This window comes from Haliotis rufescens, unplaced genomic scaffold (genome assembly GCF_023055435.1).
Source record: "Haliotis rufescens isolate VD_foot unplaced genomic scaffold, xgHalRufe1.0.p SCAF_9, whole genome shotgun sequence".
Lineage (NCBI taxonomy): Eukaryota > Metazoa > Mollusca > Gastropoda > Lepetellida > Haliotidae > Haliotis > Haliotis rufescens.
The window spans coordinates 13,979,307-14,034,268 of NW_025964383.1; the positions used below are offsets into that span (position 1 = coordinate 13,979,307).

At 43.0% G+C, this 54,962-nt stretch overlaps 2 protein-coding genes across 2 annotated transcripts; both read right to left on the reverse strand.

Moving 5' to 3' along the window:
• Nucleotides 1-24,248: 24,248 nt before the first annotated feature.
• Nucleotides 24,249-26,880, reverse strand: LOC125377502 (golgin subfamily A member 6-like protein 1). The gene is made up of 2 exons (XM_048391108.1): nucleotides 26,644-26,880; nucleotides 24,249-25,025 (listed from the first exon to the last, which is right to left on the reverse strand). Exons 1-2 carry the CDS (start codon nucleotides 26,878-26,880, stop codon nucleotides 24,249-24,251), a joined length of 1,014 nt encoding a protein of 337 aa, XP_048247065.1.
• Nucleotides 26,881-27,879: 999 nt separating this feature from the next.
• On the reverse strand, nucleotides 27,880-42,448 carry LOC124125473 (monocarboxylate transporter 13-like). The gene is made up of 4 exons (XM_046488793.2): nucleotides 41,637-42,448; nucleotides 36,713-36,856; nucleotides 29,969-30,703; nucleotides 27,880-29,351 (listed from the first exon to the last, which is right to left on the reverse strand). The coding sequence occupies exons 1-4, from the start codon at nucleotides 41,839-41,841 to the stop codon at nucleotides 29,101-29,103; spliced, it is 1,335 nt and encodes a 444-aa protein (XP_046344749.1). The 5' UTR covers nucleotides 41,842-42,448; the 3' UTR covers nucleotides 27,880-29,100.
• Nucleotides 42,449-54,962: the final 12,514 nt, after the last annotated feature.

Here is a 54,962-nt window from a genome sequence, read left to right on the forward strand (position 1 = left end):
AAGCTAATGCCACCAGAAACTGAGACACACTGCAGAAGCTAATGACACTAGGAACTGAGACACACTGCAGAAGCTAATGACACTTAGAACTGAGACACACTGCAGAAGCTAATGACATCAGGAGTGGAGATTCACTGCAGAAACGAATGACAATAGGGAGCGAGACACACTGCAGAAGCTAATGACATCATGAGTGGAGATTCACTGCAGAAGCTAATGACATCATGAGTGGAGATTCACTGCAGAAGCTAATGGCAATAGGAAGTCAGATACACTGCAGAAGCTAATGACAATTTGAGTTGAGACCCACTGTAGAAGCTAATGACATCATGAGTGGAGATTCACTGCAGAAGCTAATGCCACTAGGCACTGAGACACACTGCAGAAGCTAATGACACTTAGAACTGAGACACACTGCAGAAGCTAATGACATCAGGAGTGGAGATTCACTGCAGAAGCTAATGCCACCAGAAACTGAGACACACTGCAGAGGCAAATGACACTAGGAACTTAGAAACACTGCAGAAGCTAATGACATCATGAGTGGAGATTCACTGCAGAAGCTAATGACAATAAGAAGTGAGACACACTGCAGAAGCTAATGACACTAGGAACTGAGACACACTGCAGAAGCTAATGACATCAGGAGTGGAGATTCACTGCAGAAGCTAATGACAATAAGAAGTGAGACACACTGCAGAAGCTAATGGCATCAGGAGTGGAGATTCACTGCAGAAGCTAATGACATCAGGAGTGGAGATTCACTGCAGAAGCTAATGACATCAGGAGTGGAGATTCACTGCAGAAGCTAATGACATCAGGAGTGGAGATTCACTGCAGAAGCTAATGACATCAGGAGTGGAGATTCACTGCAGAAGCTAATGACAATAGGGAGTGAGACACACTGCAGAAGCTAATGACAATAGGGAGTGAGACCCACTGCAGAAGCTAATGACATCATGAGTGGAGATTCACTGCAGAAGCTAATGACATCAGGAGTGGAGATTCACTGCAGAAGCTTATGACATCAGGAGTGGAGATTCACTGCAGAAGCTAATGACAATAAGAAGTGAGACACACTGCAGAAGCTAATGACACTAGGAACTGAGACACACTGCAGAAGCTAATGACATCATGAGTGGAGATTCACTGCAGAAGCTAATGACAATAGGGAGTGAGATTCACTGCAGAAGCTAATGACATCAGGAGTGGAGATTCACTGCAGAAGCTAATGACATCAGGAGTGGAGATTCACTGCAGAAGCTAATGACAATAGGGAGTGAGACACACTGCAGAAGCTTATGACACTAGGAACTGAGACACACTGCAGAAGCTAATGACATCATGAGTGGAGATTCACTGCAGAAGCTAATGGCAATAGGAAGTCAGATACACTGCAGAAGCTAATGACAATTTGAGTTGAGACCCACTGTAGAAGCTAATGACATCATGAGTGGAGATTCACTGCAGAAGCTAATGCCCCTAGGCACTGAGACACACTGCAGAAGCTAATGACACTTAGAACTGAGACACACTGCAGAAGCTAATGACATCAGGAGTGGAGATTCACTGCAGAAGCTAATGACAATAGGGAGTGAGACACACTGCAGAGGCAAATGACACTAGGAACTGAGACACACTGCAGAAGCTAATGACTTCAGGAGTGGAGATTCACTGCAGAAGCTAATGACAATAAGAAGTGAGACACACTGCAGAAGCTAATGGCATCAGGAGTGGAGATTCACTGCAGAAGCTAATGACATCAGGAGTGGAGATTCACTGCAGAAGCTAATGACATCAGGAGTGGAGATTCACTGCAGAAGCTAATGACAATAGGGAGTGAGACACACTGCAGAAGCTAATGACAATAGGGAGTGAGACCCACTGCAGAAGCTAATGACATCATGAGTGGAGATTCACTGCAGAAGCTAATGATATCAGGAGTGGAGATTCACTGCAGAAGCTAATGACATCATGAGTGGAGATTCACTGCAGAAGCTAATGACACTAGGAACTGAGACACACTGCAGAAGCAAATGACATCATGAGTGGAGATTCACTGCAGAAGCTAATGACAATAGGGAGTGAGATTCACTGCAGAAGCTAATGACATCAGGAGTGGAGATTCACTGCAGAAGCTAATGACATCATGAGTGGAGATTCACTGCAGAAGCTAATGACAATAGGGAGTGAGACACACTGCAGAAGCTAATGACATCAGGAGTGGAGATTCACTGCAGAAGCTAATGACAATAGGGAGTGAGACACACTGCAGAAGCTAATGATACCAGGAAGTGAGACACACTGCAGAAGCTAATGACATCATGAGTGGAGATTCACTGCAGAAGCTAATGACAATAGGGAGTGAGACACACTGCAGAAGCTAATGATACCAGGAAGTGAGACACACTGCAGAAGCTAATGACATCAGGAGTGGAGATTCACTGCAGAAGCTAATGACACTAGGAACTGAGACACACTGCAGAAGCTAATGACATCATGAGTGGAGATTCACTGCAGAAGCTAATGACAATAGGGAGTGAGACACACTGCAGAAGCTAATGATACTAGGAAGTGAGACACAGTGCAGAAGCTTATGACAATTTGAGTTGAGACTCACTGCAGAAGCTAATGAAATTTTAATTGAGACACTGCAGAAGCTAATGACAATTTCATTTGAGACAAACTGCACAAACATGTGTCAATATGAGTTCGGATGTGAGATGTGAGCGTCTTCTTAAGAGATTTCAGACACAAGACTTTATCGACAAATATCTCACACTGGTTTCCCGAGAATCTAGTGTCGGACGAACCGTGTCTTATCGCGATTTTTTCATTTGACTATTCCCCGAGAAGACTTTATTCTCGGGGAATAGAATACTGACTCATTCCCGATGTGACTTGTACACACCTAGAGTTTGACTGCTCGTATTTAGGTGATGTATTCGGCATTAACAACACAAGGTCGTCTGAAGGTCCACAACTGTTTGTTTAGACAACACGTCAGTCTTCAGGCCATGTCAAAACTGCCCATGTCTATTGTCTGGCTGCTTATATACCCAGTGCCGTCAGCTGATTTTAGTCCTTTGTTTCAAAACACTATGCATCTGGTCAGTGATTTGAAACTCTGACATTGGGATGATAATGTCATCGTGCTAGTTTGGATATCCTCGATATCCTCGAATCGAATAACTGATCAGGGTTGTTATTTGAAGTGTGACAGTGTCTCGATCATTCTTTTGAGTACAGCTCCAAATAATCTGATATCTTGTTTCTATTGATCAGGAGATACTTCCCCAAACGTCGAATGTATCACTGAATGGCCACCAATCACCTTAAATTGTTCAAAGGTTATTGTTACAACCTGTGACCAGTACCGTTATGTATTCCCGAACAATGGGACGAGCTATCTGAATGGCGTGACGACTGTGCACCACCAAATGCGTCGCTGTCCCATATGCGGATGTAGTTAGAAGACAAAGGTTTTCAACTGACCAGTGCATAATTAGTAGGGGAGGCAATCTACATAATTTGTGGGGGGTAATCTAGATCTGGCACCCCCTGCTCGTGATACATGGTTCGTGATGATAAGATTAGTAATGTGAATGATATGAAAAAATGGGCGTTTAATTTGGAATGTCCTCCAAATGTCAAAATAAAACTGCTTGAAAGTTGTACGAAGGCTTTGAATGTTGTAACCCTGACGCTCATAGGACGCTCTTGGAAATCTCCTTAGAAAGAGCATGCTTTATTGTGCCTCAAACGTTGTGACCCAAAGGCTGGAACTGCTGAAATATTGCGTGACAGTGTTGACTCATTTTAAAGCTGAAGTCATCCATCTTGTCGTGTTGATAGGGTTTAATCACTCTGAATCTGTCGGCAAAGATTTGAAAGAGATGAGGCAGTTTCACTGATCTCTTTTATTTCTAGCTCAGGTGCATAAATCAGTGGAACAGACTTGACTATTTGGTGTTTATTGAACACCACCAGATCATGGATATACCTGGAACTCAAGTAAAGCTTCTAGGCAACGTCTCATGTTTTGATTTTGCCAATTCGAGCAGAAATTCCGATTCGTTTTCATAAAGAAACAGATCAGCAAGGAGGGAAGCACAACTTGTCTGCTTTCCGCAGAAATTCCGATTCGTTTTCATAAAGAAACAGATCAGCAAGGATGGAAGCACAACTTGTCTGCTTTCCGCAGAAATTCCGATTCGTTTTCATAAAGAAACAGATCAGCAAGGAGGGAAGCACAACTTGTCTGCTTTCCGCAGAAATTCCGATTCGTTTTCATAAAGAAACAGATCAGCAAGGAGGGAAGCACAACTTGTCTGCTTTCCGCAGAAATTCCGATTCGTTTTCATAAAGAAACAGATCAGCAAGGATGGAAGCACAACTTGTCTGCTTTCCGCAGAAATTCCGATTCGTTTTCATAAAGAAACAGATCAGCAAGGAGGGAAGCACAACTTGTCTGCTTTACACCTAAGTGTCCTATCCCCACCTTCCATACATTTGTTATCTATGTTGAGGTCCAGCATTTAACATATTGTGTTCTCAGTAAACTTTGGATGACATATGCTTCCATGTTTGACGTGTCCTGAACTTGTGAAGTTATTGATGTAACTGTATCTATGGTCACTACGTTAAGTGACAAATGTCCCATGGGTCAAGGAATGAAGTTTTCTCTTAAGTTTGCCGTGTGGAACAGTGGTGTACAAAGTTGAAAAAATCATACGTTTAACACATTCAACTTGATTCTTGTCTGAGATTGCAGGAATTCAGGCAAATCCTGTTATTTGTCAAAGAAACCACACGGTATTAATTCCACTTTTAAATACTTTCTTTGAATGAAAAGAAAGTTCTTCCTTGGTTGCATACGGGGTTACGTTTTAACCTTTTAGACAGGGAGTTAGAGGTACATTTGCTGGACCCTGTAAGGCATCTCTCTCTAAATGGATAATTTATGGAGCTTTAGAATCCAGCACAACAAAGAGCAAGTTGATAGTACTGACGCGTAGTTAAGGCAGATTTCGTCCGCAGTTAATAAGGGGCCTTATATGTGGAATTAATTGATATACCACTTATACCAAGTTCAGTGATCACACAATTAATGTAGTGATGTTAACAAACACTTACTTTAGTTTATGTAAATTGTGTGAGTGGCGGGTGTTGCCGGATGGGCAGGCCATGCTTACTCTTTACACTCGGTGTCATCACTGACTTTCAGTGATCCATTCATACACGTCTCATCACGGTTTTAGATTCTGGGAATCTGATTCGTTGGATTAGGGAATCTCACCCGAGTGTCTTTTGATATCAAATACATCAACACTCGTTTATAAACGTTGGAAAACTCCAAGACACGAGGGTGAGATTTTATTTATCATCCAACATCATTCTATCTTTTTCAGTTTGTAGACAGTAATATGCAGTGTCTTAATGTACAAAGTACTGCTAACAGCGTCAATAGCAGAGCCATTAGGGATATCATTTGATTGTGACGTCATGGTAACCAATGACGTCACAATGGTCTGCAAAGCATTGTGATGCAATTTCTGATCTCACCCAAGCAATGTCTCCCGTGGGTGCCAGTTGTGGATGATAAAATAAATATTGATATTGATGATTCTTTGGCATTGCCGTTTTGAATTTACATAAATATCATATAATATATATAATGGTTTTGTTATTTGAGCCCTTGTAAGTGAGAACAACTGCAAACATTTCATGTAGGGCAGACATATAGAATACTATACTCGCTCCCGTGTAATACCAATTTTATAAAACTCGTGAATAGTTGATAGATAGATAGCTCGTCAGATACCACAACTATTCACGAGTTTCATAAAATTGTTTTTTCACGGGAGCGAGTTTAGTATTTTATTTATTACTTGCCATTTATAACGTTTCTTAAATTATACTGTTGAGTTCGAACAGGCTGACACCTACACGATCCACGGCGTAGTCCAATTGAGTTTAACAGAATAATACTTCAAACACGTCAAAAGTTGAAACGTATGAATTTAATACCATACAACAGACCACCTTTAGAATTCACAAAATTTTCGTAGGGCTAAGACTATCGCAACTCACATACTTTAACTTAAGACTAACGACTCTCGTTGCGCTACAATACGATCACCTTGTGGAACGGGCCTTGCACCTTAGTGCATTCTACCATTGACATCATCACGCACTGACTTAACCCACTCTGAAGGACATCGGACAGGCTCTTAGAGTCGTCCCATTGTTTGGCCAAACGCTGGCCTGTTTTGCCTGCTTCACAATAAAACAATGATAACTATGTTTACCATTATATCACATCGAATAAAAATGTGGATATAACATAAAGATAATCCTTTTGGTAGTCTAAATTAAATAGATTGAAGTTGAGGAAACCGTCAATAAATTCTCCTTCGTCAAGATGATATTTGAAGTAAAATATTTTTGTGTCTTTTTAACATGCTTTGTCAAACAGCCGTTTTACTTTGTGCAAACACATTTCCGTCAAATTTTTTCTTGTCTTTTTATGGTTTTTGAGGACATTTCAAAATTTGACGCAATTTCAGGTGAACAATTGACTTGTCCTTGCCTGTGTTTGTGACAAGTGCCATTGCTGGGGCAGGATACGCTCACAGTGGATTCTGCTTTTGTTATATCTATGATATCTATGTTATCTATGAGGAAGTCCAGAACTTCAGATCACACATGCTTTTATTGTTCGGAACCTGTAACGTGATTTGACTATATCCATGGTCACCGCGTTAAGTGACAAATATCCCGTCTGTATCAGGGAACAAATTTACACCGCATTTGTGTGGAGTATATACATGTATAATATAACACCACAGATTAGTTAAGTATTCCAAGCATTAGATTCTCTGGAAAACCTATGATCGGGACAGGGGGCATGGGTGGCCCAGTCGTCTAAGGCGCCGCGATTCGCTGTGCAGAGTTGCGTCACTTAGGCACGCCAGAAACCTATGATTGTGGGTTCGAATCCCGGTTCGCCCCGATTATGTTTCTAGGTTTGTCAGCACCATACCCGTGCTCGTGGGTTTCACCGAAGTGGTAAACGTCTGAGACCTGCATCACTTCGGGCTTTCCTCCCACATTAAGCTGACACGCCGTGATATAACTGGAATACTGTTAAAAGCGGCGTTAAAAACCCAACTCACTCACTCACTCACTATGATCGGGACATGGTCGACAAACGTGACTGTTGACTGGTATACAAGTTTTAAAAAAAGCGTACTATGGTATGCTGTCATGCGTTTGGAATTAAATTAGTTACGGTCACATCCGTAGGCGTATGCTGCTGACACAATGACATCATTTCCCCGAGAAGTATGTGTTAGTGAGACGGGGAACACATATATGTATTGCCTGAAGCAGAATGCACCGAGCAGACATGTCTGTTCCAGCACATACTCGTTGTGTTTTGGTAAAAGTCGATTTACAAGTATTCCATTGAATTCAATTATTGCATTCATCTTAAAACTCGATATTATATCGAGTGTGAGCAATCTGTTCATTACGCGATAAATTTCAGAATAAATTCATCGTTAGATGGTTGTGCTGTTTTGCATCTACGGGCTTGTTTCAATAATGAATGCAGAACTGTAATGAAGGGAAAATGGATCCCTTTCCCCGACTATAAGAACTTCTGTACATTCTGTCAAAGGCCATCATAATTGTGAAATTCTTGGACGAGTCTGTGTGGATAAGCGTGAAGTGATCCACCATGCATTTGTTATTGTTTGCGTTTATGTGTGAGTGAGTGAGTTGGGTTTAACGCCGCTTTTAACAGTAGTCCAGTTATATCACGGCGTGTCAGCTTAATGTGGGGGGAAAGCCCGAAGTGATGCAGGTCTAAGACGTTTACCACTTCGATGAAACCCACGAGCACGAGTATGGTGCTGACAAACCTAGAAACATAATTGGGGCGAACCGGGATTCGAACCCACAATAATAGGTCTCTGGCGTGCCCAAGAGACGCAACTCTGCACAGCGAATCGCGGCGCCTTAGACGACAGGGCCAAGGAATATGTCAGTCATTCCATGAATGCATTAGTTTCTCAACTAAATCACAAAGTAATAGACTCCATTTTGTTCCAAGTTTATGTGATGGACAGTTATACATGGAATGGAACAACCTGAACAAAAAACTATACAGGTAGGCATCAGTTTGCCAAAGGCGTGTTGTATTGTGTACTCCCTTCGGACCATCCAGATTTGTAAATAAAGGTAGGATGCATGTGGAGTGGAGCTCTAAGCTGAAGATAACATCTACAATGCCTTTGAGACCGCCCCCGTGGTCCAGTGGATAGAGCGTCTTCCCGGAGAGCGAAGATCGGTGGTTCCATCCCCGTCTGAGTTATACTGAAAGACGTTACAAGATGGTAACTGTTGTTACCCTGCCTGGCATTAGGGTGATATTCATGCGGCATGGTACCTCAGTGGGCTAGCACGATAATACCGGCATTAGTCCGGACTAGTACAAGCACACACACACACACACACACACACACGCACCCCCCCCCCCCCCCATTCACACACTCACGCGCACGCACACACGCGCACGCACACACACACACACACACACACACACACACACACACACACACACACACACACACACACACACGCACGCACGCACGCACGCACGCACACACACACACCCCTTTTCACCCTATCTCAATTCACCTCACCTCACCGTGGAGAATTTTCTTTATATGATCGTGTGTGCATCTCAATCTAATTCCACTTCTATATATTGTTTTGTTACATGTGTGTGATACTTTACTGATTGTATAACATTACCTTTCTATTCTAAAATCTACTGTAACCCACGAACAATAGCATTCTTATTATAAGAAACTGAAAGTCGTTCCCTTTTCAACTGAGCTAGTTTCGTTTGATTTGTTGTCGGGTGGTTGATGCAAGTTTTTTAAGAACGCATTCACTGGTTAAAATATGATGCCTAAGAAAAAAATTTCAATGGGTTGAAAGCACTTTTGTTAACATAAGGCTCGGTGTATTGTGTCATTATCCTATTTCGAGCATGGTTAAGGTCACATTGCAAACGCGGGACCAGTTCGGAGAAAATCGGAGTTTCACATACACAGGCGTTTCAAAGAAACTCACATGTAGAGTAATAGATCGGACATTCTAGTTGAAGAATAATTCTGTTCAAGTACTGGGGGCACGGGTGTCCCAGTCGTCTAAGGCGCCGCGATTCACTGTGCAGAGTTGCGTCCCTTGGGCACGCCAGAAACTTATGATTGTGGGTTCGAATCCCGGTTCGCCCCGATTATGTTTCTAGGTTTGTCAGCACCATACCCGTGCTCGTGGGTTTCACCGAAGTGGTAAACGTCTGAGACCTGCATCACTTCGGGCTTTCCTCCCACATTAAGCTGACACGCCGTGATATAACTGGAATACTGTTAAAAGCGGCGTTAAACCCAACTCACTCACTCACTCACTGTTCAAGTACTACACTAGATCTTTGTACTGTGCGAATACATTCTTCATTCACCAGATGAAGACGTCGTGTATTCAAGTCATCTTTAAGTCCTACATCTGAACTGGTAGCTCACAATTAGATATAGTGTTATCACGGGTCCTGTTGTGTTTGCTGCACAATAGTCGTGTTACTGTATGTGTGTGATCGAACGGCGGGCGAATTGTATATTTGTTCATACAAGAGACCAATGAGCAAGAAGCTAGTGAAGCTAGTTACGATGTATTCAGTAATTTTCCAACCTGTCACGGGGACATATAAATAAAGCTGGACCAGACAATCATGTGGTGATGTTATGAACTATGTCTAACGCCATTGGGTACGATGACACGCAATCTACCAAGTCACCGAGCTTGTACACACGATCCATTTAAGTCTCAGCATAGGTGACTTGACAGGCCCCTTTGGGTCCACGAATAGTGAAATGTCCATAGGGCATTGATATCAATCCCACGCATGACCCTGTATGAAATCATAACACATTGGTGAGTCGGCGCTAGAATTTGAGAATGAGTGAGTTAAGTTTTACGCCGCTTTTGCCATCAATATTCCAGCAACATCACGCTTGGGACACAGAAATGGGTTTCACACTTTGTTAAAATATGAGGAATCAAATCCTGGTTTTCGGCGCGACGAGCAAACACTTTAACCACGAGGCTACCCCAACGACTTTTTGTACATCGAGTGTAAAAGATTAAACAGCCCTGCCCATTGAATATTGTCCAAGGTCATCACGTGTACTGGCGGTATCGATCTCCACATGGCAAGACACATATTATTCAGTCCTTGATGGCCAGTAGTTCAACAGAGAACCCTAGTCGGAGACTGATATATAATGATCTTTCATCGTGAATGGACTTGGAGAGTTCACAGTTATTCAACAGAACATATTTTACGAGGTCAAAAGTTTTCGAAACATATGTGTGGCCACGGATTCAGTACGTTATTGCTTGGAAAGTAAACCGTAGCTGCAGAATTTGGTCAATTTCAAATTGTTTTTCAAAACCTATTCCTAGAAATGAAAAAAAAGAACAGAAAACAAGAACTTTCAAATAGCAGTATTGAATGTTGTTTTATACTGCCAATGAAATTACAGCTATATAACGACCACCTTGTTAAGTGTATGCCAACATAAACACATCCTTTCGAAAAAAACACTCGGTGTTGATAGTAAATTCAAGACCCGCCCACGACGCGTTCCTAGACCACATACAAAAAACATTCATGGAAGAATACAATACAAAGGTATAGAGGAGAAGTGAAGTTATAGTTTATACACAACTCCGAGGTTTTGTTGAAAATGTGAAGCCTCGAGGGAGGGAAAAGCCAGAGCGATTTTCCCGAGCTCTAGGTTTTACATTTTCAAAGAAAAACCCTGGAGTATTTCAAATAACTTATGACTAACTAAATGCAAAAAACAAATGTGAAAGGACTGTGACTTTTTTACCAGTAAAAAACATCAGTCTTAAAGTAGTACCCTTCACATGGTACGAATGTGGAAAGTGTTCGGTCGCTTTTATTGATTAAAAAATATTTAATGGTATAATTGTACCTTTACGAAAAATGGTAACTCCGTGTGTCCATATGGTAAAGGATAGATCGACGTGTAGTTCACAAATGCGACAGGGCAGAAGAATGCTACAGTACGCCTGGAATATTGCCGCGTTAGAAAACGTAGCCCTCCGCAAATGACTTGTTCAGAACTTCTTCTTGATTTATATTGTTTGTTTGTTGTTAAACGCCGCACTCAAGCAATATTCCAGCTATATGACGGCGGTCTGTAAATAATCGAGTCTGGACCAGACATCATGAGCATCGATCGACGCAATTGGGATACGATGAAATGCAATGTCAACGACCCTGACCATCCGTTCCCGTTAGTCGCCTCTCACTACAAGCATCGCCACCTCTTGATTTATCATGTATAATGCTGTATAATTTTTTTTCGGGCTAATCGTTATTGTGACATGCGCTGTCGATAATCGGTCTTTTGGAATTTGTCGTTTCCGTTCTGTTTCGTGTCTGTTTCGAGAATACAATAAAGGAATTGACGAGTGTACAGTAAGCAGTTCACCTGTCAAGATAGACGATTCAAGTTTTGGACAGAGCAAGTTATGTTTCATTACCAATCGCCAATACTGAGAACTGTGGATTATCTAAGAAGAGTATCACGCATGTTGTGTATGGGCGCATTAATAACTACCCAGTTTGCTTTTAATATTCTACTGAAGCTTAAATATTTATAAGTTTCCATAATGTTTTAGAAAACGAATGGAGAGAAAGATTTTATGTGCGATTCAACCAGATATAGCTTTCTTTTGAATGTATTATGTGAGTGAATTTATTGACCTATACGAAGATGAGTAGAAGATTATTTGTTTGTGTTTTCATGTTTTGCTTTTTGGAATTGCAAAGATTGCCATTATGGCTATAACAAGCATAACAAGTATACCTAGGCTTTCAGAAATATAACAATGAATGGTGAAACTAAGAAATTGTAAAAAAAACTACAAAATGTGTGTTTCTGCCCAAGCACAAGACAGGATTGGACTGTGCTATTTTGTATAAAATAGTTTTTCTTACAAGTAATTAATGTTCTAAATGCTGGTGTGTCTGTTATTGTCACTCCTGTCTGACACTGACCGACTTTGTACACCGCATATTTGGTAATATAAACATAAGCTGACATATCATTTGGTTCCACGAACTGACCATTTGGTGGAGATGTTGAAATACTGAAAGATCATACTCTACGGAAACGAATTTCAACTCGTGCAACTCAAGTTCATAAACATGTTTAACATTTCAAGAGATCCTTACTAGCAGTTGCCATTGTTAACTGTTAACTGTTAACAGAAATATCAACTATATACCATGGTAAATGCAATAACGTGGATCGACGCACATGGTGTCAGTCACGAGATGTCTGGTTCAGACTCGATTATTTACAGACCGCCGTCATATAGCAGGAATATTGAGTGCGGCGTTAAACAACAAACAAACAAACAAATGCCGACTATTACGTTGTTTTGTTACTGATGCTAATAATCCGAAAACCAGTAAAATGTCATTTGAGTGGGATATGTCAAAAATATCCTCACATGACATAAACAAACGTTGTGTGGATGACGTTGCGATAGCGCCCATGATAAATTGAACATAATTAGCTTTAAAATGGAAGCGTCCATCTTCAGAAGGGGCGAAAGTACCCCAAGAGTCAGAGGGCAGAGTTGTCTGCCCTTGCACCACTTGTTGTCAGGGGTAAAGTTTGTCAACTAACATCGGCGTTGGTTTTGAGAAACACTTGTTGAAGTTGCGCCCCAACCAGCGACGTCACGTTGTAGAGGAATGTGGTGTGCATGTCGTAAATACTGCTACTCACAACCACAATTCGGATATCCTTCAACCGGAAACGCTGCATCAGAGTTGTCTCCACTTCCGGGTCATTCAGTGGGCCAAAGATAGACATCCTGTTATATGTGGTAACAGAGAATAGAGGGACCAATATGATATTGCATGTATGCTGTCGAGGTAATAACGTTGATCTGTCTTGAAATTTCAAATGCACATTATCATGTTTGAAAATATATGATATTTATGTCGGGTTAAGGTTTATTTTTCAAAAGGCATTTGATAACTTTGATGATTTTAAAATATGGTTGTTAAATTTCCGGTTTTGAAATTTAACAAAATGAAATAAATTGCAGTTGATTTCATGTTATTTGATTGGCTAACCAAGCAATGTAGCTTGTGTTTATGTTCCCATAAACCTGAAACAAATTCCGCCACGCCCACTAGCGGACTTCTGTCTCCGGATTGGCTAGTACAAGCAGCCACTCACACACAGACGTGCATGCAAGTCGCAATGTGAGTGAAATGATCTTAAATGTGATGTCAAACCCCATTCACCTCACCACACCACTTGCTTCATCGAGGCAGATAAACAATATTAAATAAAAGCAACATAATCATTATAATAAAAGCCATAAAACCCTTTCTATAATCATAAGAAAATACATAATAGTCCGTTGTACTATTCCGACTATATGATGAGAATATCCAGTGATCATCAACGGTAATCTTTAGTTACCACCTGTCATCCTCACTTATCGTATTATCCGTAGTTCTCGTGGATCATAATCATTATATATCTTCGTGATCATCATTTTCACAATCTTAGCCTGATATTTGTCACTGTCCAACTGTTTGGGTGTGGATGAACTGTACTACAATCCTTTTATGTTGACATCTTTGTTGGTTGGCATTTTCACTTCAAACTCACGATCATTTCGACTGATCTGCAACTTCTTTTAGTTGTGGGGGGGGGGGGGGGGGGGGGGGGCACGGGTGGCCCAGTCGTCTAAGGCGCCGCGATTCGCTGTGCAGAGTTGCGTCCCTTGGGCACGCCAGAAACCTATGATTGTGGGTTCGAATCCCGGTTCGCCCCGATTATGTTTCTAGGTTTGTCAGCACCATACCCGTGCTCGTGGGTTTCACCGAAGTGGTAAACGTCTAAGACCTGCGTCACTTCGGGCTTTCCTCCCACATTAAGCTGACACGCCGCGATATAACTGGAATACTGTTAAAAGCGGCGTTAAACCCAACTCACTCACTCACTGACTCTTTTAGTTGTGTTTGGGCGATTGATTCTCAACCATTTTGTACCGTTATTCGGGGTTTGGACGCAGCGTGTCAAATTTCAGTTTGGTAACGTTTCTTTTGCTCGTCAGTTTATGAGATTCTTTTTTTCAAGTTTATGTTTGCAAAAACAATAATAATGCAAAAGAAATGCCGATTTTATGTTTTTTAATTATTACTACTCGTTTCTCCAGACACGTCAAGATTCACGTACCCTGTTTGAAACATACCAGACATGCTTAGTGAAGTAGCACCTTCGGTTGACATTCCCGAAATTGACAAGCGATTTCTGACTCATTTTTTAGTTACAACTTTCCAAATCTACTCTGGATGACAGAGGGATAGATTCACAAAGAACATTTAAAAGATTTACACTAGCTTTTCTTTGAGTGAGTGGCATATGAAGTTGTCGATGCTTAGAACAGTATTTCTATTGTATCTTGGCGTCTCAGCCTAATGTCGGAGAAAATCATCTATGCTACCGACTTGAGGTGAGGTGAGGTGAAATTGGGTTTAACGTCGCGTCCAAGATTATTGCACTTATATAGCGACGTGCATGCACGTGTGTTTGTGTGTGTGTGGCTGCTTGTACTAGTCCGGACTGATGCCGATTTATAGTGCTAGCTCACTGAGATACCATGCCGCAGTTTAACATGAATACCCCACTCAGACACAGTATACTGATTCCGAGCCGACCAGTCCTTGTTTTAGCCCCTTAATGCCGAGCGCCAGACAGGGTACCTAACGACTTGAACGCCGTCAGGAAGCCTCGGTACGATTCACTTCCTGAGACCACTTGCCTTCAAATAGTTTTGTTTCTGTTTGTTTGTTGACTGACGCCGCACTCAGCATAATTCCATTTAAATGATGGCTGTCTGTAAATAATCGAGTCTGGACCAGACAATCCAGTGATTGACATCATCAGCATCGATCCACGCAATTGGGATACGATGACATGCATCAACCAAGTCCGTGAACCTGACCACCCGATCCCGTTAGTCGCCTCTTACGACAAGCATAGTCGCATTTTACGGGAAACATGGGTTGCTGAAGACCTATTCTACCCCGCATCTTCACGGGTCTCAAATACGAGTACTAATATGTAACTCATCAGTACTCGTAATATTTTACTTATCGAGATGGAAACCGGACCGGTAAAGATTTTGTATCCGCCATTGAGATCAGTAATGGCGGCAAAAAATCCGTACCCTCTCGATGGATCTAACCCGATAAGTACGAAAGTTGCATCGCCGCAAATTGTAGACGACCCGTGCCCTGTGTCGTGAATGAGTGAGTGAGTGAGTTGGGTTTAACGCCGCTTTTAACAGTATTCTAGTTATATCGCGGCGTGTCAGCGGCGTACCGCAAATTTACAAAACATGTACAATTAACCTAATTTACCTATTTTACTTTTTACCTATTTAAATTTGGCTTTGTGTTTGTCGTAAATGACTGTAGATGACCCCACAGAAAAGAGAACCTTCCGCAGAATTCAACACTATGAAGTGTTGTCAATAGAGTGATGTAGTTTCTCTTTTATTCGACTTCAATAGGTCCCTGTGTCATCCAGGGGGTTAACGCCATGTCAACAATGAGGGTTGTATTCCGTCCACAATCTCAATGACGTCATCGGTGCTATTAGACGTGTAATTAAGAAAAGTAACTATTGAGCATACTGACCAGAACAGTCTCAAGCCCAGGTGACTGATAAGCACAACTCACTCACCCGCAAGTCCCCAACTCATCCACTTACTCGCCGACTCACTCACCGCAACTCACTTGTCCATTCACTCGCCGACTCACTCACCGCAACTCACTTGTCAATTCACTCGCCGACTCACCACAACTCACTTGTCCATTCACTCGCCGACTCACTCATCGCAACTCAATTGTCCATTCACTCGCCAACTCACTCACCGTAACTCACTTGTCCATTCACTCGCCGACTCACTCACCGCAACACACTTGTCCATTCACTCGCCGACTCAGTCACCGCAACACACTTATCCATTCACTCACCGACCCACTCACCGCAACGCACTTGTCAATTCACTCGCCGACGCACCACAACTCACTTGTCCATTCACTCGCCGATCCACTCATCGCAACTCAATTGTCCATTCACTCGCCGACTCACTCATCGCAACTCAATTGTCCATTCACTCGCCAACTCACTCACCGTAACTCAATTGTCCATTCACTCGCCGATTCACTCACCGCAACACACTTGTCCATTCACTCGCCGACTCAGTCACCGCACCTCACTTATCCATTCACTCACCGACCCACTCACCGCAACGCACTTGTCAATTCACTCGCCGACGCACCACAACTCACTTGTCCATTCACTCGCCGATCCACTCATCGCAACTCAATTGTCCATTCACTCGCCGACTCACTCACCGCAACTCACTTGTCCATTCACTCGCCGAATCACTCACCGCACCTCATTTTTCCATTCACTCGCCGACTCACTCACCGGAACTCACTTGTCCATTCACTTGCCGACTCACTCACCGCACCTCACTTGTCCATTCACTCGCCGACCCATGGCAACTCAATCGTCCATTCACTCGCCAACTCACTCACCGCACCTCACTTGTCCATTCACTCGCCGACTCACTCACCGCACCTCACTTGTCCATTCACTCGCCGATCCACTCACCGCAACTCAATTTTCCATTCACTCGCCGACTCACTCACCGCAACTCACTTGTCTATTCACTTGCCGACTCACCGCACCTCACTTGTCCATTCACTCGCCGACTCACTCACCGCACCTCACTTGTCCATTCACTCGCCGACTTACTCACCGTAACTCTATTGTCCATTCACTCGCGGACTCGTACACCGCAACTCACTTGTCCATTCACTCGCCGATTCACTCACCGCACCTCACTTGTCCATTCACTCGCCGACTCACTCATCGCAACTCAATTGTCCATTCACTCGCCGACTCACTCACCGCAACTCACTTGTCCATTCACTCGCCGACTCACTCACCGCACCTCATTTTTCCATTCACTCGCCGACTCACTCACCGCAACTCACTTGTCCATTCACTCGCCGACTCACCACGACTCACTTGTCCATTCACTTGCCGACTCACTCACCGCACCTCACTTGTCCATTCACTCGCCGACCCATCGCAACTCAATCGTCCATTCACTCGCCAACTCACTCACCGCAACTCACTTGTCCATTCACTCGCCGACTCACTCACCGCACCTCACTTGTCCATTCACTCGCCGATCCACTCACCGCAACTCACTTGTCTATTCACTTGCCGACTCACTCACCTCACTTGTCCATTCACTCGCCGACTCACTCACCGCACCTCACTTGTCCATTCACTCGCCGACTCACCGCAGTTCAAGTGTCCATTCACTCGCCGACTTACTCACCGCACCTCACTTGTCCATTCACTCGCCGACTCACTCACCGCAACTCACTTGTTCATTCACTCGCCGACTCACTCACCGCACCTCACTTGTCCATTCACTCGCCGACCCATCAACATGCCTGCTCACTCGCCCTCAACTCACTCACACACAACTGTTTACTCTTCCACTCATTGGCTCACTCACTTACCCAATCACTGAATGTAGCTACACAATACCTACTACAGGAGAAAAATATTAAATATAAAATGATCGATGATAATATGAATTGATGATAAATTAATATAAAGAGATGATAATATAAATAGATGATAATATAAATAGATGATAATATAAATAGATGATAATATAAATAGATGATAATATAAATAGATGATAATATAAATAGATGATAATATAAGGAGATGATAATATAAATAGACGTGTATTACGTCAACTCGGAACACGAACTTAGAATGATATAGAAAGCTCGTTTAATATTAGTGCCACCTAAATTAGAAAGCAATTTCTACACAACATCTGCACACATATTTATACATACATGTATATAAGACGTTAATGAAGAATATATTCAATCTTGTACACATGAGAAAAGAGGGGCGGTCGGGTAGCCTATTGGTTAAAGCGTACCAATAGTGAAGCCCATTTCTGGAGTCCCCCGCCGTTATATTGATCTATATGAATTGACATATGCAAAGAGCCGTGCGTAGTTCCGGCTCGCGGATTCTCACAGTATGCACGCCGGCTCTTGAAGTTCACCCCTAAAAAGACGCAGAGACAACTGAAGCCAATTCTTCAGTATTCCAAACTTCTCTCGAAAACATTTTCATATGACATCGATCTCATTTTGATAAATGTTTGAGGTACCGCTGAGACCTGATGAAAAGTGACCGCCTCCGTGGTCTAGTGGTAGAGCGTCCGCCCGGAAAGCGGAAGGTCCGGGGTTCGATCCCCGACCGCGTCATACCAAAAGACGTTGAAAGATGATACTTGTTGTTACCCTGTCTGGCGCTCGGCATTAAGGGGCTAAAACAAGGACTGGTCGGCTCGGAGTCAGTATACTGTGTCTGAGTGGGGTATTCATGTTAAACTGCGGCATGGTATCTGAGGGGGCTAGCACTATAAATCGGCATCAGTCCGGACTAGTACAAGCAGCCACACAAACTCACACACGTACATGCACGTCGCTATAGAAGTGCAAAAATCTTGGACTCGACGTTAAACCCCATTTCACCACCTCACATCACCTGATGAAAAGTTACTTCAAGAAAACGGTGCAAAGTTAGATGGTCAAAGAATCAAAGGAAATTGCAGGACACTATTGCCACTGAACAGTTTAAACACATTTAGAAATAATCAATTTCGGTTTGTTTATTTAAATCTGAGCATGGTGTATATACATGTGACGTTGATCTTCCACGAAAAGACGCAAAGGATGAAAATAAACTTAGAAAATTATTTCATTTGAAGAGTTTAAAAAATTAAAAATAATAATCTATTTCGTTTTTTTTATTTCAGTATAAGTATGCCTCTTTGTAAACAAATGTGTTTCGTCAAAAATAAAAATTCAGTGTGCAATATTAAGAAATTGCTTGTGTGGAATATTTAACCCGCGATACAGGTGTCATACACGCGAAGTTGATCTTCCACTTGAGATGCAGAATGCAAGCGGATGCAGAACAGCTTCAAGCACTGACACCGAGATCCTATAACCTGGCCGGAAATTGTACACAGAGCACATGTTGAACCATCTTCCCGAGGCAAGAGAGTTAACTGACTATACAAGTCCAGTTTCCATCCTTGCCGAACTAGGCTGGTATTATGGAGTTACAATTTGGCTGGACTAACGAGCAGACTAACTGTCGAGCAGATTTCGATCGATTGCAGGATTTGCAAAGCATGTGCTACGATCGAGCCCAGTAATCCCAGCCTTGTTCGGCAAGGGTGGAAACTGGACTTTAAAGTCAGTTAACTCTCTTGCCTCGGGAAGATGATGTTGAACGAAGGTCCAATTCCTTCCGATGGTCTTGAAGAAACGTGCCAAGTCTCCCAGTATTAAAGACAACATTGATATCATCATCGCGTGTGACCCGCCACCCCTACTGAGAGAAGCGCCCTACAATCCTAGAGTGACGTCAGTTCTTGCATCACGCGGCTATTCTCGACGCGGAAGTATAAATACTTCACATGTTCACACAGCTAGCGGGCTGGCTCCAGTCATGTGGTTACTTCGTTTAATCAAACACTCTTTCAACACAAAGGATTGGGTTCGTCCCTTGTGCCACGGACGCCATCCAGCCTCTTTTATATTTTCATTTTAAAAACTTTTGCATAATAACATTTTCCAGACAACCCACCTGTAATGGAGACGCAATGTTATTTAGTTTCATGTCATGCATGGTTAATTATTAAAGACTATTTCAATGTGAGCTGGGTTTTACGCCGATTTAAACAGTATTCGAGTTATATTATGGCGTGTCAGCTTATTGTGAGATGAAAGCCCGAAGTGATGTAGGTCTCAGACGTTTACCACTTTAGTGAAACCCACGAGCACGGGTATGGTGCTGACAAACCTAGAAACATAATCGGGGCGAACCAGGATTCGAATCCATAATCATAGGTTTCTGGCGTGCCCAAGGGACGCAACTCTGCACAGCTAATTGCGGCGCCTTATACCACTGAGCCACCCGTGCCCCCGAATGAATATTTGAAATTGATTGAAATACTTCTTACTTGTCAAGAAGAGTTTGCATTAAACGCTGAATGTATAAACGGGTGTACTTAATGCTGACGAATGCGAAAAACGTGCTGTAGTTGTTTTTGGTTTAAAAAAAGTTACATGGAGGTGATTACCGCTTGGACATATATTTAAAAAAAACACCTTATCTTTGTCTCGCACATATGTGCTGTACAAACGACACAGTACATAGTGTCCAAACGAAACACATAAATAATTATGAAAATATGTTGTATAACGTTCATAACTATCAGTTATGAAACAAAACACACATGTGTTAGTCGATCTCAGTCATCAAAGGGAGGCAAGCGCTGTCACGTTGACAGTTTCCGTGTAGAAAGGTATGAGCATTTTGTACAGCATGAATAAGTGACGTGTCAGGCTACAGGAGTGAACATACGCTCGATGGAGGTAAATTATATAAAAAGCTACGCTCTCATGACAATGCTGTGGGTATCAATTTTAACAATATCTGAATGTCCCCACTGATCTAGTTCATTATAAGAAGAAATGGCAAAAATGTAACTAATACTGTGAAAGGATTATTTATAAAAAATATATTAATAGTTTTACCACTGTGGATATACAAAACATGTTTAATGCCATTCGACCAAGCCACTGTGTCACTGCCATAATTGTTCGTTCAATAAATGACAATGCAACATATGATGTGCCCACAACAGATTATTTATTCTGCCATTCCATTCACTTAATATGTTGAACATTTATCCTGTTCATCACTTAGATTGTGTCAACTTAATACCTCTTGTTCTTTGAAAACAATAACAAATACTTCAGGACGTCACTGTTGTGAAAACATATTGCTGGTATTGTTTGCATAATATATTTGTTTTCTATTTTTATATAAAATAAAACTTTAAACTCAAATGTGTCATGTTCTGATATCTTGATTCTGAAGGTACCAATCGGCGGTTCCTGGCACGTACAGTGACACCTCGTTGTAATAATAATAATAATAATAATAATAATAATAATAATAATAATAATAATAATCATCATCATGATCATCATCATCATCATCATCATCATCATCATCATCATCATCATCTTTAAGTCATCATGGACATACAGGCCCATTCTACATTCCGCGTATACAGTGTGAGAGAATGTACAATGTATAAACAAAGTTTAATCTCTCTCTCTCTCTCTCTCTCTCTCACACACACACACACACACACACACACACACACACACACACACACACACACACACACACACACACACACCTTATTACTTGCCCCAATTCAAAACCCTATTCATAAAACAAGTCCTCCATCGGATGTGTTTACCAAACACTCCTCTACCCGCGGTGTATTAAGTCTCTCCTCTATCCGCTGTGTATATAGTGTCTCCTCTATCCGCGTTGTATTAAGTCTCTCCTCTATCCGCTGTGTATATAGTCTCTCCTCTATCCGCGTTGTATTAAGTCTCTCCTCTATCCGCTGTGTATATAGTCTCTCCTCTATCCGCGTTGTATTAAGTCTCTCCTCTATCCGCTGTGTATATAGTCTCTCCTCTATCCGCGTTGTATTAAGTCTCTCCTCTATCCGCTCGGTATATAATGTCTCCTCTATCGGCGGTGTATATAATCCTCCCTCTATCCGTGGTGTATTAAGTCTCTCCTCTACCCGTGGTGTATATAATCTCTCCTCTATCCGCTGTATATATAGTCTCTCCTCTACCCGCGGTGTATATAATCTCTCCTCTATCCGCTGTGTATATAGTCTCTCCTCTACCCGCTGTGTATTAAGTCTCTCCTCTACCCGCGGTGTATTAAGTCTCTCCTCTACCCGCGGTGTATTAAGTCTCTCCTCTACCCGCGGTGTATTAAGTCTCTCCTCTCTCCGCTGTGTATTAAGTCTCTCCTCTACCCGTGGTGTATTAAGTCTCTCCTCTTTCTGCTGTGTATTAAGTCTCTCCTCTAACCGCGGTGTATTAAGTCTCTCCTCTCTCCACTGTGTATTAAGTCTCTCCTCTACCCGCGGTGTATTAATCTCTCCTCTATCCGCGATGTATTAAGTCTCTCCTCTCTCCGCGGTGTATTAAGTCTCTCCTCTACCCTCGGTGTATTAAGTCTCTCCTCTTTCCGCGGTGTATTAAGTCTCTCCTCTACCCGCGGTGTATTAATTCTCTCCTCTATCCGCGGTGTATTAAGTCTCTCCTCTACCCGCGGTGTATTAAGTCTCTCCTCTCTCCGCTGTGTATTAAGTCTTTCCTCTCTCCGCTGTGTATTAAGTCTCTCCTCTACCCGCGGTGTATTAAGTCTCTCCTCTCTCCGCTGTGTATTAAGTCTCTTCTCTATCCGCTCGGTATATAGTGTCTTCTCCACCGCTGTGTATATAGTCTCTCCTCTACCCGCGGTGTATATAATCCTCCCTCTATCCGCGGTGTATTAAGTCTCTCCTCTACCCGTGGTGTATATAATCTCTCCTCTATCCGCTGTGTATATAGTCTCTCCTCTACCCGCGGTGTATATAATCTCTCCTCTATCCGCTGTGTATATAGTCTCTCCTCTATCCGCTGTGTATATAGTCTCTCCTCTACCCGCTGTGTATTAAGTCTCTCCTCTCTCCGCGGTGTATTAAGTCTCTCCTCTACCCGCGGTGTATTAAGTCTCTCCTCTACCCGCGGTGTATTAAGTCTCTCCTCTACCCGCGGTGTATTAAGTCTCTCCTCTCTCCGCTGTGTATTAAGTCTCTCTTCTACCCGCGGTGTATTAAGTCTCTCCTCTCTCCGCTGTGTATTAAGTCTCTCCTCTACCCGCGGTGTATTAAGTCTCTCCTCTCTCCGCTGTGTATTAAGTCTCTCCTCTACCCGCGGTGTATTAAGTCTCTCCTCTACCCGCGGTGTATATAGTCTCTCCTCTCTCCGCTGTGTATTAAGTCTCTCCTCTACCCGCGGTGTATTAAGTCTCTCCTCTCTCCGCTGTGTATTAAGTCTCTCATCTACCCTCGGTGTATTAAGTATCTCCTCTATCCGCTGTGTATTAAGTCTCTCCTCTCTCCGCTGTGTATTAAGTCTCTCCTATACCCCTGGTGTATTAAGTCTCTCCTCTACCCGCAGTGTATTAAGTCTCTCCTCTCTCCGCTGTGTATTAAGTCTCTCCTCTACCGCGGTGTATTAAGTCTCTCCTCTCTCCGCTGTGTATTAAGTCTCTCCTCTACCCGCGGTGTATTAAGTCTCTCCTCTACCCGCGGTGTATTAAGTCTCTCCTCTCTCCGCTTTGTATTAAGTCTCTCCTCTATCCGCGATGTATTAAGTCTCTCCTCTCTCCGCTGTGTATTAAGTCTCTCCTCTACCTGTGGTGTATTAAGTCTCTCCTCTCTCCGCTGTGTATTAAGTCTCTCCTCTATCCGCGGTGTATTAAGTCTCTCCTCTCTTCGCGGTGTATTAAGTCTCTCCTCTACCCGCTGTGTATTAAGTCTCTCCTCTCTCCGCGGTGTATTAAGTCTCTCCTCTCTCCGCTGTGTATTAAGTCTCTCCTCTCTCCACTGTGTATTAAGTCTCTCCTATACCCGTGGTGTATTAAGTCTCTCCTCTCTCCGCTGTGTATTAAGTCTCTCCTCTCTCCGCTGTGTATTAAGTCTCTCCACTACCCGCGGTGTATTAAGTCTCTCCTCTCTCCGCTGTGTATTAAGTCTCTCCTCTACCCACGGTGTATTAAGTCTCTCCTCTCTCCGCTGTGTATTAAGTCTTTCCTCTCTCCGCTGTGTATTAAGTCTCTCCTCTACCCGCGGTGTATTAAGTCTCTCCTCTCTCCGCTGTGTATTAAGTCTCTCCTCTATCCGCTCGGTATATAGTGTCTCCTCTATCCGCTGTGTATATAGTCTCTCCTCTACCGAGGTGTATATAGTCTCCCCTCTATCCACGGTGTATTAAGTCTCTCCTCTACCCGTGGTGTATATAATCTCTCCTCTATCCGCTCAGTTTATAGTCTCTCCTCTATCCGTGGTGTATATAGTCTGTCCTCTATCCGCTCAGTATATAGTCTCTCCTCTATCCGCTCAGTATATAGTCTCTCCTCTATCCGCAGTGTATTCAGTCTCTCCTCTATCCGCTCAGTATATAGTCTCTCCTCTATCCGCAGTGTATTCAGTCTCTCCTCTATCCGCTCAGTATATAGTCTCTTCTCTATCCGCAGTGTATTCAGTCTCTCCTCTATCCGCTCAGTATATAGTCTCTCCTCTATCCGCGGTGTATTAAGTCTCTCCTCTATCCGCTGTGTATATAGTCCTCCCTCTATCCGCTCAGTATATAGTCTCTCCTCTATCCGCTCAGTATATAGTCTCTCCGCTATCCGCGGTGTATTCAGTCTCTCCTCTATCCGCTGTGTATATAGTCCTCCCTCTATCCGCTCAGTATATAGTCTCTCCTCTATCCGCTCAGTATATAGTCTCTCCTCTATCCGCTCGGTATATAGTCTCTCCTGTATCTGCTCGGTATATAGTCTCTCCTCTATCCGCTCAGTATATAGTCTCTCCTCTATCCGCGGTGTATTCAGTCTCTCCTCTATCCGCTCAGTATATAGTCTCTTCTCTATCCGCGGTGTATTAAGTCTCTCTTCTATCCGCTCAGTATATAGTCTCTCCTCTATCCGCTGTGTATTAAGTCTCTCCTCTATCCGCGGTGTATTCAGTCTCTCCTCTATCCGCTCAGTATATAGTCTCTCCTCTATCCGCGGTGTATTAAGTCTCTCCTCTATCCGCTGTGTATATAGTCCTCCCCCTATCCGCTCAGTATACAGTCTCTCCGCTATCCGCTGTGTATATAGTCCTCCCCCTATCCGCTCGGTATATAGTCTCTCCTCTATCCGCTCGGTATACAGTCTCTCCTCTACCCGCTGTGTGTTGCGTTATCGACGCTGACAGTATATGCTCAAAGCCTTTCCCGAAAAGAAACCTGCAGGACAGCTTGGCTTGCCCCATGCTGTGACAGTACCCCGTACTGGGTTAAGCGTCCTACAATCCCTATGACTCATCAGTCTATTTTTACACCATGCATTGCTTTATCGACGCTGACACTGTACATACTACCAATGTCCCCTTGACAGGCGGGCTGGCCACAGCTATGTGGTTACTTCGTTTCGTTTGAGAAAACTTTCTGCTAAGGAGAAAGGGGTTCGGTCCCCAGTACCACAGGCGCGATCCAGCCTTTTTTTAAATCTTTCTATTTTGATGATTTTATATATGACCATTTGAGACAGGTGTTTTTTTTTTATGCGAGCGTGGTTATTATTCAACTCAGCTGAAATCGAAGCAGGCGACACATTTCTTTCCTTTACCCAATGCATTAGCATGAACATCGGTTCATTTCCACTAAACAATACTTATTCGAGATATGCAAGTTACCTAAGGTGTGTTCCGATTGATTTGTCAGCGGGTATCATGAGCGGGCGACATGGAAAATAATTGCCCGCTGGAGTGAGTGAGTTGGGTTAAACACCGCTTTTAACAGTATTCCAGTTATATCACGGCGTGTCAGCTTAATGTGGGAGGAAAGTCCGAAGTGATGCAGGTCTCAGACGTTTACCACTTCGGTGAAACCCATAAGCAGGGATATATGGTGCTGAATAAACCTAGAACCATAATCGGGGCGAACCGGGATTCGAACCCAAAATCATAAGTTTCTGGCGTGCCCAAGGGACGCAACTCTGCACAACGAATCGCAGCGCTTTAGATGACTGGGCCACCCGTGCCCCCTGCCCGCTGTAAGGTTAGGTGAGCTAATATATTTTATCAACTTGGGAAATCAAACCAGGTAATTCATACCATGGGTTATACCGTCACTGCGGTTGTTTATCTCTTTAAATATACAATATGCATAATTTCAGCCTGTTACAGTTACATCGAACCATATGTTGCTAATGTGAAATGTAGAATAAATATCCTGAAATAAATGTTTTTGAGGTTTAATTATGTTTGTAGTTAATTGAAACGCTGACTAACAGGAGAGGTATATATTGTAGAGTGTATTTACTGTGGTGTGCAATGGCTGTTCAGGTTGTTTTCAATATTTGAATTGGGGTGTGGTGGATCACCTCGGGAGTAAGGGTGTGGTGGATCACCTCGGGTGTATGAGTGTGGTGGATCACCTCGGGTGTATGAGTGTGGTGGATCACCTCGGGTTTATGGGTTTGGTAGATCACCTCGGGTGTAAGGGTGTGGTAGATCACCTCGGGTGTACTGAATCACCTCGGGTATATGGGGGTAGTGGATCACCTCAGGTGTAAGGATGTGGTGGATGACCTCGGATGTACGGATGTGGTGGATCACCTCGGTCTCAGTGAGACTCGAGTACGTTATCGAAGACTAAGGGGCGCTCACTTCATTTGTCAGCGGTATTGCCTCGGGTGTATGGGGGTAGTGGTTCACCTCGGGTATATTGGGGTAGTGCTTCACCTCGGGTATATGGGGGTAGTGGATCACCTCGGGTGTATGGGGGTAGTGGTTCACCTCGGGTATATGGGGGTAGTGGATCACCTCGGGTATATGGGGGTAGTGGATCACCTCGGGTATATGGGGGTAGTGGATCACCTCGGGTATATGGGGGTAGTGGATCATCTCGGGTATATGGGGGTAGTGGATCACCTCGGGTGTATGGGGGTAGTGGATCACCTCGGGTATATGGGGGTGCGGTGGATCACCTCGGGTATATGGGGGTAGTGGATCACCTCGGGTGTAAGGGTGTGGTTGATCACCTCGGGTGTATGGGGGTAGTGGTTCATCTCGGGTATATGGGTGTGGTGGATCACCTCAGGTGTAATTTAAGATGTGGTGGAATGACCTCGGATGTACGGATGTGGTGGATCACCTCGGTCTCAGTGAGACTCGAGTACGTTATCGAAGACTAAGGGGCGCTCACTTTATTTGTCAGCGGTATTACACAGTCACATACCGATTCACGTTTACGTCAGTGAGTGAGTGAATATGGTTTTACGACGCTTTTAGCAATATTCCAGCAATATCACGATGGGGGACACCAGAAATGGGCTTCACACATCGTACCCATGTCGGGAATCGAACCCGGGTATTCGGCGTGACGAGCGAACGCTTTAACCACTGGGCTACCCGACCGTCCCTTCACGTTTAAGAACATGTAATAGTTACATACTGTATATCTGAATACTTCTCTTTTGCACGACACAACGTGGTTAGTTTATGTGGGTGTTTTCTAATGTTTTACATTGACGCTCTATATATTCAGACGGTAGAGTCTATCTTAAAGCATTGTGCACCAGCGTATCGCCATTTGGCGTTGGGGCGACGGTAAGCATTGTGGTAAAAGCGTCCGCACGTCCAGTCGACAAGTGTATACTGGTTCAAGCACCCATCTGGTGCCGTGATGTTGCTGGAGTATTTCTTCGGGCCGCGTCCATCCCATATGCATGCAGTTTCTCACCCCATTGTGTAACAAAACTCGGACAAGCAAATATTCCGTATTTTTGTCATGTCTTTATGATCAACAATAGAAAAAAACAGCATATATAAAAACGTAAGAAGGTAATTATATATATATATATATATATATATATATATATATATATATATATATATATATATATATTACATTTAAAATTGACAAATATTGTTTGACCAAGTGTTCTTTATGACCATACATGAATTGTTGATGGAGACGTTGCCTGTTACAGGTTAGTTCCCTAATACCCTAACGCTCAACTATTCTCGCCCACTCTATAGCAGAAGGGGGAACTGGGTAGCCGAGAGGTTAAAGCGTTCACTCTCCTCGGACCGAAGATCCGGGGCTACTTGCACAAAGCGATTTTAGCGCTGCGATGACCGTAACTCTAATACTCTGACATTGACTTCATATAGGCGTAGCGCTAAGATCGCTTTGAGCAAGTGGACCCTGGCTTTCGTTTACCACATAGTCATGATGCGAGTTAGTGAGTGTGGCTTTACGCCGCTTTTAGCAATATTCCAGCAATGTCACGACGTGGGACACCAGACATGGGCTCCACATATTGTACCCATGTCGGGAATCGAACCCGGGTCTTCGGCGTGACGGGCGAACGCTTTAACCACTAGGCTACCCGACCACCCCATGGTATGGCTTGAATACTGCATAAAGCGGCGTAAAATCTAATTCACTCACTCAGGGAAAGTATATCACATTCAGTAGGTGAAACGAGAACAAGTGTAAAACTAAATGCACATGGACAGAGCAATTATTTTTATCATTATTAGTATTAATGTTATTTTTTAATTATTACAACGGGGTGTCACTGTACATACAAATATTTAAGACATGAAAAGGATGTATAAATAAAGATAGTCTTGGCACCTTGAAGTGTAATCGGACTGCAATCACGTCCTGGCACAACTTGCACGTCCTGGCATTGTTGCAATAATTCGACACATCCGAACCATTGCCATTAAAGTGAGCAACGCATCCTCTCATCTGAAGAGGCCCATTACTACCAGAGCAGCATGTTATGACCTGTGCGGCTTTTGCCTGGCACAGAAGGTAATTGCTGACACAAAGTCATAGCCGCAGATCAAAATCACAAATCCATAATTCCCCGTGGTTCGGACACTGGTCGCGGGTTCGAATCCAAAATCGATGCTATTATGGCCATAGGTTTGTCAGAACCAGCTTCATCACAGTATTAACGTCTTTGTCTTCAGGCTTTTCTGTCACAGAAATCAAGCTGCGATATAATGAAATATTATAATAATAATATTGTTTAAAGTGGCGTAAAACCAAAAAGACAACCTCCCCTCAACCAAATGAGCACGTGATCAACCTTGAGAAAAATAAGGTCACACAGTTGATGTATTTTCTTCACTTTCCTTCCCAATGTTGTCGTCGTCGTCGATGTCAGTGACAACGGGGGCAGTGAGTGGTGACGCTGCACTGCTCGGTCCACACTTGACCCGAATGGACACGCCGGTGTTTAGTGCAACGTCTTTGTATCTCAAGGGGACAATCATGAAGACAGAACTGAGAACGAGGCTGATACCTCCGGTGAGAAAGGAAGCGAGGTAGTTTCCGGTCATGTCATGTAGGAGGCCTGGAACACAAAACAGTAATGTTTGTTTGTTTGCTTGTTTAACTCCGCACTCCAGTATTTCAGCATTATGACGACCGTCTGTAAATAATCAACAATCCAGTGATTTATATTGCGACAACGAGTGAGTGAGTAAGTTGGGTTTAACGCCGCTTTTAACAGTATTCCAGTTATATCACGGCGTATCAGCATAATGTGGGAGGAAAGCCCGAAGTGATGCAGATCTCAGACGTTTACCACTTCGGTGAAACCCACGAGCACGGGTATGGGGCTGATAAACCTAGAACCATAATTGGGGCGAACCGGGATTCAAACCCACAATCAGGTTTCTGGCGTGCCCAAGGGACGCAACTCTGCACAGCGAATCGCGGCGCCTTAGACGACTGGGCCACCCGTGCCCCCTCATTCTTTGAACTTTTCCTTTTGTATACAATAATAACTAGAGTCTTCAGTGTAATAAGTACAACTAACCAGCTTCAGTGGCGCGGAGATTATTGACGTCATTTGATTGTGACATCATTATATCCTTCGTCATTGTGATGCAATTTCAAAACAACGATATCTGAAATACTATTCACAATTAAACCTCTCGTTAACTGTAACCACCTGATCAGACTCACCGGCTAAAGGACCTCCAATCATCTGTCCAAATCCGTTGATTAGAGCCAGACACCCATATCCAGTAGCGAACCGCCGGAGTCCTAAGATCCGAGCTAGAATAGGCGCGAACAGGGTTCCAATCCCTGCCGTAAAACATCCGAACACGGCAGCTATCGCTATGAGTCCGTCCCAGGTTCTGGCAATAGGAGTCAATGTCACAGCAACACCGGCTATTATGAAGGATACCAGGTACAATAGTATAAGGTTCATTTTAGGATGTTGAGCAAGAAGTCCCATGGCTAGCCGACCAAAGACGTTCGCGAAGCCTATCCCAGATATCAACAGAGTGCTCTTCTCTTTGCCAAGACCACAGTTCTCTGCATACGCTGCTATGTGGATGTACGTTATAGACAACCCCACACACACCATAAAGCTGTTCAGACAAGCCATCCAGTAACATGGTTTCCGGAAGATGCTTGTGTCCATTACATTTCGGGACACCGAACGCAGTTCCGGTCTTTTGATTGGTCGAATGAGACCTGCGCAGACGCAGAGGTTGAGACACAAGCCTGCGAGTATCAGCATGGAACCCTTCCATGTGAAATCCTCGACGAGGATGCGGATGAAAGGGGGGAACGCTATCGTGCCAACGCCAACGCCCATGACAGCCATCCCTGTTGCCATGTTCCGACGTCGTTCAAAGTAGTAGGTGACGGAGGAGATGGCGGCGAGGTGGGCGACGCCGAATCCGAAACCTAGACACAAATAAAATGAGGAAAATATGTCAGGGGGTATATGAGGTTTTTGATGCACAAATGTACTGAAAATATTCTCCCCTTATGCTGGTCATATTTGGGAATGACCAACCCCATTTGACCCTCCCTGAAAAGCGAAAGCACTCAATAGTTTATTATAAAATGTTCATTTTATCATGACACTTCCGAAATATGTGTATTTGTTATGTAAGACCTTCTCTCAGATACTGTCATTTTGGGGGGGGGGGGGGGGGGGGGGGGGGGGGGGGGGGGGAGTGCATTTAGTACACAACATCTACTTTCCATCGATTGGTTCAATCTTCTTACTTTAGTTCGATATTAATCAGTTTCAGCTAATGATGAGGTTAAACCTTTAAAGACTCTTCACATACAAACTCATTTAAAAGATCGACAGAATAAAGATCAAGTCACGATGTTGATTGCAATCGTTTGTATATAATTGTGTATAATATATTCTTTGACTTTATGGTCACTTTATGGACACGTCAGGACAAACACGATAAGCCAGGACAAACAAAACAAGCCCGGACAAGCGAGATAAGCCTGGATGAACCAGAGAAATCTGGGTATAGAAGATAACCCAGGTCAAATAGGATAAGCCAGGGTATACAAGATAAGCCAGGACAAACTAGATAAGCCCGGACAAACAAGATACGCCAGGACAACAAGATAAGCCAGGACAAACTAGATAAGTCATAATAAACAAGATGAGCCAGGACAAACTAGATAAGCAGGGAGAAACAAGATAAGCCTGGAAGAAAGAGAGAAATCTTGGTATAGAAGATAACCCAGGTCAAAAAGGATAAGCCAGGATATACAAGATAAGCCAGGACAAACTAGATAAGCCAGGACAAACAAGATAAGCCAGGACAACAAGATAAGCCAGGACAAACTAGATAAGTAATAATAGACAAGATAAGCCAGGACAACAAGATAAGCCAGGACAACAAGATAAGCCAGGACAAACTAGATAAGTCATAATAAACAAGATAAGCCAGGACAAACTAGATAAGCAGGGAGAAACAAGATAAGCCTGGAAGAAAGAGAGAAATCTTGGTATAGAAGATAACCCAGGTCAAAAAGGATAAGCCAGGATATACAAGATAAGCCAGGACAAACTAGATAAGCCAGGACAAACAAGATAAGCCAGGACAACAAGATAAGCCAGGACAAACTAGATAAGTAATAATAGACAAGATAAGCCAGGACAACAAGATACGCCAGGACAACAAGATAAGCCAGGACAAACTAGATAAGTCATAATAAACAAGATAAGCCAGGACAAACTAGATAAGCAGGGAGAAACAAGGTAAGCCTGGAAGAAAGAGAGAAATCTTGGTATAGAAGATAACCCAGGTCAAAAAGGATTAGCCAGGATATACAAGATAAGCCAGGACAAACTAGATAAGCCAGGACAAACAAGATAAGCCAGGACAACAAGATAAGCCAGGACAAACTAGATAAGTAATAATAGACAAGATAAGCCAGGACAACAAGATAAGCCAGGAGAACAAGATAAGCCAGGACAAACTAGATAAGTCATAATAAACAAGATAAGCCAGGACAAACTAGATAAGCAGGGAGAAACAAGATAAGCCTGGAAGAAAGAGAGAAATCTTGGTATAGAAGATAACCCAGGTCAAAAAGGATAAGCCAGGATATACAAGATAAGCCAGGACAAACTAGATAAGCCAGGACAAACAAGATAAGCCAGGACAACAAGATAAGCCAGGACAAACTAGATAAGTAATAATAGACAAGATAAGCCAGGACAACAAGATAAGCCAGGACAAACTAGATAAGTAATAATAGACAACATAAGCCAGGACACACAAGATAAGCCAGGACACACACGATAAGCCAGGACAAACAAGATAAGCTCGGATATGCAAGAAAAGCCAGAACAAATAAGATAAGCTCGGATATGCAAGATAAGCCTGGATGAGACAGGACAAACCAGATGAGCCAGGACAAACAAGAAACGAAGAAGATGAGCCCAGGAATAACATAAGCCAAGATAAAAATAAGCCTAGACATACAGGAAAAGCCTTGACGCAGGGGATAAGCCAGGACATACAAGTTATGATAGGATGAACAAGATAAGTCTGGACAAACCGGATAATAGAGGACAAACAGGATAAGCCTGAGCGAACAAGATAAGCCAGGGCAAAAAAAAGATAAGCCAGGGTAAAACATATAAGCCAGTACACATCAGACGAGTCAGGACAAACCTGATAAGCCAGGATAAACAAGATCAGCCTTGATAAAGATGATGTGCCAAGACGAACCAGTTGAGCTTGGACAACCGGATAGAACATGACAAACAAGATAAGCCAAGTGAAGCAAGACAAGCCTGGACAAAGAATATAAGCATGGGAATAAAATAAGCTTAGACAATAAAAATAAGCCAGGACAAACAAGATAAGTCTGGATAAAAAAAGATAAAAATAGATGAACAAGATAAGACAGGACGAACCACATAGTACGGGGCAAACAAGATAAGCCCCGATGAACAAGATATGCCAGGTCAAAAAAGATAAGCCAGTGCAGAAACAAGATAAGCCTGGATGAGCAAGACAAGATAGGACAAACTACATAAACCTGGACAGACAAGGTAAGCAATAAAATAAAACAGGTTGACAGGTTTGTCTTCCAAATGCACCCCTCAATGGGTGTTGAGCTGTTACACAGTCATCAATATCTCTCCAGTGGGAGAGTACTGACGAACATGCCAGTGAAGTTCATGTATTAATTCTCCCTGTGCGGGGTCAGTCATGCGTGTGGACATTGACTGTAACAGCTGGTGGACGTGGAAGGCAATTCGACCAGCTGAAGATTCATCAATAATTATAGACAGTAATGAAACAGATTCCATGAAGTTGGCCCTGGGCAATGCTTCATTGTATTGCTGTGTGTGTAAATATGTAATGTATGTTTGTGTCAAAGGGGATTATGCCAGAAGAATTTGTGATGATTCTAATCCAAATCTAGACATAATTATAGTGACCTTATGAAGCCTGAGACGTCTTCAATTAACAAGGGAAAATCGACAAAAGCTTAGTCCTTTAATTAAGGGTTCCACACGACCTGGAGCAATGTGTGTGTGTGTGTGTGTGTATGTGTGTGTGTGTGTGTGTGTGTGTGTGTGTGTATGTGTGTGTTGTATCTCAATGTATGATGAGAATGTCTGTGTGTCTGTGTGTATGTGCTGTGTTCCCATGTATCATGAGAGTGTCAGTGTGTGTGTGTGTGTGTGTGTTGTATCTCAATATACGATGAGAATGTCAGTGTGTCTGTGTGTATGTGCTGTCTCCATGTATGATGAGAATGTCAGTGTGTCTGTGTGTGTGTGCTGTCCCTATGTACGATGAGAATGTCAGTGTGTGTGTGTGTGTGCTGTCCCTATGTACGATGAGAATGTCAGTGTGTCTGTGTGTGTGTGCTGTCCCTATGTACGATGAGAATGTCAGTGTGTGTGTGTGTGTGCTGTATATCAATGTATGATAAGAGTGTCTGTGTGTCTGTGTCAATGTGCTATGTCCCCATGTATGATGAGAGTGTCAGTGTCTGTGTGTGTGCTGTGTCTCCATGTACGATAAGAGCGTATGTGTGTCTGTGTGTATGTGCTGTGTCCCCATGTATGATGAGAGTGTCTGTGTGTGTGTCCTGTGTCTCCATGTATGATGAGAGTGTCTGTGTGTCTGTGTGTATGTGATGTGTCCCCATGTATGACGAGAGTGTCAGTGTATGTGTGTGTGTGTGTGTCTGTGTGTATGTCCTGTGTCTCCAGGTATGACGAGAGTGTCAGTGTATGTTTGTGTGTGCTGCGTCTCCATGTATAACGATAGTGTGTGTGTGTGTGTGTGTGTGTGTGTGTGTGTGTGTGTGTGTGTGTGTGTGTGTGTGTGTGTGTGTGTGTGTGTGTGTGTGTGCCTGTGTGTATGTCCTGTGTCTCCAGGTATGACGAGAGTGTCAGTGTATGTGTGTGTGTGCTGCGTCTCCATGTATAACGATAGTGTCAGTGTGTGTGTGTGTGTGTGTGTGTCTGTGTGTATGTCCTGTGTCTCCAGGTATGACGAGAGTGTCAGTGTGTATGTGTGTGTGTGCTGCGTCTCCATGTATAACGATAGTGTCAGTGTGTGTGTTCTGTCCCTATGTACGATGAGAATGTCAGTGTGTGTGTATGTGCTGTCCCTATGTACAATGAGAATGTCAGTGTGTGTGTGTGCTGTATATCAATGTATGATAAGAGTGTCTGTGTGTCTGTGTCAATGTGCTGTGTCCCCATGCATGATGAGAGTGTCAGTGTATGTGTGTGTGTGCTGCGTCTCCATGTATAACGAGAGTGTCAGTGTGTGTGTGTGTGTGTGTCTGTGTGTATGTGATGTGTCCCCATGTATGACGAGAGTGTCAGTGTATGTGTGTGTGTGCTGCGTCTCCATGTATAACGATAGTGTCAGTGTGTGTGTCTGTGTGTGTGTGTTGTGTCTCCATGTATGATAAGAGTGTCTGTGTCTATGTGTCTGTGTGTATGTGCTGTGTCCCCATGTATGACGAGAGTGCCAGTGTGTGTGTACGTATGTGTACGTGTGTGTTTGTCTGTGTGTCTCTCTCTGTGTGTGTGTGTATGTGTGTGAGTGTGTGTGTGTGTGTGTGTGTGTGTGTGTGTGTGTGTGTGTGTGTGTGTGTGTGTGTGTGTGTGTGTGTGTGTGTGTGTGTGTGTGTGTGTGTGTGTGTGTGTGTGTGTGTCTGTGTCTGTGTCTGCGTTTGTCTCTGTGTCCGCTGTCTCCATATGTAATGAGAGTGGCAGTGTGTTTGTGTTTATGCTTGTGTGTGTAATTGTGTGTGTGTTTGTGTGTGTGTTTGTGTCTCTGTGTCCCTGCGTATTTGTGTCTGTGTTTGTATCTCTGTTTCTGTGCGTGTTTGTGTCTCTGTGTGTGTATGTGTCTCTGTGTGTGATTGTGTGTGTGTGATTGTGTGTGTGTGTGTGTGTGATTGTGTGTGTGATTGTGTGTGTGGGATTGTGTGGGATTGTGTGGGATTGTGTGGGATTGTGTGGGATTGTGTGTGTGTGTGATTGTGTGTGTGTGTGTGTGTGTGTGTGTGTGTGTGTGTGTGTGTGTGTGTGTGTGTGTGTGTGTGTGTGTGTGTGTGTGATGTCACACTTTGTGGTGTTATTATCTGTCATTGTTTGAAATATGTAATATGATTGAATGTGATTGTAAGATAAGTATGTTTCGTCATTTTGTCTGACTTTTTATTTGTGTCTAGAATATATTATCGGCCACTGTTTTAAGCGTACATGTTTTTTCTCTCATAGGAGAAACCAAGTAACTGTCGTTTTCATAACACATATTTCAGGACATCCATCAACCTGCTGCAAAATATATGTTTCTCAGTACTTTTGGTACATATTATTTGTTTTAAAAATCCCCCCATCCCTTCCCCCATAAAACGAATGTTGTGTAACGCTACAGTGGGCAATATCCCAGCTGTATCACGGGGCCTGTGGAGGAAACCATGCAGATGGTGTTACGAGGGTGGACTGATAATTTCTATACCTCACATAGAAGGAATCTTATGTTATGGACATTACATGATGTCGGAGAGGTATTTCTACCAAACACGTGAGTTTTTTGGGCAAAGTGTTTCGCTTGAGGAAGGTTCCGTGATGAAGCACTTGTAGAAAAAAAACCTTAACACATTTAAGGAGCAACGCCCCATGCCGTCGGGGTACACCGCCACACACGCAGGTGTTGGTCACCGAGCCGGATATCTCGATCCAATTGGGTCTCCTCGACCAGCGATGGAGTGGTGTGAACAAGAGGCTAGATTAAGACTGATAATGTTCATTAAAAAATAGTCATTTCTGAAACTTTAACATTAAAAGTTTCCAGGAGTCAAAATATTGTATCGCAACCTATGGTCACTGGCGACGTGGAATAATATTTTGGGGTGCGATGAAAGTGTTCCTGCAAGCATACGTACCAGCAATGACTCCGAACGTTACATACAGGACAATGATGTTTGGGGCAAAGTAACTCAGTATGAGTCCGCTTGATGACGTCAGACCTCCTATAACCATGGTAACACGACATCCTAGTTTGTTAAGGAGTAAACTGGCAACAGGACCTGAAAACAACAGTTAAAAGTCAAAGTATGTTAACAAAGATGAAACAAAGATGGCGGACTGAAAGCCATCAGAAATACGGATTTGACCGTACTATTTCTGAACACGGGTATAATATTTTTAAGGCTCATGTCTTCACATTTCTTCAACAAAATTTCTATTATGACTCTAAGGCATTCATTTGCATTATACCCCCAAGTAAGTTAAACACAACAATGCCAAAGTGAGTGAGTTAGTGAGTATGGTTTTACGCCGCTTTTAGCTATATTCCAGCAATATCACGGCGGGGGACACCAGAAATGGGCTTCACACCGAACCTGGGTCTTCGGCGTGACGAGCGAACGCTTTAACCACTAGGCTACCCGACCGCCCCCAACAATGCCAAAAGCACTGAAGCTCACCTTTATTTGATAATGAAAACCTTTATAAAATGAATGAGTTTTACGCCGTTTTCCCCCAAATCCCAGCTTGTTGGGTATACTAACAATGGGCGTCACACAGTGTTCCATGTCAGGAATCAAACCACTTGACGAACGAACAGCCTCAGCTACTGCGCCACACAGGTGCGTTGATAGCTTGATGTCGACGTGCGAATCTAGTTCTTTTCATACGATCCTACGACAGCTTCATTTCCGAATGTTTTTGTTATTGTATGACTTTATTTTGTCGTCTGTATATCGATTGTTACCCTGTGTGTTTTTGTTCTTGCTCCGCCGCCGTATATGACAAATACATAGTTTTACTAAATCGTTTTTGCTTCAAAAGGGCGCAATCAGTGTAGTTTACCATGGTACTATGACTCAAGAAATAGGAGTAGCACTTGCAGCCATATCATGTCCTCTTTTCCCGATATTATATGCCGTATTAGTGAGTGAGTGATTTGGGTTTAACGCCGATTTGAACAGAATCCCAATTATATATATGCGTATCAGCTTCATGTGGAGGAAATCCCGAAGTGATGCAGGTCTCAGACTTTTACCATGTGAAACCCACGAACACGGTATGGCTCTGACAAACCTAGAAACATCATCGGGACGAATCGGGATTCGAACCCACGATCATAGGTTTCTGGCGTCACCAAGGGACGCAACTCAGCATAGATCATTGCGCCGCCTTCGACGACTGGGCAAACCGTGCCTCCATGTGCAATAATAAATAATTTATCTGGATGGTATACATAACTACACTACACAAAGGCGTCGCTGTTGGTCGCGGACAGGGGTTCGTAAGGACTTTGTGAACTTGAGCTGGAGGTGTCACTAATAGGACATTAGTGCTTAGACAATAATTCCTAGAGAAGGCATACACCGTCTCGAACATCTGGTGCCATCACTATTTGATAGGGATTCATAAACACACGCTCATGATATTTTCCGACTCGTACTGCGGTCTCTGCTTTCAGCTAATATTTCGTATTATACATTATGGAAACGATTTGTCGCTGTTATTGTAACAGCACAGCAGTTGGAGTATATGTGATACTATTTGATTTGGAATATATATGAAACTATTTGCATTGTACTTTTACGTCCCTGGCCTTTGTCGAATATCGACGCAGACTGTACGTCGCTGTCTAATGCAGCGAGAAGATCAGCCAGACGCCCAATTCTGACCAACAGTAACCGCCGATTGCATCTGCAGATGTGTCGATAGCGAGTGCATTGGACGGCAATTCAGTTGATCATGAGAGAGGTTCTGTTCAACGACGAGTCTCGTTTTCACCTCTCCCACGGCAATGGCCGAATACGACGTCACATGGCATTGTTTCGATGCCGATGGATCTTGCAACAAAATTCCACAAATTACGTCATCGGGTATTGTGACGTTATTGTAAACTTTGAGGTACAAGGCCCGTTCCACAAGGCGATCGTATTGTAGCGCAACGACAGTCGTTAGTCTTAGTTAAAGTATGTGAGTTGCGATAGTCTTAGCCCTACGATAATTTTGTGAATTCTAAAGGTGGACCGTTGTATGGTATTAAATTCATACGTTTCAACTTTTGACGTGTTTGAAGTATTATTCTGTTTAACTCAATTGGAATATGCCGTGGATCGTGTAGGTGTCAGCCTGTTCGTACTCAACAGTATAATTCAAAAAACGTTATAAATGGCAAGTAATAAATAAAATACTAAACTCGCTCCCGTGTAAAACCAATTTTATGAAACTCGTGAATAGTTGTGGTATCTGACTCGCTTTCGCTCGTCAGATACCACAACTATTCACTCGTTTCATAAAATTGGTATTACACGGGAGCTCGTTTAGTATTCTATATTTATGACACAAGGCACACCAGGACCCAGAATCATATCTCAATGGTCAAGTGAAATAATATCACTTTCCAGTTTAACAATGCCGGCCACAAATGCGCAGTAAAGTGCACGACTCAGATAGGTCGACCTAAATTTGACAGACTTAGCCTTGATAATACATGCAGATATAATGATTTCATAAAGGAAAATATCTGTCCTGATGGTGGTGTTATATTTTCAACATATTATTTATGCCATATTAATTCATGTGAGAGAGATATGTTTTTCAAGACACTGTATTATGTAAACTGTTGATATATAATTGCTTGTACATGCTCATACTGACATGTCCCCGCATTGCGTTGGACTGCGCTGCGCTGCGTTGCGTTGCGTTGAGTTGCGTTGCGTTGCGTTGCAGTGCATTATATTGCATTGCAATGACATATGTAGTACTTTTATCACATCGACATGTGTGAAATATAGCATGTGTTATTCACACATTTATAGTAACCGAGCGAATGAATATCGTTTTACGCAGCTTTTAGCAATATTCCAGCAATATCACGGCGGGGGACACCAGTAATGGGCTTCACACATTGGACCCATGTCGGGAATAGAACCGGGTCTTCAGCGTGACGAGCGAACGCTTTAAGGACTAGGCTACCCGACCGCTACTAAGGAATGAGTAAGTTTAGGGAGTTTAATATCGCCTAGACCTGGAATGCCCAAAGTGATAGAGGTGCGAAATGTTGTCAGTAATCCGTGCCGGCATGAATGCTCCATAAAATGAACAAGGTGAGCTGCAGTGCCGGGACACTAGCTATGGACTGAATAGCATTCGTCAGTTGAGTACAGGTAATTAAACCTACATTTCTATTCCAACGTTTTTCATACATCAACAGAAATAGATGTCATCGTGCTATTTTATGCGAGACAGGTTTGCCCGGGTTAAGTCGCCCTGTGTTCAGCTTGTTTAAGTAGTCGAGTATATTATTAACAACTGCGCTCGTGCGGAAAGCATCTTTTTTAATGGTTGTGGTTGGCGTGTTTAATTACAATACACATGAATGGCGATATCTATGTTCAGGAGGTGCATGTGCAGCTCAGTTTACAGAGATTATATCTACAAGCTGACGTGGCCTGCGTCGACAGGGAGCCAGCTGCACACGAACTAATCGAAGTTGTTTGAACCGCATGCCAGCTGTATGCGTGGCAGCTGAGCGTGAGAGGCAAACGTTAGTGACGCTGAATTATAAACGATTGAGGGTGAGATGAGTGAGTGAGTGAGTTTGGTTTAACACCGCTTTTAACACTATTCCAGTCACATCACGGCGTGTCAGCTTAATGTGGGAGGAAAGCCCGAAGTGATGCAGATCTCAGACGTTTACCACTTCGGTGAAACCCACGAGCACGGGTATGTTGCTGACAAACCTAGAAACATAATTGGGGCGAACCGGGATTCGAACCCACAATCATAGGTTTCTGGCGTGCCCAAGGGACGCGGCTTTGCACTGCGAATCGCGGCGCCTTAGATGACTGGGCAACCCGTGCCCCCGAGGGTGAGATGAGCTTAGGTGAAACGAGGTGAGGTGAGGTGAGGTGAGGTGAGGTGAGGTGAGGTGAGGTGAGGTGAGGTGATGTGACGTGACGAGATGTGATGTGATGTGATGTGTGTGATGTGATGTGATGTGATGTGATGTGATGTGATGTGATGTGAGGTGAGGTGAGGTGAGGTGAGAAGAGATGTGGTGAGGTGAGATGTGGTAAGGTGAGGTGAGATGAGATGAGATGTGGTGAGGTTAGATGTGGTAAGGTGAGATGAGGTGAGGTGAGGTGAGAATAGATGTTGTGAGGTGACATGAGGTGAGATGTGGTGAGGTGAGATGTGGTGAGGTGAAATGTGGTAAGGTGAGATGAGATGAGATGTGGTGAGGTGAGATGTGGTAAGGTGAGATGAGGTGAGGCGAGGCGAGGTGAGGTGAGGTGAGGTGAGGTGAGATGAGGTGAGTGGGGTAGGGTGAAATGGGTTTCAACGACGCTTGTGCTAATGTTTGAACTAATTCCTGCTTATATCATAGTGCCAGTCCACAGCGATGCTTCCAGAGTTATAAAATGGATATGCACAGTATGCTGACGAGCAGACCAGATATTTTTTTATCCACTAATGCCGAGCGGCAGGCGGAGTAAGCACAAATATATATCTCTGGTATGACGCGAGATATCGAATGGGTGCGGGTGTCACGTCGACCTCACCCCACCCCTTCCTTCTGAATCCGAGTATACTAAGGGATATTGTGTGGATGTTGCTGGACCGGTGTAAAACCATAACAAACATTCGATTGAAAATAAACAACCCTCGACTAAACAGCACACAGCCAGTGGTGTTATCTCTGAACACGATATGCGACCCTTCTATTATATTTCTGACGATGGTGATGACAAGTTCATATTTGATGGTATTAATAATATCAGCAATAATTAAATATCATGAACTTAAATAATACGGCACTACCTCTGGCCTCGCTTTACCCACCTGCCGCAAACATGGAAGCAGGCATGAGCGAACATGCCCAGGCTGTGACGGCTTGGGACGCCTTGAACTCCTCCAAGAAGATCACGTGATATATCCCCGTAGTCCATGAAATGCCAAAGCAGATGAAGTGGGCAAAAAAAGAAGCCGCCACAATTACCCACGCCCAACCGCAGTCGATTTGATCAGGTCGATATTTGAAGGCCATTTGGTACGCTTATGCTATGAACGCTGGACGGGAGCTAGTGGCGTATGTGGTGCAGACACCTGTCACGCTCGCTTCACTCTGTCACGTAGTTGTATCGTGTTTCCTGTTTTGAAACTCACATGTGATGAAGCTGAAGCTGAAGCTGCAGCATCTTATTAAAGGTCGTTGCCAACAACTCCCGACCTACAATTTCACCCAAGATTCACTGTTATCAGACATATCACACGATTAACGCCTTTCACAATAGTCGGTCACGTTGCACAATGGGACAGCTCAAGCCGAAAGACTTGCGACCCACATACAGTATTTCCATGGCGCGGTGGAGTTGGATTTTAATTAATCGACACCGGTTCCTCATGATCGCCGTCACGGCCGAGAGACATATCTGTACACGAAGTGGAACACAATCTGACCGATCACGTGTCCCGACACGCCAAAGTCCGATCAATGTACGGTGTATTAGTCATGCACACATACAGAATCACTGCCATGCACATTATGACAACACAACGAGTTAATCTGCCTTCAGCGAGTCCCGTTGTTGGGAGGCGTTGCACCTACAGACACAGTTACACTGGTGACCTAGTTTGCAACAGACGCTCCACCGACGCCTGTTTTCGTGTTAAATATAAAAGCGTTACTGAAAGGCTCACGTCTCATAGTGAAGGCTAAAAAAGCGTAGCTGACCTACATCGCTGTGTGTTTGTTTACATTCTATTTCAGCATCAGCTGTGTTGTAGCGAGACTGTCCTTTATCTAGAACCGCCTAGACTTACACAGGTTCTTCCTTAAAGATGGAAAACGCTTTTGATCTTACCATTACTCCCACTCTGTCTTACAGACCCTGTACAAATATATATAAAATACAGCCCATGCAAGTCTATGTTTGGCAAGTCTAGATTACTGCAGTATCTGAAAATGAAGAGAGTCACTGGGGTCCTTTTATCATATTTTTATTAAGATAACTGAACCACTGTTTTTTTCTGTACGATATGTTCATTTCAGATATCAGATGTTAGTCTACATTACTCCTTTACTTTTTTTATTTTTTATTTTTTAGTATATAACAACCAGTCCATTCATATATTTTGTGTCGGAAGTAAACCATACCGTTAGAGGAGTAAGCTCATGAAAATCTTCACTGTGAGAGTTTTTTATAAATAAATTCAAACGCTTTTCAAATCTTCTCTAAACAGGAATGACTTATTTAAGAGACTACCTCCTGCATTATTGTCCTGTGTTTGCCGATAATTTCAATTAAGTTTTTTTTTTATTTAGCTCATATTTCTATGTTTTATTTGTAGTCTCTGATGCGTTTCTATTTCATTACACGGGATAATACAGCATTTCTGAAAAAGGGGGGGTTGTCCACAATTAAGATCTATTTATTGTCTTCGGTGGTAATTTGTACTGAAATAAAGATTTTTTTCGAAATAAAAGGGGGTGGGGTGGGGTTTCTGGTGTCCCCCGCCCTGATATTGCTGGAATATTGCTAAAAGCGGCGTAAAACCTCATTCACTCACTCAATTAGCAACGAATACTGATGAACAGCTGCATGCTGTTTAAGGGTACGCTCCCTATCATAGGATGAATGTACACGATGGGTGATGGAGGTTGGACCATGCAGCCGTGGACCCGCCACGGGCACCACAGGAGAAAACATTGATGTTGTGCACAATTTGGTACATCAGCTCCATCAGCTAGAGGAGCATGCTTCACGTGACAGCCCTCCATAAGCATCTCTATCTGTCACAGTTTAGTGTCCTATGCATGGATTCCCAAAATGTTAAGACCGCCTCCGTGGTCTAGTGGCAGAGCGTCCATCCGGAGCGGAAGGTCCGGGTTCGATCCCAGGTCGCGTCATACCAAAAGACGTCAAAAGGTGGTACTTGTTGTTACCCTGTCTGGCGCTCGGCATTAAGGGGCTAAATCAAGGACTGGTCGGCTTGGGGTCGGTATACTGTGTCTGAGTGGGGGAATCTCAGTGGCTTCGTACTATAATCAGCATCAGTCCGGACTAATACAAGCAGCAACGCACACGCACACGCACACGCAAGTTTTTATATAAATGCAATAATAATGGATCCGACGTTAAACCCCATTTTACCTCACCTCACTCCTAAAATGTACAGACATTAAGACACTGGTGGCATGCATTAAAAAGAGCAGGTAGGTGGCAGAATGTCGTTAGTCTCCAAGACAATGTATATTTGTAAGTATCATTTTGTGTTCCATTTCTCTTCCTAATTGATACTGTTTTTAAACATCGGCTATACTATATGAGTCAATCAGACTGTTACCAGATAAGTTTGTTTGCTGTTATGTACCCACTATTTTCAATTTCCAAGGCTTAAAGCAATAGTACAGCTATATCATGGAGACGGAGAACAGCCAGCATGGCCCGACCGATGTAGGGAATCCAGATCGGGGCTTTCGGCGTGACGTGTCAGGGCTTGAATGAGTGAATGAGTGAGTATGGTTTTACGCCGCTCTTAGCAATATTCCAGCAATATCACGGCGGGGGACACTAGAAATGGGCTGCACACATTGTACCCATGTCGGGAATCGAACCCGGATCTTTGGCGTGACGAGCTAACGCTTTAACCGCCAGGCTACCCGATCGCCCCAGGGCTTGAATGAGACTGGGCTACCTCACCGCCCATGTGCATATACTTCCACCACACATACCGTGTTCAGTGGAATCAGTCAAGAAATGACTAATCAGGAATTCTAGAGCCAGACCTCATTGATCGTACCAAAGATACTATTATCAACATGGCGAAAATAAACAAAGTTTTACACATATTTTATCATGTTACATGCCATATAGTTAGGCAATTAATATAATGCGTTCAAACATTTATCTGTACCTACAGTTGTTTATCATCCACCCTTATCAAATCACACGTACCACGTATACATTCGTTGCATTCTAGCATTTTCTAAGCTATTACTCTTAATAAACTTCACTCATAAACAATTTTATCATCAATGCCTCGCTCAAACTAAATCACACAATTCTCTGTAGATAGCGCCACAAAAAATCACAAAATAACTTAATCGTCAGTTTAATCAGTAAATGAAATGTGATTGCTAGATTAGGTATTAATGCGGGCACAAGTCATTCTGTGGCTGTCTAGTAAACTAATTGTTTATTCACTCAGGTAAGAAACGTTACTATCTTGTACCACGTTAAACCTCAACTATATGCCATAGTTGAATTCGCCTGCACTACACAATATTAATACACATTGAATTCCACAGTACTACAAAGTACACATTGAACTCCACTGTATTACACAACACATATTGAACTCCCCTGCACTACACAATACACACTGAATTCCACAGTACTACAAAGTACACAGTGAATTCCACTGTACTGCACAACACATATTGAATTCCTCTGCACTACACAATACACACTGAATTCCACCGCACTACACAATATACATTGAATTCCCCTGCCTCTGTAATGTAATATTGTTTGAATATCTCTCTGTATATGAAATGTGACTCTGCCACGATTAAAGACTTGAAGGAAGTCAGCAGCCTTCTCTCTGTTTTAAGGTGATAGCCGAGTAATCAGCTCTACCAAGGTAATTCCCCCACTATCTTGGTCATTGTGACGTAGCAAACGGGACCACGCCCACACAAGGCAAAACGTCTCCAATATGGCTACGTCATATGCACAAATGTCTTGTTAAAAACGCCCACAGTAGTTAGTGAGTGAACTCAACTGACTATTTTACAAATATCCATCACAACCTATGAAAACATGTGAATAAAGTCGGTTCACCGAAATGTAGATAATTAAGGCACTTGCAGTAACCAGCTAAAAAGTAGTCAGTGAGATAGTATATAAATACTGTCAACGCCAAACAACTTCATTATTAATAGACAAATGCACCTTTGAATGGCGTCGTGGCCGTAGCCTTGTATATCAAGGTTCTAAATACCGAGTGAAACAAGTACGAGGTGCCTATATGGCTTGTCCTCATCTGGCCTTATACAGTAGTGTAGACGATATGAGGTGTAGGCAAGATGAGGACAGGCCGCCCACATACACTGGACCTCATCTGGCCTACACCTTATATAGTATACACCTTATACAGTAGTGAAGGCGATATGAGGTGTAGGCAAGACGAGGACAGGCTGCCCACATACACTGGACCTCACCTGGCCTACACCTGATATTGTATACACCTTATACAGTAGTGTAGACGATATGAGGTGTAGGCAAGATGAGGACAGGCCGCCCACATACACTGGACCTCATCTGGCCTACACCTGATATTGTATACACCTTATACAGTAGTGAAGGCGATATGAGGTGTAGGCCAGACGAGGACAGGCTGCCCACATACACTGGACCTCATCTGGCCTACACCTGATATTGTATACACCTTATTCAGTAGTGAAGGCGATATGAGGTGTAGGCAAGACGAGGACAGGCTGCCCACATACACTGGACCTCATCTGGCCTACACCTGATATTGTATACACCTTATACAGTAGTGAAGGCGATATGAGGTGTAGGCAAGACGAGGACAGGCTGCCCACATACACTGGACCTCATCTGGCCTACACCTGATATTGTATACACCTTATTCAGTAGTGTAGGCGATATGAGGTGTAGGCAAGATGAGGACAGGCCGCCCACATACACTGGAAATGCAGACGAGCACAGACAGACAGACAGACAGACAGACAGAGAGACAATCTCATTTACATAGAACATAACTACATAATAATAAAGTCTTACCTTTGGTATCCCCAGCAATACTCACTATGGTCATTGTAAACATCACAAAGTTAACCATAACGAGATTCTGTCTACATGGTCACACCCGGTGTTTGTGAAGATCTCAAAATCTATGAACAGTGAGACAACATGGCTGTTCATATTCATTTCCAATATCCTCTTAGAATTAGTGATAAACGTTAGAGTCCCACACAAAACTCTCTCTTATTAATTTTAACAACCGAAATTTTAATGTGATATGCGAAGAAGAGAAATTTATTTACTTAATGAATTTGGACCCGTGAAGATTCCGGGGTAGAATAGGTCTTCAGCAACCCATGCTTGCCGTAAAAGGCGACAATGCTTGTCGTAAAAGGCGACTAACGGGATCGGGTGGTCAGGCTCGCTGACTTGGTTGATACATGTCATCGATCCCAATTGCGTGGATCGATGCTCATGATATCAATCACTGGATTGTCTGGTCCAGACTCGATTATTTCAGACCGCCGTCATATAGCTGGAATATTGTTGAGTGCGGCGTTAAACAACCAACCAACCAACCAACTTAATGAATTCAAAGGTTTTAGAAAAATTGCTTGCCGCAACGCTTTTTAAAATGTTTAAGAGACGACAGTCGTCGCCATGATTATTAAATTACACCTCTCTCTACCTGTCCTTTCATTGTCTTTCGTTGTTGAATCGAGGAGTTTGTTTTTGTTTCTTGTGAGTCTTCTGATTTCGTAGCTAAATTTCCCATCACTCACATCATGTATATTATGTATATATTTTGTTTATATTGTATAGAGTGTCTCATAAGCCAATGTCTGACTGGACGCACTCCCTACACCTTTTATGTTATGTCCATCGATTTAACATTGTACATGTTGTGCGTGTGGCACTTTGATAAACATTTTACTACTACTACTACATTAAGGTGGTAAAATGGGAATATATTCCTACGTGAAATAATAAGACATTAGTGGTGGGGACTGCTCGATCATAACGTTATATTTGCAATCAGCTGGAATGACTCATGAGGGCAAAACTTAAAACGAATATGTCCGCAATCCATAAACTATCACTTCATTAATGGCGAACATTTACCGACCCGCGACAATCGTGCCAATTCGGGGGTTGCCCAGTCAATAAACTCTCATCTATATTCAATGCTGTTCTACTGTCGGGTAGTCACAATGGCTAGGCTGGACCCTCGTGGAATGGTTCATGCCATATTAAAGTCCAGCAACCGAACACTAATTAAGACGGGCGACCTTGTGTTTATGGTCTGGTGAAGCCAGGTCAATGGCCGCTCATTAACTCAATATTCACATCTCACTGTTTTGTTGTTTCTCACTATTCATATGAAATATTTGTTAATTTCAACTGAATTCCCGAATTACACACGTGTGCATAGAGTTACCCACGTGTGCTCAACGGGTTGCACACGCACTGCACACCCGTTGCACACATTTAAATATTATAACGCCGAGTGCCGCCCCGGCAGTGTTAGCAATTTCCTTAGATGTAAAATTTAAATGCTCATACAGCCAAAGACCCAGATATTAAGAGGCATGACTATATTCTAAGCATATGTCTCTCTACATTTAAAAACAAAACTACATCGTAGTACAGATTGCATTCTATAGTGGGCGATTTTCGTCTTCTTTTATTACATTAATGCTAAAGCGCCATTTGTTTGCGCCATATATCTACAAAGTTAAGCATACGATGAAGTGAGTCTTCATCTGCAATCAAAGCGATGCCATCGGCATTAAACAGCATACTCAGGATAGATCCATCAATATTGAAAGCACAGTTTAGGTAATTAATTGTATCATCATCATTGTCACAAATTCCAGAATGCCCATATCAAGGACAAATTTCGGGCAGAGTACAAATATAGACTTAAGAAAATCTGGAGTTCAGAGCTGAACGCTCGCAATAAAGTCAAAGCAACAAATACTTATGCTGAACCCGTCCTTTCGTATTCTTTTGGTGTTGTTGATTGGACGAAACAAGAAATTCAGGGTACTGACACCCTCACACGGAGAATCATGGCAGACATTAGATCCCTCCACCCTCGCTCTTCCCACAATCGCTTATATTTACCAAATGAATCATTATGGGAGGGCGTGGTTTGATTAATAATAATAATAATAATAATAATAATAATAATAATGCAGATTAGGGACAAACTCCAGAATGCCCATATCAAGGACAAACTTCGGGCAGTGTACAAATATAGACTTAAGAAAAGCTGCAGTTCAGAGCTGAACGCTCGCAATAAAGTCCTCACACGGAGAATCATGGCAGACAATAGATCCCACCACCCTCGCTCTTCCCTCAATCGCTTATATTTACCAATTATGATGGGAGGGCGTGGATTGATTAATGTGGAGGCTCTTCATGATATAATTGTTTTGTGCACTTTTGCACACATGTATTTGTCTGATGATCCTCTTGTGAAGCATTTCAATACTCATGTTGAAAACAAGACATTCCACAGTTTTCTAAAACGAGCCAAGGATGTGGGACATAATTGCAATGTCAGTGTTGATTTTGTTGATGGTTCTGTACTACTGGACGGTACAGAAGTGAGTGTCAACCAAGCGAAGTGCCATATCAAGTCGGCCCAGACCCTTTCAAGGAGAGGGTATCTGAACGACCACTGCATCGAGTTTTTGTGCAGTGTATTGAGAAGGTCAGCAACCCTGCAGAGTCCTTCGCTTGGTGAGTGAGTGAGTTGGGTTTAACACCGCTTTTCGCAGTATTCCAGTTATATCAGGGCGTGTAAGCTTACTGTGGGAGGAAAGCCGAAGTGATGCAGGTCTCAGACGTTAACCATTTCGGTGAAACCCACGAGCACGGGTATGGTGCTGACAAACCTAGAAACATAATTGGGGCGAACAGGGATTCGAACCCACAATCATAGGTTTCTGGCGTGCCCAAATGACGCAACTCTGCACAGCAAATCGCGGCGCCTAAGACGTCTGGGCCTTCTAGCATAGGGTTCTAAGCAAGTTTATAGATTGATTTATTAAATATTATTATTATCCATTATACGAGTCAACAGATAGTTTATTACACATTGATTTCCTTCCATTACAATTCACTTATTACTTGGTCATTCCCAGGTGCTGTCCCATGTTTTAGTTTGTCTATTGCTTCATCTTTTTCTTCTGCGCGTATATCCATATTCGAGTTTTCAGTAATATGACCATGAACTTCATGTAATACTGTGAAATCTACGTCAAATTCGCATTCACGTGTTCAAGATATAAAGTTGAGAAATTATCATTCCACTGTTCCAAACTAATCTTACAAGTTGTATAGTTGCTTTTGTGACATTCTCTAGTACAGCACCGGGAGCTTGATCAATCTCTTTAATAAATCATGTAAACCCTCAATGTTTTTTGTTTCTGTATTCGCTTTGTTTTGTTCGTCTCAAACATTTATATTCATTCTTAACGCTTTGATACGCCCGATAGTGTTCCCGTCATCAATTTTTTTCGAAGTCTTCTTTTACCCACATTTGTTTCCGTCTACCCTGTCAACAATCATTGACAAACCATTTTCCACTTCTATTAATTTCTATTCTATTAAGATGAGTAAGAAAACAATATCCAGCTTCATTTGTGGCATTTGTAAATATATCCATTAATGTATCAACATTCGCAACATTGATAGTAGTACATTATATTTTGTATTATCCTTGAAATCGGTATACCTTTGCGTAATTTACAGGTTGTATTTGGTTTGGTTTGTTGTTTAACGCCGCGCTCAGCAATATTCCAGCTATATGACGGCGGTCTGTAAATAATCGAGTCTTCACCAGACAATCCAGTGATTAATAGCATGAGCATCGATCCACGCAATTGGGATCGATGACATGCATCAACCAAGTCAGCGAGCCTGACCACCCGATCCCATTAGTCGCCTTTTACGACAAGCATTGTCACCTTTTATGGCAAACATGGGTTGCTGAAGACCTATTCTACCCCAGAATATTCACGGGTCTACAGGTTGTAGCATAATAATCCCCACCGCGAATTATCACTTGGTCCGCCATGAAGCTTCTAAGCTGATCGAAAATTATGTCTTCTACTTCATGTGTCCTATTTTTTTTCAATTTTACTTTCGATCCGTGAAGATCCGGGGTAGAATAGGTCTTCGGCAACACATGCTTGCCATAAAAGGCGACAATGCTTGTCGTAAGAGGCGACTAATGGGATCGGGTGGTCAGGCTCGCTGACTTGGTTGATGCATGTCATCTATCCCAATTGCGTGGATCGATGCTCATGCTATTAATCCCTGGATTGTCTGGTGAAGACTCGATTATTTACAGACCGCCGTCATATAGCTGGACTTAGTCGATACATCGTATGGATGACATCGTATCCAAATTGTATGGATCGATGCTCATGATGTCAATCACTGGACTGTCTGGTCCAGACTCGATAATTTAGCCGGAATATTGCGGAATGCTCCGTTAAACAACAAACATTACATTTTTTATATTGCGGAATATAAACACGTATGCATGTAACAAATCACACATATGGTCCAAAACGCTCTCATTAAACCTTAAGAAAAATACCTATAACGGACGACAATTTAAATAAATCTACATGGTTAAATGCAGTTCTTCACAAGTAGTTATTTTACATGTGTTTCAACTAGGTCGCATGATGAAAGCTTTAGAGCATCTGTGTAGATGGTGAATTCAGTAAAATATTTAGATACATCATAAGTATGAAGCCATGATTTTACTCCATAAAATCATCGTCCTCCAGGGTATTGAGAAGACCATCTATATCTCAAAATCCATGTGATCTGGGAGATTTGGTCCTACTAAGGTCCGGCCAAGTCCCTTTTCACCAGGGCCCGATTCCACAAAGCGATCGTAGTGCTACAACTGTCGTACGTCTATGTTAAAGTATGGGAGTTACGATCATCTTAGCGCTACGATCACTTTGTGGAACGGACCCCAGGCCCATTAGTATCCCTAGACTGTCATCGAGGCTCCTGGCTGTTATTTTTCTGTACCTTGTGAACTGGGCGTGCGTTTGAAGTTGCACGCTGGTTGCCCACGTGCAACACACCCTTCTTGAAATATCCACGTCTACCATGGTCTTTGAGTCCTCTGTAAACGCCGGTACATCTTGTGAGGACAGGATAGCCCTTCTCTGTTTTGAGGTGCCACCCAAAGTGTCTGCTTGAAGATATGTTTATCACACAAGAATAAAAAGATAAATAAAGTCTGTATACTATGCAATGTTCCAGGCACTCACTGGACGTGGGAGATCCTCAACATGATCGTGGCAGGCAAGGCCGAGTACGCCAAACACTGGCAGAATTCTGCCTGGCTGGAATGCAGGACCGAGGAAGAACAAGATGAACTGCCATCACCAAGGATCTTTCACTCCGATTCACAGCCAAGGTAAAATGTTTGTGCCATGAAACTGACGGTCACGTGGGCGACTTATATTTACGACAATGGAGAAAGTTATGGAGAAGTCCAGTAGTTTAAGCATTAGTTCACAACGTCAAAGATCCAGTTAAATTCTTAACATCGACATGTGTGTAAGCAAGTGTGGGTGTCTTTCGCCATGCCATGTGTTGAATGTTAGCACGAAACCCATGCACTAACTCATTCACTCACCCACACACTGCATATTACGAACGTGGAATTTTAATAGCAGAAACCCCTACAGGGCGTCTTCGTCCACAATGGTTTTTACATAATCTAATTAAGATATATAATTAATATAGAAAAAAAGCGACAAAAACATGTCCATAATCTAAAGGAAGTTCATGGTCCGATTCCAACGGCAGCATAAACATGTTTTTCTAACTCACTATCAAATAGTGATGACACCAGGTGTTAGCGGAAGGGTGGGTGTTCCCTTCCCCATCGATGGCACCCGCCACAAACACATGTAAGGGCAAGAAAGTAAAGGTTCATGCCCGAAACTTTAAACGCATCATGATACCTGTTTATTTCGGTGGACGATTTCCGTATTTACAGACAGATGCCAGAGTTGCTATGGAAACGAGAATGCTAGGTGGTATACGTCCAAAGGAATCCAAAAGACTGTAGTGTCGCACTCTTGTTAGTTGAGCCAACAGGTACGTGAGGAAAATCCCTCACAGCGGAAGACCTTCAGTGGCTCCTGAGACGAGTTTCACAGTTTGTTAGTAGGAGAGGTGAAATTGGGTTTAACGTTGCGTCCAAGATTATTCCGCTTACATAGGGACGTGCATGGACGTGTGTATGTGTGTGTGGCTGCTTGTACTAGTCCGGACTGATGCCGATTAATAGTGCTAGACCAATGAGATATCATGCCACAGGTTAACATGAATACCCCACTCAGACACAGTATACTGACTCCGAGCCGACCAGTCCTTGTTTTACACCTTCATGGCAAGCGCCAGACAGGGTAACAAGTATCATCCTTTAACGTCTTTTGGTGTGACGCGGCGGGGATCGAACCCTCGACCGGTGTTTGGTCATAGAGGGTTGTGGTTCGTATATCATCATATTAGCTGCATTGTACACATCGTGGGAACAGATTATGTTACTCCTGTTGTAAAATCCAGCTTTACCACGACTTGGGATGAGAACAGTGATCTTTTGTTTCGCAGATGCTTGCCATTTTGTTGAAACGCACGAACTAGGCTACGATGCTGATGGTGACTTCTGCGATACGAACCTTATTCCATTTGCAACAGTTCTGACCAGCACAAGCAGACACAGAACGCGCGCATGTGTGCATACATGTACACGCCGCTACATATGTGCAATAATCGTGAGCGTGACGACGTTAAACCCCATTTCACCTCACCTCACGTGAAATGTAGAACCGAACAAATTAACGATTTTACACAGTACATTTTATAACGACGTTTCAGGGCTACTTCTTGCCCATCTTCAACAACAATAATGAAACTGTTATCCAGAAATAATTTCACACTTCATGCCTCTTTCACGTCTTTTCAGGGACTACGCAGTTTTTCTCGGCAGCATTGACCCCTTCAGGCGCCCAAGAAATCTATAATAATGGATTAATTATTTTGTGTTTCAGAATGGACGTCTCCTGTGGGTCTTCCTGGGATGTGTGATCCTTTGTATTATTGCTCCATGCGCCATGCAAGTGAAGATGTATGTGTTTAGCATCGTGAACATGGGAGATACTGGCGGAATGAGTACATCATCATCCAGAATCAGTGATAAGAAGATGCATGGAAGACCAGATCAAAAGGAGACAGTCAAGGATAAGTACATCGTCTACACCTGTAACACAGGACGTTGTGGCGGGCTGGCGGGCTGGCGGACAGGCAGAAGGGGATTGTCACAGCCTTTGTGTTGTCGCAGATGTTAGGACGGCTGTTTGGCATTAGCATGTTCAAGCCGTGTGACATCTCAGAGTTCGTCATCCCTAACGACATGGATTGGACATTTGATAGTAGAACATTAGCACATTTGAAAAAGGAATGGTTTGTTGATATGGATGGTGATGGCATGGGGGTTGCTATGGCTACATGAGATCTGGGAGCAATGTTTCAGAACGACGGTACTATGTACACTGGAAATATAGATTTGGTTCCTTATCTCATGAAAATTCCGTTGTTTCACAAAGTCTCTTGGGCTCGGAAATTAAATCACCTTGATATTTATAAATACGCATTTAAAAAACTATTCAAACTTTCGGATAAAACACAAAATGTATACGATGAAATAATTGCAACAATTTATCCAAATCACCAAAATCAAGCCTGTGCCCATATACGAATGGGAAAGAGCCGGACAATCGCGAGAGATGACAGCCGAAAGGCTCATCGGCATGATCCGGAAAGCCTGATCCGTTTTCTCAAAAGTAGACGACATCCGGGTTATGATAAGCTGTTCTTTGCAACGAATTCAGAGCAGGTCAGGAATCGGTTTAAAAAGGTATTTCCTGACTCCTATCTAGAAGTAAAAGGGCAGATTGCTCACATAGATCGCCCATCCCGAACGTTTGAGTGTTCGGCGATGGAGAAGGTTGTCCTGGACCAGTATATTTTGTCAGTATGCGACACTTTGGTGATGTCTGTTTGTGGTTTCAGTTGACTTGCCGCAATAATCAGAGGACAAGACGGAGATCTGTTTTTGGCCAGGAGCAATAACGTGTCAGAGGGTCCCAGCCTTCCTCCAACACTATGAACCTGTGTTCTTGTGGGTTCTGTATTTATTTTGGTAGACAAGATATTTCCACATTCAAAACATACTTTCAGGACATCCAGAATGACCCACGAATTATTGGGTAAGACCAGAAGACAAATATGTTTTTATCAACTATTTTTCTGGAACAAATAATTAAAAAAAATTAATTCTAGC

Bases quoted from the DNA above. Each gene is read 5' to 3' on its own strand.
- LOC125377502 (XM_048391108.1), bottom strand. From the start codon at position 26,880: ATGATCCACTACCCCCATATACCCGAGGTGATCCACTACCCCCATATA. The intron at 25,026-26,643 runs GTGAGCGCCCCT...CTATATACACAG, and splicing joins CAATACCGCTGACAAATGAA to CGGATAGAGGAGAGACTTAA.
- LOC124125473 (XM_046488793.2), bottom strand. From the start codon at position 41,841: ATGGCCTTCAAATATCGACCTGATCAAATCGACTGCGGTTGGGCGTGG. The intron at 36,857-41,636 runs GTGGGTAAAGCG...TGTTGTTTTCAG, and splicing joins TGCTTCCATGTTTGCGGCAG to GTCCTGTTGCCAGTTTACTC. The intron at 30,704-36,712 runs GTACGTATGCTT...ATTTGTGTCTAG, and splicing joins AACGTTCGGAGTCATTGCTG to GTTTCGGATTCGGCGTCGCC.